This window comes from Pan paniscus, chromosome 10, assembly GCF_029289425.2.
Source record: "Pan paniscus chromosome 10, NHGRI_mPanPan1-v2.0_pri, whole genome shotgun sequence".
NCBI classification, from domain to species: domain Eukaryota; kingdom Metazoa; phylum Chordata; class Mammalia; order Primates; family Hominidae; genus Pan; species Pan paniscus.
In genome coordinates this window covers 70,875,281-70,947,369 of record NC_073259.2, presented here as the reverse complement: position 1 = coordinate 70,947,369, position 72,089 = coordinate 70,875,281, and positions in this window count along the sequence as shown.

Below are 72,089 nucleotides of genomic sequence, written 5' to 3'. Positions count from 1 at the left end.
CCATAATTTGCCTTCAACTCATGCTTCCAAACAACCTTATTTTCAGCTCTTCACTTCTTATGAATAACCATACAGCAGTGACCTTAACATTTTGATGGCAAACAGTAATGCTCACCATGTTCAGGTCACAAGCACATGTCTTGCTATTAGGAGAGTTGTAAAGGAAACAGCAGAAGCAGTCCCTCCCCAGAAAAATGCACAGTCTAATGGAGGTGAAATTAACTTCAGCAATAAACTTAAGAGTCATATTGAAGAGGCACTTGCACTGACTCAGAAACTTTCTGCAGAGAATCTGAAGAAGAGCAGGAGCAGCAAGACAGAAAGCACTCAAGAGGTGACTTCGGAAGCTCAGTCACCAAACAATAGGCAATGTTGTTCTCTAAGCCTTGTACCAAAACTGATAGGGTAAAGGGTCTTCCAAATACAACTTTATTTATTAACAATCCTCCTTTATTCTGGTCCACCTGAGGCTACACAAATGTACCCTCTTCTTAAAGAAACTGATTTGGATAGACAGGGAATAGGAGATTTCGATCCTGCTGAACTAGGTTGCTTCTCTTATGAAATCAGCCTGCAATAGACTTTCAAAAGGAATTCCAAGTAGGCTTTGAAAATAATGGGAGGAGTAAGTGGCCCATCAAGCCAACATTTGCTTGAGCCAGAGGACTTGCTCACCCAAGACATTGCTGGATTTCTTATCTGACTAGTCAGTCAAGAAAATTTACTTTGATGACCGTAAATGGACATTTTTTACAATGATCATTATTTACAGATGCAAGTGCTGTGTGAAATATAGTACTTAAACTCAACTGTAATTTAACACTACCTATTTCCATAATGAGTGTTCAAAAGGATGAATCAATAGACCTTCCAAGAGAACATGTAATAGCTTTTAAGAATATAGGCGTGCTTCAATTATTTGAATTAAAATCAAAATTGAGGAATACAAATTTTAGCTTTTCTTTCTCTGTAGGGTTAGCAGTAAATCATCAAAGAATATACTCAATTTCATTAGTTTGTATAAACAAGACAAGACATATCTGATTTGAAAAGTAATAACTCAAGAAAGGAAATATGTGGACTTGTTTTTCATTCAAATATAGATATATACTTGTAACATGAAGAAATTGACTATTGGCGTGGCTTGTTTTGCACTGAAAATAAACTAAGAAACCCCAATGCCAATATAACTTGTGAACTCAAAATATCTGAGACAGGTCTCAGTCAATTTAGAAAGTTTGGTTAAGGACACACCCATGACACAGCCTCAGGAGGTCCTGACAACAAGTGCCCAAGGTGGTCGGGGTACAGCTTGCTTTTTAGGGAGATATAATACATCAATCAATACATGTAAGATTACATTGGTTCTATCTGGAAGGGTGGGGGAGGGTGGCTTCCAGGTGATAGATAGATTTAAAATTTTTCTGATGTCAATTGGTTGAAACGCTTCTTATCAGTAGAAAGGAATGTCTGGGTTAAGATAAGGGGTTGTGGAGACCTAGGTTTTATCATGGAGGTAAAACCTCCAAGTAACAGGCTTTCAAGAGACTGTAAATGTTTCTTATCAGACTTAAGGTCTGCATTGATGTTAATGCTGGAGGGGGTATCATGAGACATGTCCAACCCGCACTTCCCATCATGGTCTGAGCCAGTCTTTCAGGTTAAATTTTTTGAGTGCCCTGGTTGGGGAGGAAGTTCATTCAGGAAGTTGTGGAAGCTTTCAAATTTTATTTTTGGTTGACAAACTCATTCTACCCCCTAAATATTAGATTCCTCTATTTTGGAACTAAAGTAAGCAAGAACAAATGATTGTTTTTAGTAATGTTTGTTTCTTTGCTTTTTACATTACTCTAAACCAGTTGAAAATTTTTCATTTAAAAATTATTTTGAGATTTTAAATTATTTGTTGTTACGTAGGTTAAAAAACAGTTATTTGAACTAAAGTCAAACTCATTTGTGTGTGTAGACACAATCATTATCATCATCACATGATTTTACATATTTTTTTAAAGCAGGCATTTTCTACTCATACACAAGCTACCAAAGAGAGGTGTCCCTACAACTCACATAGATGGCAGTAATGTTGACTGAATTTTGTACCCTCCACTCTAGACTCTTCTGACAGAGTGAGTGCAATGATGTGGTTTTATTTAATGTTTCCCCTTCCTGGACCCATAGATACCATGACTTAAAAGCATGGATTAATGTTTTTTCTGGAAATTTCTAAGCATAATTACAAAGGGTAGCAAAAAAAACCACACCAATAACATCGCTACAGTTTTAGTGATCATCTCTTGAGACATTGATCACATTCTGCTTTGTGTCATTGTTATTTTCTTTAAACACAGGCAGGTTATGCCTTGTTCATTTTTCTATCTTCCACAGTGCTTAGCTGTGCATATTATAGATACTCACTAAATGTTGAGTGACCGACCAAATAAATGAATAACTAATGATTGCAGCCATACTTGTATGCAGAAGAAAAGAGTGGAACAAACCCAGTTGTAATCCTTTCCTTGATGAAATAAAAAAATTAGATTCTAATGCAGCAGTTTGGATTTCAGTATAACTAACCAAGGTTCTTCTCAATTAACTTTACTCTCAATCACAAATTAAAGAGAAAAAACATGAGTGCCCCTCTGAAATTTCTTAGAAGTCTTTTATAATTCTGATGAAGAATAAATATGACTTACAGAGTTTGGGGGGTTTTCAGAGTTGAAAGTTTGGGGGAGGGTTGCTTTGACATTAAAGTACATCCTCCAATCCCTTCCCTTCTTTATGGACACACACACACACACACACACACACACACACACACACATCAGATGTTCCATCTGAAGAAGTTTTTGGGTGCCTCCTGAGTTAAGGCTGGCCTATAAATACTGACACTTTCCTAGGGTTTTGTCTTTGGCCCACATTTCTTCCTAGTCTTCATGTTCTCATTGAGTGATGCTATTCACTTCCATGGTTTTAACCCCCATCCATATGCTTAGAACTTTTAAATCATTACCCCTAACAATGACACTGTCTTAAGCTTCAAATTTATATATTCAGCTGCCTAGAAAATCTCTATTTCTGGACATTCCTTACTCTCCTAAATTCAAAACTTTATTTTATTATTATTATTGTTATTATTGTTATTAATTATTTTGTAGAGACAGGGTCTCCCTGTGTTGCCTAGGCTGGTCTCCAACTCCCAGGCTCAAGTGATCTTCCTGCCACAGACTCCCAAAATGCTGGGATTACAGGTGTGAGCCACCACACCCGGCCAAATTAAAACTTTCAAAACCTCATCTCCCCACTCTCTCACACCAAAAACAAAAGAAAACAAAAAAAGGCTAAATATCTTCTTTCAATTATTAGCATTTCCATCTATCTAGTCACACAACACAAAAACCTTGGGTTGTTTCCTAAGCTTAGGGTCAGAAAACTATAACCCATGGATCTGTTTTTATAAATGAAGTTTTATTGGAACACAGCATCAGCCATTGGTTTTGTCAATGGCTTCTCTCTCCTACTGCAAAGGTAAAATTGAGTTCAACTGAGGCCAAATGGCCCAGCCTAAAATATTTACTGTTTAGCCCTTGACAAAAAATATGTTGCCAATCCCTGTTTTAGACCATTCCTTCTCTCTAAGATTGCAAAGCTGCCTCCTCTATTTTTCTCTTCTAGATATTTCTCAAATTCTTCCCTGCCATCTCTTGAATTTCGGCTCTGATCTTCTTTCACCTGGATTATTGCAGCAAATGCAACTCCATCCCTCACTTGTCACCAGAGTGATACACCTAAAACACATCTTGATTGTTATACTGTTGGGGGCAATTCTTCATTTGCCTGTAACATCTCTGCACAACTTGTGAGCAGAGATACTAACAGCTTTTGTTCCAGACTATATTTCTGTATTTTCTTTTTTTTTTTTTTTTTTGAGACAGAGGCTCTCTCTGTCACCCAGGCTGGAGTGCAGTGGTGCGGTCTCGGCTCACTGCAACCTCCGCCTCCCGGTTTCATGCCATTCTCCTGCCTCAGTCTCCTGAGTAGCTGGGACTACAGGCGCCCGCCACCATGCCCAGCTAATCTTTTTGTATTTTTAGTAGAGACGGGGTTTCACCATGTTAGCCAGGATGGTCTGGAACTCCTGACCTCGTGATCCATCCTCCTCAGCCTCCCAAAGTGTTGGGATTACAGGCGTGAGCCACCGTGCCCGACCTATCCAGAAAGAATGTTTTATACAAACATATGTCTCCCTTCAGGAAAAAAACAAAAATATGCCTGCCTTCAGGAAAAAAAGCAGATCTGTTTGCTAGCCACTATAATAAAGATAATATATCCCTCTAAGGCAAAGGTTGGGCAGGTTTGCATGCATCTCACTTACAAAATATTGGGAAATCCTAAGCTCAGGGTTTCTCGGCTGTAATACAAACCCACTGCATGCACAGCACCTACCTGGACCCACCTTCCTGTGGCCCCCTTAGAACTCAGAGAACAAGATAAACCAACATAGACATGAAGCTTATGCTGCCTGCTGTGCGATGGGTAACAAAGTGTCTTGTCTCTGACCCAGGAGTCTTGTGTCTTCTACAAGCATCTGTGAAACGATAGCAGCCTAACTTGATAGCTTGCAAGCAGGTTAAAATCTCAAACTCTTCACTGTTCTTGGCAATCACTCCATTCTTATTTCTCTTCCTCATCTGTAGACTGAAGTCCATGCTCTTCAGCCTGGGATATAAGGCTGTCAGTGACCTGAGTGCGCCTCTTCCTGTAGTCACATCTTCTCTGTTCCCCCCTCACAATATTCACTGATAATTCATAGCTGTTCATAGCTCTCCAATGAGCACATCCTATTCTGTGTCTTCCCACATTTGCTCATACTGAATTGTTTTCTAATCTCCCCAAACAAATTTCTCCTTTTTCTCTGTCCCATCCCAGCCTTCCTTGGCCTACAACCTCCTTTTTATACTTCAAACCCAGTTCAGGCATTATCTTCATCTAAACTGGCCAAACTCAGTGCTCTTCTTCCTCTAGGTTCCTAGAGCACCAGGAGAACAACTTAACCATGGTCTTTGCCATGTTTTTGGAAGTGTGCATTTGTGTGCCTGTCTCATCCATCAGACTTTGAGTTTCTTGCATAAAGAGACAGTAGCTGCTTCACGTTGGTGCCTCCAGCACCTCATTCAATGGATGCTCAGGAAATTGTCATTTAACTGACCTGAATTGAAATAAACTAAACTGATAAAGTAGCCCTAAGGCCTTTAATTCTCACTTGGGAGAAATAAAAAATTATTTTTACTTATATTCTTTTTTTTTTTTTTTTTTTTGAGATGGAGTCTCACTCTGTTGCCCAGGCTGGAGTGCAATGGCACGATCTCAGATCACTGCAACCTCTGCCTCCCAGTTTCAAGCGATTCTCCTGCCTCAGCCTCCTGAGTAGCTGGAATTACAGGCGTCCATCACCACACCCAGCTAATTTTTGTATTTTTAGTAGAGACAGGGTTTTGCCATGTTGGCCAGGCTGGTCTCAAACTCCTGACCTCGACTAATCTGCCCGCCTTGGCCTCCCAGAGTGCTGGGATTACAGGCATGAGACATGACACCCGGCCTTTATTTTTACTTATATTCTTACTCTGGGGAGATTTCTTTCCTGCTTCCTTTTTAAACACAATTTTTCCATTTAAAATATGACTCATTAAGACTAAAGACCTTCCAGAGGAGGTAAGAAATACCAAACCCTAGAGGTTTGATATTTTCCCAAATGTAGTTATATTCTCCAAACCATGCTGGGTTTGCCAAATGATTCCTGATATCAGTAACTGAAAACAGTCCAATTCTTTAACACTATGCACTTAAGAAATATACTAAATAGGCTGGGCGTGGTGACTCACATCTGTTATCCCAACAGTGTGGGATGCCAAGGTGGGTGGATCACCTGAGGTCAGGAGTTCAAGACCAGCCTGACCAACATGGTGAAACCCTGTCTCTACTAAAAATACAAAAATTACCTGGGCGATGCCTGTAATCCCAGCTACTCGGGAGGCTGAGGCAGAAGTATCACTTGAACCCAGGAGGCAGAGGTTGCAGTGAGCCAAGATGGTGCCACTGCACTTCAGCCTGGGTGACAGAGCGAGACTCTGTCTCAGAAAAAAAAAAAAAAAAGTATATAGGTAGAAATGGGACATGCTCTACCTTCAGTTCTTTTCTTTCTTTCTTTTTCTTTTTTTTTAAATAGAGTCTCGCTGTGTTGCCCATGCTGGTGTGCAGTGGCAATCCCGGCTCACTGCAACTTCTGCCTCCCAGGTTCAAGCGATTCTCCTGCCTCAGCCTCCTGAGTAGCTGGGATTAAAGGCACAAGCCACTACCCCCAGCTAATTTTTGTATTTTTAGTAGAGATGGGGTTTCACCATGTTGGCCAGGCTGGTCCCGAACTCCTGACCTCAAGTGATCCACCCGCCTCAGCCTCCCAAAGTGCTGGTATTACAGGTGTTAGCCACCGCACCCGGCCTCTACCTTTACTTCAAGCTACATTAGAAATCCAAAAATCTCCCACCTCCCTAGTTCAAATGCAGAGCCTTAGATTAAATACAGATCCATATTGTAGTAAGACAACCAGTTCACAAAAACAGGTTCATCCTTTTCTGAATGTTTTACTTACTACCAGTGGAAAGTGTAAGGTGTCAAACTACATAAACATAATCCATCATGTGCTAATAAATTAATGACTCCAGAAATACACATTTAGACTTCACAAGTGGTAGTGGTTCTAGAACTTGAAATATCTTATTGAAACATTTAGTTATTAATAAGAAAAACAGAAAATGTTTGCTATGAGAATATGTTTCTCATTGTCTTGTGAATACTTTAGTATTGGATAGGAAGTCTCAAGCTTTCTAATCTCTTTTGCTTTCTTATAAAAGTTTTATGGTTAGCATATTGTTGGGGCTCAGAAACCAGTGCCCCAAAATGTGGAGCTTTGACATGCTGAACTGAAGAAGGCTTAAGGTCACTTTGACCTCCCCTCTCCCTTGACACTCTCTCTCTCAAAGCACAGGATGAAGTTGAAGTTCCTTTATTTACCTAAGATCCAGACTCATCAACAGGAACAATTGCTTTTTCTTCTCTTTCCTGTAAGACCAAGAATGTAACCACCCCTGGCCAGACCCTGTCACAAGATAATGTATAAATTAATCCCTGTTGCCTAATCCATTCATTCTTCCTAGTAATCCTCCCAACAGAATTTCCGTTCTCCTCCCTCCCATAATATGCTTTGCTAGGATAGTATATAAACTTCTGAACCATCTTGGGGGATGAGTAATCACCCTGTGGTTCTCCCTTGTACACACATTAATTACATTTCTATACCTTTTCTCCAATTAATTTACCTTTTGTGAGTTGATTTTTCAGTGAAACTTCAGAGGGCAAAAGAGAAGTTTTCCCCTGACCCTACAACATCTTTTAAAGACAGCAGGAGAAGACTTTCAAGCCTATGGCAAAAATAGTTTATGGCCGATTTCAAAGGTATTGGTAATGACACACACATACACACAACATGTATTTGTCTATTTCCTCAGAATAAAATGCTATTAAAACAAAAGTTTAGGATCTTGAAAACTAATCAATGCATTCATTATTAGAATTCTAAAGGTACAGATGCTCAGTAGGGAAATATGTTCAAGACAGTTAGAAAGCAGCTTTCCAATAATGTTAACGATGCAAAATTATCACAATATTTGCAAAAGAGAATTGCAACAAAAGACTTGTAATTCATTAGCTTTAATTTCTCCCTGAATATCAAGGGGATTAAATTAGTTTGCATCAGACTTTGATGTTAATCCTGAAGAATTTATTAGCCCCTTTCTAGCATTGCTTTAGACGTACTTTCTTTTCCTCTAGAAATTCTCAGATTTTAACCACTCAGGTACCAGGAAGGTTCAGCAGAACATCAATGTAAAATCACCAGTCATTCAGTCTTGGATCCCTGAGACAGCTGCAGCCAGATTTAATGTGGGACATGCCAAGTTTCCACTGTGCTGATAGTTTGGAGGGGTGCGAAATATTCTCCCAACGAGGTGAGGTTTCCTTGTATGCTGGTATTTAACTGGGCATGGCCAACTCTGTTAAATATGGGTAAATAACAGGCAAGGTATAATAGCTGTCAGAGGCATTTGAACCAGAGCAAGTCCATCTTGAAAAGGGGCTGGGTAAAATAAGGTTGAGACTTACTGAGCTGTATTCCCAGGAGGTTAGGCATTCTGAATCACAGGATGAGATAGAAGGTTGCCACAAGGTACAGGTCGTAAAGACCTTGCTGATAAAACAGCATGCAGAACAGAAGCCAGCCAAAACCCACCAAAACCAAGATGGCGATAAAAGTAACCTCTGGTCTCCTCACTACTCATTATACGCTAATTACAATGCATTAACATGCATTAATATGCTAAAAGACACTCCCACCACCGCCATGCCGGTTTACAAATGATATGGCAACATCAGGAAGTAACCCTATATAGTCAGGAAAGAGGAGGAACCCTCAGTTCCAGGAATTGCCCACTGCTTTCCCAGAAAACTCATGAATAATCCGCCTTTTGTTTAGCATATAATCAAGAAATAACTATAAATATCCTTAGTTGACCAGCCCAGGCCACTGCTCTGCTTATGGAGTAGGCATTCTTTTATTCCTTTACTTTCTTAATAAACTTACTTTCACTTTATGAATTTGCCTCAAATGCTGTTTTGCGTAAGAACCAAGAACCCACTCTTGGCGTCTGGATGGAGATCCCTTTCTGGTAACAATAACTACAGCATTCAAACATTTATTATATGAAAGTTTGTGCTTTACTGTCTCAAGTATACTTATTATAATAGTGACAGCAGCGGCGGGCCATCTGGAGCGGCCACTGCCATTACGCCGGCTGCAGCAGAGAGCCGTGGGAAGTGGCAGCAGGAGCAGCTGCAGGAGCAGCAGTGGCAGAGGTCGGCCCCCTGTGCCCCATCCCCGAGGCAGCCGACTGCACCACTGCACCACCCCTGCCCTTGTGCACGGAGGGGCAGGACCCGTCCCCAAGCCCAGAGCCTCCCCAATTCTGGAGTCCGGGCCCTGGAACGCTGCTCTGGCCCGCTGCTGCGGGGAAGGCATGGGGAGGAGGTGGAGCTAGGCCTGGGGCAGTGAAGCACTCCATGGAGCCAGTGGGAGCCAGGGACAAGCAGGAGAACCCCCAGAGCTTGCCTCCCTGAAGCCACTGTGATGGGGCCCGGCCTAGCCGCCTGCTGGAGGGGGAGCAGCGCTGTCAGGCACAGAGGGGTGGGCAAAGAGAGGCCCAGTGAGGACCTGGTTCCCCCACCCTAGGCTGCGAGGAGGCGCGTTGCCTGCCGGGGCTGCCTGCACACTCCACAAGAAGCAGGCTCGTGCAGGACTCAGACATCTCTACAGTCTGCACCCTCGGGGCCTGGGAAGGCCCCCAATGCCTCTGCAGGGTTGCGGGTGTCTGCTCCCACTGCCTGGCCTCTTCCTGCTCCCAAAGCCTCAGAGCAGGTTTGGGGACGAGCCTGGGCACTGCAAAAACCTGGCCGAGTGTGCACACACTCAGGGCAGCACTGAGACGCGAGCCCCATCCGGACTTTGGGTGCCGACGAGCACGGGGTTAGGGGAAGCCAAGGAGGTGCTGAGGGCGGCTCATTGCTGGCCTGCAGGTGCCCCTTGGCACAGGCAGCCTGGGCACTATGGGTGGCGGCAGGACGCAGACAGGCTCCTGGATGGAAGGGCATGGGTCCCCACCTTCAGGCCAGAGAGGCGACTGGGCCGCCAGTCCCGCAGACCAGAGTGGGAACTTGTGGTGCCTTTTCCAGGCCTGCCCATGGCCGCTCATGGACCAATAGGGGCACAGTTCCTTCCCCCTGAGGCCCGTAGAAGCCCCAGGCTCCGCCAGAGCTAGACAGGTGACGGGATTACCAGCTGCAGAAAGGAGATATCCTTTATGCTGGGAGCTGAACACTTGCTGGGATGACCTGCCGGCAGAGAAGACCTACCCACTCTACTAGGAGACGAATACTCACAGGACACTCTGGCTGCGGAAAGGAGCTACCCCGCGCTGGTCTCTGAACTGTTCTATCACTTGATAAAGCTGCTCTTCATCTTTCTCACCCTTCACTAGTCTGTGTACCTCATTATTCCTGGATGCAGGACAAAAACTCAGAACCCGCTGGATGGTGAGGCTAAAAGAGCTGTAGCACAAACACAGCTCAAACATGCCCCTTGCTTGCCACATCGCGGGCGAAGAGAAGGAAAGATTTGCTGCGGCCCTTCGGTGAGCCCAGACTGGAGAGCTCTCTGAGCCAGGGCTGTGACTCCCTCTTTGGGGCCCTTGCAGTTCCTGGCATCTTCCAGGTGCCACTGCATCCTCTGTTGCCAGCTAGGGAAGCTGCTTGTGGTGCACCTGGTCCAGCCACAGCTTGCAGAGAGCCAGTGCCCATGGCGGCATATGAAGCTGCCAGAACCCACGCTCACTCACACACCCCTTGCCCCTCCACACCTGACTTGCAGTCTCCCTTGGAGGCATGGGATCCAGGCCGGTAGCGTGGGCTGAGTGCAGCCTGCCAGGCTGAGTGGGCAGAACGAACCCAGCGGACCCAAGCAAAGCTAGGGCAAAGGCGCCACCAGCCACAAGTTTCTGGCCAGAAAAGCGATACCTCGAAGATCCCATAACAACAGACTTTAAAAATCAGGCGGCATCTGGTTACAAAAGGGTGGTGGCAACTGAAAAATCTGTAGTTTATTTTGCAGATCACTATCCACCTCCGCAGCTACCACCTCCTTTGTTCCAAGAAGAATGACCATTTTAAGATAAAAGCTCTGGGGCCGAGCACGGTGGCTCATGCCTGTAATCCCAGCACTTTGGGAGACGGAGGTGGGTGGATCACCTCAGGTCAGAAGTTTGAGACCTCTGTCTCTACTGAAACTACAAAAAATTGGCCGGGCATGGTGGTGGGTGTCTGTAGTTCCAGCTACGTGGTAAGCTGAGGCAGGAGAATGACTTGAACCCGGGAGGCGGAGGTTGCAGTGAGCCAGGATTGCGCCACTGCACTCCAGCCTGGGAGACAGAGTCAGACTCTGTCTCAAAAAAAAGCTATGGGCCTGCAGGATGCCTAATATAAAAGGATGTTTTTATGATTGCTTATCATTTCCACTATCTCGGAGACATTATTTCATCACTCATTTTCTGATTCATCACAGTTTATTTTTCTCACTTTAAAAATTATACCATATTGCACATTAAGTTTTCAGTATGTTCATGTTTTTCACAGTTTTACTTTACAGATTCATTTTACTTTTAGATTCATATTGTAGTTGCATCCTTTAGTTGCTGATTGACATTACAGCGTTTTCTCCAGGGCAGATAAAAAGCACATACATGTTGTCATGCTTCCAAATGTTCTCCTTTGAAATGAGTCCCCCTTCTAAAGAAGAGGTTTTAATGACAAGACTAATTCCACAACAAGATTTTAAAGACTTGCAAAAGACAAATAAGAAACTAGAAAGCTGTCCTATTTTCTGACAGTGCTACAGTGCTGCAGATATTATAATTTTGTGTTTATTTCTTTCTACATTTCATGACAAAGAAAACATGAATATAAATTAGCCCTTTGTTTCTTTCTTTTTCTTTTTCTTTTCTTTTTTTTTTTTTTTTTAAGACAAGGTCTCACTCTGTCATCCAGACTGGAGGGCAGTGGTGCAATCATAGCTCGCTGCAGCCTCAAACTCCTGGGCTCAAGCAATCCTCCCAGCTCAGCCTCCCTAGTAGCTGGGACTACAGGTAAGTGCCACCATATCCAGCTAGTTTTGCTTTTTATTTAATGTTTTTGTAGAGGCAAAGTCTCACTATGTTGTCCTCATTGGCCCTTTATTTTTTAGAAGAAAAACAGTTTTTTTCTATGATTAAAGACCATGTTTTAATTTAAAACTGAAAAAATCTAAATTTATAACTCCTAAATTAAAAGTCCCAATGAGGACTAAACTCTGAGTTTTTATCTTGCCCAAACTCCTATCTAAGGGGTCTGGGAGGTCGTGCCCTGCAAACCATAAATTCTTATCAGATGGGTTTTATTTAACCGGGTATATCAATACTTGTTTTCCAACCGGACTCTGGCATAACATTATGAGACAAGGAAGAAAATAAAAGTATTTTACCCCAAAACATTTTTCTTTGCCATATTTTGAAATGGCCCTGCAAAGCTGTTCTTTGTGAGGGAAAATTTGCATCTGTAAAGAATCTCAATTAACATAGCTAGATCTTTTTCTTTCAGATGCTTCCAATCCTAAAGAGATTAACTAAGATTTAAATAGGAAACATTTGTCATCTATTGTCTCTAAGGGCAGCCACTATAAGACTTCTAAAGAACTTTGGTCTCCACAATCTTAGCCTGAACATTCCCTTTCTATCAGTCTCAAGTCTTTAGACAAACTCAACCAATTGTCAACGAGAAAATGTTTAAATTCACCTATAGCTTGGAAGCCCCCCCACCAACATTGAGTTGTCCTGCCTTTCTGGACCAAACCGATGTATTTCTTAAATGTGTTTGATTGATGTCTCATGCCTCTCTAAAATGTATAAAACCAAGCTACCAAGCTGTGCCCCAACCACCTTGGGCACATGCTCTCAGGACCTCTTGAGGGCTGTGTCGTGGGCCATGATCACTCATATTTGGCTCAGAATAAATCTCTTCAAATATTTTACAGAGTACAACTCTTTTTGTTGACATCAGCTACGGTTAACTCTATTTTGATAAATTTATGTACATAACTGCATAATTTTATATTGGCTAGTTTCTGTCCAATTGCTGGAAACATTAAAAAGCAGCAGTAACATTTGCCTTTTTAATACAAGGGACTTAGTCCAGGTCTTGTCATCAAATCATTAAATCTACTTATCCAAATATATCTGTCCAGATTCTTGTCTCTAAATGCATTTTAGTCTAAGCCACTCATAGTTCTGACCTAGTTTATGTGTGCATATTAGATTATTCTGCTGTGCCATTAAAAATTCAGCTTCAGTAAAATGGGATTGGATGATTTCTAATCTTATATGTTCAAACTTTCTATGTTCTAGAATTCTCGAAGGAAACAGATATCATGTTCAATGGTTTTTCAAGCCTAAAAATCTGACGTTCTTTCTTAAATGTATTCTTAATCATTTCTGCAGTAATAACTGCAGCCTTTTACTATCACCTACACAGGAAATACAGCTCAGTATTTGGATGGGAGACAGCACAAGTTATGACAGATACAAACAAATTGAAAGAGAAATACTAGCAATGTTCTAAGAAGCAGAAACTTTCTGATGCCCTGTTCTTATTAAATTGAAAGTGATATGAGCTAATGAAAGCAGTAAATCTAAATGTGACATGAATATAGAGACCCCAAGATATAAAAAGAGAAATATAAGAATTCTTTCCAACTAAGCTACAATATGATGAGATATCAGTACTTTCAGAAGAAGGTAAACTTCCAGAGGAACATAGGATCTCATGTTCTCTTAGGAAGTCTTTGGGAAAGAAGAAAAAAGAAAGCTGCCAATATCCTAGCAATAACTCCGGCTCCTTGCTGTTATATACACAGGAGATTCAACTGAACAGAAGGATAAGTGAGAGAGTAGAGGTTTTCATATCTGTCTACATTAGCTTGAGAAATTTCACAGTGAAATTCATCATCCATATTTATGTATCATATTCACAGTTTTGTTATAAATACAAACAGTAAGTCCTCACTTAACATTGTCAATAGGTTCTTGGAAACTGCGACTTGAAGCAAAACAGCAACGAAGCCATTTTTACCATAGGCTAATCGACATAAACAAGAGTTAAGTTCCTATGGCATATTTCTGATGTAGGGGCTAAGGGGAAACTTCCCCTTTACCCTCTGAAGTTTCGCTAAAATAAACCCACTGACAAAAGGCAGATTAATGGGAGAAATGGCAAATATCTACATGCACAGGAGAGAAACACACAGTGATTACCCCTATCACCCCAAACAATGGGATACAAAAGCTTGGATAGCCTTTTTTCAGAGGAGAGGGAGGAGATGGGGAATATAGTTAATTCTGTTGATGGGAAATAAATGATTACTAGGTAGAATGAACAGAGAATAGAGATTAACTTGTAAACGGTTCTTTTTCGAAATTCAGTGAGCCCCAGAGACAGACATGATCTCGTGAAAGGTTTCATTCAGGTGTGGTTACATTCTTCGGTCTTCTTTTTTGCAGTAGATAATGAGATAACAGGGAGAGGAAAGTAAAACAATTGTTCTCATTGATGGATCCATCGGGTCTTTATGTAGATAGAAGGAAATGCTCTCCCAGCGTCTATTGATCTTTTAAGGGGCTTTAATTCAAAATATGCTTTAGACTAGGAAGCAATATTTTGAGATGAAATAATTTTGATTTCCTTCTTTGGCCACAAAAACATCACCAAACTTCTAAATAAAGACCCCAAACTTCTAATATTAAACATTGAAATAAAAGTGATATATTTGTAAACCCAAAAGTATCTGAGATAGGGCTCAATTAATTTAGTGGGTGCAGCACACCAGCAAGGCACATGTATACATATGTAACTAACCTGCACATTGTGCGCATGTACCCTAAAACTTAAAGTATAATAATAATAAATAAATAAAGTTTATTTTTCCAAGGTTAAGGAAGTGCCTGGGAGACAGGTCTGTGCCTTTCTTCAAAGATGATTTTGAGGGCTTCAGTATTTAAAGAGGAGAAGCAGGCTGGAGGGAAAAGAGGGAGGGTATGGTCACATCACTGAATCCACATGTTGCAAGAGAAAAGGAGCAGGTAGGGAAATAGTCAACTATGTACTCGCTCAGTAAATTGACACTCTGCATAAGAGAAAGTGAACATAGAGTAGCTACCTGTGCAGATATTTAACCTTTTATCTGTAGCTTTCTGCTTAGGAACAAAAGAAAAGGCAGCTTCTTGCATAACTCAACTTTCAGCTTGATTCTTTTCCTCTTGGCAAGTGAATTTTGGTCACCAGTTTTTATTTTCCTTTCATATATTTAAGAAAGATTAATAAAAAGAAAATTATTTATATGTTCTTGTTGTGACATAAAAAATAAAAACAACAACAAAAAATAATTATTTATCCAATTTATTGTGTATCTGTGAGCAATTGCAGTAACGGTGGTGGAATAACTCAACAAATGAAAGTTTGCGGAGCAAAAATTCTAAGGAGTCCTTCCACCATGCAGTTCAAAAACAAATAACCAATATGGCGGGTAACTGAGTGCTTTCACCCCACGTCATGTATTATTATGCATTTGTATGATTATTGGATACTTCACAAATTTTCATTTTACAATAATTTGTATTCATTCATTCATTCCTTTTCCAACCTGCTTATTTCGGTTCAGCATCTCAGATGGCCAGAGCCTATCCTGGCAGCGCAGGGCACAAGTCAGGAAACAATCCTGGATAGGACACCATTCTGTCATAAGGCACAGTCACACAGACTCACACTCACTCACACTGGGGCAATCTAGACACGGAATTCACCTTATATGCACGTCTTTGGCATGTGGGAGGAAACCTGAGTAACTGGAGAAAAGCCATGTACACATGCAAACTCACGAACATGCAAACTCCACACAGTGTCTCCAACTGGGAAGGAAGCAATTTTTCTCTCAACAACATTATAATGAAAGGACATCACGGAAGGACGCAATACACATTCACACATTCTCCCAGATATACACCAAACTCTTAATGGTGACTATTTCTGAGGAGTCACATTGTGGAGAATGGGATAATGGAGGACTTTCACTTTTTAATTTGTATAATTCTGTATTACTTATTTTTTATGTGCATGTATTGCTTTTATTCATTCATTCATTTATTCATTTCAGGCAGGGTCTCACTCTGTCACTGTTAGATATGAGTTCTAAATTTCTCTTCAAAGAATCAATATGTCAGTTATGTTCAATTCTTTGCCTTCTACTTTTAAACTTAACTTCCTCATAAAGCAACCTTTTTCGATTACCTGACTCATTCTGATTACCTGCTCCACCCTGACTCATTCCAATTACCTGCTCTGCCCCGACTCATTCTCCAACCTGACTCAGTCTGATTTCCTGCTCTGCCTTAACCATTTTTCCCGCCAAACCACTCACCCCGTCACTCTCTTTAAATTAGCCAATCGGAATTAGTTTAGCCTGTGTGGTCTAACCCTAGCCAATGGGGTAAGGACACAGCAGCAGGGGCCACGTGCATCAGGAATAAGAACCCCTTCTGCTCCTTTGTCCAGCTGTGTGCTCACCATTGCTCCATCTGTGAGGGCCTACCCTTCTATAGAAGTAAATAGCCTTGCTGAGAAGAAAAAAGGAAAATTTTATACTCGAGTGCTATTTCTTTTGAGGCACCGAAACTTTATTTATAACATCACCCAGGCTGGAGTGCAGTGACATAATCACCGCTCACTTCAGTCTTAACTTCCCAGGCTCAAATGATCCTCCCACCTCAGCCTCCAGAGTAGCTAAGACTGCAGGTGTGTGCCACCATACCCAGCTAATTTTTTGTAATTTTCGTGGAGATGAGATTTTGTCATGTTGCCCAGGTTGGTCTCGAACTCCTTGGGCTTATGGACCCTCCCATCTTGGCCTCCCAAAGTGCTGGGATTACAGGCCTGAAACACTGTGCCCAGCCTGAATTACTTTTAAATATATCTGTTTCCTTTGTACGTTATAAACAGAAACTATGCTATATCCTATAATTTAAAAAAAAAAAAAAACCTGCCTTGGCCAACCATGCTAAGAATTAATTTATGATTAGCTATGCCCTTGTGGCAAGTTTAATAGCTAAAATCTCTTTATTTTAGTAATTTGGTAGGATTTTCTCTAGAACAGATCATTTTCTTTATTTTTTTCCCCCATAGGCCAACCATGAGCAAGGAACTAGAACAAATCATTTTAAAGTGAAATCCCAATGTCATATGGACAAGTAGTATATTTTTCCTAGTGTTATTGCCCTTATTCAATTAATATAAATGCAGCCCAGTACTTAATCACTGCCTACCAGGGAACATAAAATCACAATACATGGTTTACCAATTTCCCTAAGAGTGTACCATAGGCGGGAACCTTGAGAACTTCTTTCACTATCCATATTTGCATTTCCTAGTAGGATACAAGTGATGGAAAATATGAGGGGTCTCCAAAATGTTCCTGGAATATGTGTATTATGAAGAAACTATGCATGGATTTTATAAATTTTTTGAAACAAAGTAAACTTCCACTAACTTGTTATAACATGTCTAAACAGGATCTAGTTTGAGGCAATAAGACAGATAAGATGTCAGTTTGAAAAGAGCTCCTATCGGAGTAGCGTGAATTCTACTAAAATTGAAGCAAGAACAAACATCAAATTTACAGTGAAGCTTGGGTAGAAGAATGGTGAAATTATTCATGCTTTACAAAAATATGGGAAGAATGCCCCCCAAAAATCAGCAGTTTTCGAATAGATAACCCCTTTTTTGTTTTTGTTTTGAGACAGAGTCTTGCTCTGTCACCCAGGCTAGAGTAGAGTGGTACAATTAGGGCTCACTGCAGCCTCGAACTCCTGGGCTCAAGTAATCCTCCCACCTCAGCCCCCTGAGTAGCTGGGACTGCAGGTGCATGTCACCACGCCCAGCAAGTTTTTATATTTCTTTTTAGAGATAAGGTTTTGCCATGCTGTTCAGGCTGGTCTCGAATTCCTAGGCTCAAGCAATCCTCTGGCCTCAGTCTTCTAAACTGCTAGGATTACAGGTGTGAGCCACCACACCTGATCCGATAATTCATTTTAAGAGATGAGACAATGTTGAAGATGAAGAGGACTGATGATCAGAGCAGAAACAATAGCCAACACCTAGACATCTTGATCAGTTCAGCTTACATAATTCTGACTGAAAAATCAAGATTCAGCAAACTTTCCACTTGATGAGTGCAAAAACTGTTGTGCCCAGATCAGCTGCAGACAATAGCTGAGCTTTCAATGGAAATTTTAAACACTTAGGATCAAGATCCTGAAGCATTTCTTTAAAGAATTGTAACAGGGGATGAAACATGGTTTACCAGTGCAATCCTGAAGACAAAACACAATCAAAGCAATGGCTATCAAGAGTTGGAAGTTGTCCAGTCAAACCAAAAGTGGACTGGTCAAGAGCAATGGTCATGACAAAAGTTTTTTGGGGGGATGCTCAAGACATTTTGCTTGTTGACTTTTGAGAGGACCAAAGAATGATAACATCTGCTTATTATGATAGCTTTATAGGAATGCTAGAAAGGCCTAATACAGGGTTTACATAAGAAATTCAGAAGGTGGCCAGGTGCCATGGCTCACGCCTGTAATCCTAGCATTTTGGGAGGCCAAGGTGGGTGGCTCACTTGAGTCTAGGGCTTTGAGACCAGCCTGGGCAACATGGCAAGACCCCATTTCTAAATAAATAAATAAAAAGAAAAAAGAAAGAGCTTACAGTGGGGCAGAATGGAGTCAGATTGTGTTGAGGAAAGTCCAAAGGGCAGATGATTACATCAGTTTGCACTTGTGTTTCAGGAAACTATGGAACATACAAATAGATATATATCTCCTGAACAACTGGATATTCAACTCTGAAGTTCAGATGAGAGGTAAGGACTGGATATAGTCTAGAGACTTACAAGAATGTAAGTGTTAATTAAAACCACTGAGATAAATCACACTGTGACATTGTGATAAATGGCCGCATTCTACATTGAGTATAGAAAGCAAGAGCAGTGGACTGAGGACCAAACCTTAGGGCAGCCCAACAGGGAAGAGGAGTTTACAAAGGTAGACAAATGGTTAGAGATGCTGGAGGAGTGTGCAGTGTCATAGAGAGAGCTTTGGAATTAAGAGAGTAGTCTCCATTGTCAAAGGCATAAGACAAATCAGAGAAGCCCAGTGCTGAAAAGTGTTTGTTGAGTTTGGCAATAGGTCAGTCACTGCTGACTTTTCCCAGAGCCACCTCTTGGAAGTGGATAGCGTGGGAATCTAATTACCCTGAATTGGAAAGGTGAACGGGAAGTAAAGGAGTGGAGCCATGTGGTGTTGAGAATTTGTTCAAGAAGATTGAAGAGGCCAGGCCCAGTGGCTTACACTTGTAATCCCAGCACTTTGGGAGGCCAAGACTGGTGGATCACTTGAGCTCAGGAGTTCAAGACCAACCTGGGCAACATGGCGAAACTCTGTCTCTACAAAAAAAATACAAAAATTAGCAGGGCATGGTGGCATACGCCTGTGGTCCCAGCTACCCAGGAGGCTGAGGCAAGAGAATAGCTTGAGCCCGGGAGGCGGTGGTTGCAGTGAGCCAAGATCATGCCATTGCACTCTAGCCTAGTTGATGGGAGTGAAACCCTGCCTCAAAAAAAATAAAAAATAAAAAAAAAGATTGAAGGGAAACAAGTGCAAAATGGGGACCCAGTGTCAGAGGTATGCTGCTCTTCTTTAAAAAAAAAAAAAAAAAAAATGTTTTCCAGACAATTAATGTAGTCAGAAACTAGGGACACAAAAATGATTGAGATATGGTTTCTGCCTTCAAGGAACTGACAATCTAGTGCAGGAGAAGAAAACAAATAATCACAGTAAAAGGTAATGAGGAGAGCAGTAATAGCAGTGTGATTAAAGAAGCATGGGAAGAGGAAAGAGAAAGTCCCTGACTCTGCTTAGAGGTCAGGGAAGTTGGTGAATTAGCAGATCAACAGATTGCGGCAGAAAATGAAACAGCTGTGGAACAGCATGACAGTGTGTGAAAGATGGGCACATTTGTTGAAATGAATGTTCAGTATGGCTGAGTGCAAGAAACTGGTAGAGACGAGAGATGACACAAGAAAGGTAAGATTGAGTTCAAATCGCACTGGGCTTTGTTTGCCACATTAGGGAATTTGAAATGTTTCTGCTGAGTGATGAGGGAGCTTACCAAAGAGCTTTAAGCAGGTCAAGCAATATGAACAATTGTGTTTTATAAGCTGGTAGGAGAGAAGAGTATGGTTTGGAGGAAGCAACTCAAGAGTCAAGAAGACCAGTTATGAGGCCACTGTACCAAGTCATTTATGATGGAAATGACCAAAGCAGCAAAGATGGGCATGAAAAACAGATACAGATTTTAAAGAAAACTAAAATAATTAACAGAATATGATTATACTGATGAGAAAGAGGAGCTGAATGGGAAGAAGCAGTAAAATTATCATCCAGATTTCTGAATTGGTGGCTGGATAGTTGCTGTTAGAATTGAAATGTAGGACCTTTTACAAGAAAGTCTTTGGGTTAAAATATAATGAGTTTAGTCCTGAGATATCTGTGTGACATCCCAGAATAAAAATACCCTAGTAGCCAGTGCAGTATGCATGGGTGGGGCCAGGGGCTGGGTGGGATTTGGAGGTAGATACTCAACTGATAGTAGTTAAAGCAGAATGAACAGAGAGAGAAGGGACTGACAACAGAACCCTGGAGAATACATGTTTAAGGGATACAGAAGTAGAAAGTGTGTCAACCAGCCAATGTGGGAAATGACAGGGAGAGACAGCTAGGGAAGAGTAGGAAGATTCTTGAGTAGCACTGAGCCTGGCCTGCAACGGAAAGCTTACAATTTTGTAGAGAGTCTATCCATATATTTGTATGAGTTTATATAGCAATTTAGGTGACCCATAAGGATGCATGAATTGAACGGTGGTAGGGAGTTTGCTGTACATGTAAGTCAGGAGGAAACAGTGTCAAGACATTTGAGGGTGCTAGTGAGATAGCAGTTGAATTTAGATTGTGTAAGGAAGGATGCTGAAGAAATCAGGTGTTCTAGGGATAAGTGAAGGAGCTGGAGCTCTTGATGGTGTTCAAAAGCAAGTATTGTGGTAAAGACATGAAAGAACTGGAAAGATAGGCAGATGTGGTCAGAGGATGAAATCTGGAATTTAAGATTCCAGAGGCTTAGCTGTTCCAGACAGTGACAAGGTTTAGGGCCTGGCTTTCTAAGTGTAGCAGAGCTGAAGGCCATTAGAGTAGGAAAGCTCTGTAAGCTCCCATAGCACAGAATCATATCTTGAATGTGCATTACATATTTCCTAGCAGTGCCAAGCACAGATGGATTTTCTTTTTGTCATACAAACAATATGACTACATTTTGGAAAATAGAGGGGGAGGATTATTCACATTCCCACCACCTACACAACTCATGCTCTCAATTGATGTATCTCCTTCCACATGATGCATATAGCTGCATCCATAACTTATATATGATCATCTATTTTTTTATCTTATTTTATTTTTTTTGGGACAGAGTCTCACTCTTGTTGCCTAGGCTGGAGTGCAATGGCAGGATCTCGGCCCACTGCAATGTCCACCTCCCAGGTTCAAGCAATTCTCCTGTCTCAGCCTCCTGAATAGCTGGGATTACAGGCATGTGCCACCATGCCCGGCTAATTTTGTATTTTTAGCAGAGACGGGTTTCTCCATGTTGGTCAGGCTGGTCTCGAACTCCCAACCTCAGGTGATCCACCCACCTCAGCCTCCCAAAGTGCTGGAATTACATGCATGAGCCACCATGCCCGGCATATTATTTTATTGTAAGTTAACATTATAATGTAAGCATTTTCCACGTTATAACGAACCTGCCTTTGCAAAATTGTACAGCAAAAGAAACCTGACATAGTGGACTCCATCTTGCTTCTGACCTTCACACTGTTCTTGGTCATTCCTGGGTGTGGTCCAAGCTAACTTTAGGAGGAATTTATTTTATAGTTTAACCTTAAACCAAGGGTTATGATAGCCCTTCCCAAAACTAAACCATTTTTGTAAAACTAATGAAAGGCCACAAGGATAAAATTATCCAAGGGGCTTGAACTCTGCTAAAATGTAGATGTAGTTTGTGTAATCCCTTACTGCTCAGGAGTCCTGTTGCCAGAGGTCACAAGATTTGTGACTTCCCCAATTGTTCCTATAAATAACATCACTATTGTAGAACCTAAGATTGGTTTTTTGCAAGACGTTTTTCAGACTGCCTTCACTCAGATGTATGACTCATGACTCAATCGATCCTGTGGCCCCATCCAGAGGCAGACTCAGTGCATGAGGACCATTTTTCCACACCCCTGTGATATCAGCCCCTACCAATCAGTAGCACCCATTCCCTAGCCACCTGCTCACAAAATCGCCCATAAACACCCCTAACTTCTGAGCCTTCAGGGAGACTGATTTGTGTGGTAACTCCAGTTTTCCTGTATGGGATGGCCTCATTTCAATTAAACTCTCCCTACTGAAATGCCTTGATTTCAATGGATTGATTTTTTTCTGTGTAGTGGTCAAGAAGAACCCACAGATAATTACGATATAGATTAATTGTTGGGTTCTGGATAAGTGGGGTTTTTATTGGGGGGGAGTTGTTTGTTTTTGAGACAGAGTCTCACTCCATCACCCAGGCTGGAGTGCAGTGGCCTGATCTCAGCTCACTGCAACCTCTGCCTCCGGGTTCAAGGGATTTTCCTGCCTTAGCCTCCCAAGTAACTGGAATTACAGGTACCCACCACCACATCCAGCTAACTTTTGTATTTTTAGTAGAGACGAGGTCTTACCATTTTGGCCAGGCTGGTCTCGATCTCCTGACCTCAACTGATCCACCCACCTGGGCCTCCCAAAGTGGTGGGATTACAGGTGTGAGCCACTGCACCCAGCCCTTTTGATAAGTATTTTAAATAAAAATTTTGGAATACTATAGATTACTGATGATGATCCTCATTTTTGTGAAACTAAAGAAGAACACTGTGAAACTTCAACCAAATTATCAGGAATAAATAAGGACATCACTCATTTTTGTCTCACTGTTAGAGACGCATGGTCTTCTGACTTCTTTTATCTTGTTGTTGCATATGTTGCTCTTATCTTTTTTACTAACTGCATTCCTCTATCCTTTGAAGTTAGGAATATTATAAAGTTGTTTGGAGTACAAATCAAGGTCTGTAGCTGGTAAGTGCAAAGATGACACTGAATCTGTCTTCCTCCAGGACCAGGGGCTTCCCCTTAGAGGAGTGCTAAGAAGATACTCTGTATATCCTTACCCCAGCCACAAGATAGTACAGTTCTAAAATTTCGTTCAGTTCTCATTTCTCTAGCTGGGGTCAAAGAACATCTCTTGGCTTTTTCTGGGTTGGAAAGATTTAAGTTTCCTAAAAGACTGGCTGATTTAGTGGAACAATCATTCATTTTATCCTATTGCTAAACCTCTGCAGTCTTCTCTAGCAAGAATGAATTCAAAAACATACAAAGAAAAATTCTCATTGTTCAAATTAGAATTAAAGATGCAACAAATTTGCAAAAACCAAAACACACACTTAGGAATCTTTTTCTTCTTTTTCTTTTCTTTTCTTTTTCTTTCTTTCTTTTTGTTTTTATAAGACACAGTCTCACTCACTCACTCTGTCACCCAGGATGGAGTACAGTGGCACCATCTCGACTCACTGCAACCTCTGCCTCCTGTTTATGCAATTCTCCTGCCTCAGCCTCCTGAATAGCTGGGATTACAGGTGTGCACCACCATGCCTGGCTAATTTTTGTATTATTAGTAGAGACAGGGTTTGCCATGTTGGCCAGGCTGGTTTTGAACTCCTGACCTCAAGTGATCCACCTGCTTCAACCTCCCGAAGTTCTGGGATTACAGGCATGAGCCACCATGCCTGGCACACTTAGGAATCTTGAACCCCTGTTTTTGATGGTGAGCTCTGTATTAATAAGAGTTGATAAAAACATGATCTTGATCTGTGATGTAGAGAATTTCAAAAATGTTATTTGAAACACTTAAAGGCCCATCGATTAATCATAAAAGGTATGGGTGATTGCTTTTGAAAAAATACTTACAATGTTCAATTGAAAGGATAGATATTCACATATAAACTGTGGTTACAGCTATGTACATCATGTGGAAGGCAACACAACCAATTGAGAACATGAGTTGTGTAGGTGGTGGGAATGTGAGTAATTCTCCCCCTTTATTTTCCAAAATGTAGTTATAGTGTTAGTACAACAACAACAAAAAAATCCATCTGTGCTTGGCACTGCTAGGAAATACGTAAAGTACATTCAAGATATAATTCTGTGCTATGGAAGCTTATAGATCTTTCCAGTCTAATGACCTTCAGCTCTGCTGAACTTCAAGAGCCCTACATCTTGCCACTCTCTGGAACAGATAAGCCTCTGGAATTTTAAATTCCATATTTCACCTTCAGATCATAGCTGCCAATTTCTCTCATTGCTTAATGCCTCTACACAATACTTGTCTTCTAACAACATCAACAGCTCTAGTTTCTTAATCTCCAGAGGACTGCGACTCCAGCTCACAGTCTCACTTAGTCCTAGAGTACCTGATTTCTCCTACCTGGACATCTCCAGATCCTTGACTCATCAATCCTATCTAGGATGACTGATATAACCCCTTTTCATATTTCCTTGTCTCAATTCCAAATCATAGATTTGGAAGCATTATATTGGGAGATTCGTTATATTGGGAGAATATCTTGTGGGTATAGCAAGAGAACCCCATTAGAAGGCAACATTAACTACTACTTATGGCAGAGAGTGGCAATGCCCATCCTATATTCTTATTTCTTCTTCCTCACTAATCAAATCCGATCTTCTTTAGTTTGACAATATGCTCTCTAAAGATTACATTGATCAGACTCCCTACAAAAAAGGTGACCAATGAGAAGTATGCAGTGGTCAAGTGGGTAGCTTTTCCTGAAAGCTCCTTAAAGGGAGCTGACTCATCTGTGCTCTTCTTGCCCTTTACCCTTTCTTCCCCCTTCACGTCTTTAGCTGAGGTATAATGGCTGGAGCTTCAGCAGCAATTTTACAACCAAAAGGAAACCTTACGTAGGTCCCTGCCTTCTGAGAATAGTGGAGCAAAAACCTAGATGCAGCCTGGGGACATGGACGATGTTGCCTAATTATTACATAGTCCCCAGCTTCCTGCTTTCAGACTATTTTTTTAACGTGAAATAAAATAACCTCTATGTTTTTAAAGTCATTCTTATCAGGTAATTGTTACTAATAATTTGGTGATTCCTAATTGTCACACAACTTAGTTCACTCATTGATTACCAAGTATTTGCTGACTGTTGTCATGAGTTTGGCATTATGTTACAAGTTTGGGTAAAAACAAAAAAAGTATAAGAATAGTTTTAGAGTACAAATAAATCCTTATTTCTTCTATTAAGAAAATGACTTTTTTGTTGTTGTTGTTTGTTTTTTGAGACAAAGTATCGCTCTGTTGCCCAGGCTGAGTGCAGTGGCTCAATCTCGGCTCACTACAACCTCCGCCTCACAGGTTCAAGCGACTCTCCTGCCTCAGCCTCCTGAGTAGCTGGGAATACAGGCACCCGCCACCATGCCTAGCTAATTTTTGTATTTTCAGTGGAGATACGGTTTTGCCATGTTGGCCAGGCTGGTCTCGAACTCCTGGCCTCAAGTGATCCATCTGCCTCAGCTTCCCAAACTGCTGGGATTACAGGCGTGAGCCACCACACCTGGTTTAAGAAAAGGTATGCTTTTTAAAGATCATAATGAAGTTCATGGTAATCTATGATTTTTTTCATTTACTAAAATGTATAGGCAATAAGCACTATGGGCTATCAAAGATGACAAAGGTGGGAGATGGGATGTAGTGATTGAGAAAGAAGGTGACAATTGAGTTGAACCTGAAAGGAAGGAGAAGAATGGCGGGAAGAGTTAAACCATTTCTTCTCGTGCCCAGAGGAAAATCATGCACAATGAACCAGAAAGAATAATAAAAAGCTTGCCAGATGCAGTGGCCCATGCCTCTAATCCCTGCACTTTGGGAAGCCAAGGCAGGCAGATCGCTTGAGGACAGGAGTTCAAGACCAGCCTGGGCAACATAGTGAGACCCCATCTCTACAGAAAAATTTAAAATTTTTTTCAAGGTATGGTGGCACACACCTGTAGTCCCAGCTACTGGTACCACTACACTCCAGCCTGGGCAACAGAGTGAGAACTTGTCTTTCTCTCTCTCTCTTTTTTTTTTTTTTTTTTTTTTTGGTCTTTTTACCTGCAGTTTCTTGGGTATAAGAGACCCTATCTCTTAAAAATAAATAAATAAAATAAACCTTACATTTAGGAGATACTAAGGACTGTAGCCTGGCTGGACTAATTCTGTTGTGTGTCCTTAAGTAAGACAGTCAGGCTCTTTGTTCTGGAGGTTCTCCCTTTCAAAACCACTACATATTAGGCAGGGTGCAGTGGCTCATGCCTGTAATCCCAGCATTTTGGGAGGCCAAAGCAGGTGGAACACTTGAGGTCAGAGTTCGAGACCAGCCTGGCCAACATGGTGAAACCGTATCTCTACTAAAAATACAAAAATTAGCCAGGTGTGGTGGGGTACGCTTGTAGTCCCAGCTACTCAGGAGGCCGAGACAGGAGAATTGCTTGAACCTGGGAGGCGGAAGTTGCAGTGAGTCAAGATTGTGCCACTGCCCTCCAACCTGGGTGACAGAGAGAGACTCCATCTCAAAAACAAAAAACAAAAGCAAAAAAACAAAACAAAACAAAACAAAAAACACCACGTGTTTATAGCATGCTTGGAGACTGTCAGCTGAACTCCGTACAACAGTCAGTGACCCTGGAGTTTTATTATACAACATCAACCTTTCTTCATAAGAATGTTACCAGAATAACAACTTTATGTGAGATAAATGTTTCACAGCCCTTTGTCTTCATATCCCAAGTTGTCTGCCAATGCCTATGGCTCTTATGCTGAATGAAATTGCTCTGTGTGATGTGTACGTTTTTGGGTTCCTCTTGATACAGTGGGAAGTGCCTGTGGCTTCCTTTGCTCAGTAAGTGTGTCTTACTATGTTTTTGTCCTGCTATGCTATATCCATGAATGTATTATGTTGTCACTAAGAGTTTTCTTGTAATATTTTACCAATGTCATAACCAAATCTTCCTGTGGTCACTGTTCAGAAAGCTACACTGGCTGTTTAGTCATTTAAGTTACTCAAGGACAATATTTAATCATCTGTGTACCACTGAGGTAAGAAAAAAACAAACAAAAAACAAAACAAGCAAACCAAAAAAAAACCTGACTACAGTAAAAACATTTCTATTTCTCCCTTTTCCCTCCAATTCAGATCTTAACATTTCTCAGCCTTCAGTTAACTGGCCCTTCTTCAGTCTTTTCCCATAACTCAGTTCCTCTCTCCACAAGTCTTTTCTTTTCTTTTTTTTTTTTGAGATGGAGTTTTGCCTTGTCACCCAGGCTGGAGTGCAGTGGTGCAATCGCGGCTCACTGCAAGCTCCGCCTCCCAGGTTCAAGCGATTCTCCTGCCTCAGCCTCCTGAGTAGCTGGGACTACAGGTGCCTGCCACCACGCCCAGCTAATTTTTTTGTATTTTTAGTAGAGACAGGGTTTCACTGTGTTAGCCAGGAGAGTCTCGATCTCCTGACCTCGTGATCCGCCTGCCTCAGCCTCCCAAAGTGCTGGGATTACAGGTGTGAGCCACCGCACCCGGCAAGAGAGTACACATTTTTATCCATTCTTCCTCCAAGATAAGGACTTACTGCCCTTGCCCCTGCTTTGTTTTTGCTCCCAACCTGGGAGCTGGTGGCAAAGATTAGGGTCCTTCTCTAAGGCAAAAGCATCAAAGCCAAACCTTTTCACCATGAGGACCAATCCTTTAGGTAATGGCATTCCCTTTAGAAGGCTCTATTAAAATAACAGCATGAAAGTGTCTTAAATCTTTGGATTACCAGCTTTAAGTTCACCAGCTTTCACTTTAGGTGTGGTGGGAAAATCCTATAAAGAACATTTAAAGGCAAATGTATTTCAGTTTGGACCACGACATTATGCAATTGTACATCGCATGTTCTTATTCCAGATCTTCAAACAGATGAAAAGTTAACTGTTGTATTTTGATTGAAGCCCAGACCAGCTGTGAGAGGAAAATTTACCACTTTCTACCAGGAAGATTAGAGGCTGTTCCTAGCAAGGCAAAAACCAGTTATTAAAGTTTTCTCATTAAATAAAGACCATGTGTGTTACTGTGGGTGTGTAAACAATGAGTGCCTGCCATCCCACACAGGATACACAAGGTGGACTGCAGGAGAATGCAAGCAGGGCAGAGGAAAGTCCTATTTATCCACATGTAAATTCATTTTCCTGACTTTCAGGGCTAACATCTGCCCCAAAACTCCCCAAATGAAACTCAAGGAGCTTCAAACCCCTTTTTAAATATTTTCACAAAGTCTATATGGATTTGGGATGTGGAAAGAGTGCTTAAATGTTCTTGTTCTATCATTTACTGGCTGTGGGTCATGAGCAATTCACTGAAACTCTTTGAAAAACAATTTCCTCATCTATAAAACAGGGTGAATAATACCTACCATGGAGGGTATCAGGATGTTTAGCAATAATATGCATAAAGTGTCTGGTGTGTAGGAGACTTTTAATACATGATCAGTGTTGCTATAAATATAACACATCTTCATGTTTCTCCCAAAACACACACACATGCAAACATGGCAAGGGGGTGGAGGAGAGAGAGGAAGAGGGAGAGACAGGCAGACAGAGAGAGAATGATGCGATAAGTCTATGCTGTTGAGTAAGAGGAGGCCTATAGAAGCATGTTTTTATTGCTTTCTCATTTCACCATTTCAGGTATAATATAGAGCTTCTCTGAGCTATGGCTTTTATATCAAGAGTCAGCTTCCATTCCAAGGGACATATTAATATCTGAGAGAGTGAGCAAAAAAAAAAAAAGTTCTTTGAGGGAGGGAGACAGAGAGAGCAATTGCTCATCAGTCATATCATCACTGAGGGACTGACCAATCTGAATCCACCCAGCTGAGCTACCCATGCAAATTTTTGCAAGAGCCTTAGTAATCCAGCCATAGAATGAAAAGAAGTGGGATGTGGAAGGGGAGGCAACAGGTGAGCAGTTCCTTTCATTCCTTCCAAGGCAGAGAAACATTGCAGAGAAACAAAGTAGGGACTCCTGTCTTAAAATACTCTCTTCCATGCCTCTCATTTCATCCTGACTTTGCGGGTCTACAGTAGATATATGGTGCATTGCCCAGATGCCCTCTTTATGGCTAGGGTTCTTTTTTAATTTTATTTTTTTATTTATAGACAGAATCTCACTCTGTCACCCAGGCTGGAGTACAGTGGTGCAATCATAGATCACTGCAGCCTCGAACTCTCGGGCTCAAGGGATCCTCTCACCTCAGCCTCCTGAGTAGCTGGGACCACAGACACACACCATACTGCCCGGCTAATTTTTTCTATTTTTCTTTTTGTAGAGATGGGGGCCTTGCTATGTTGCCCAGACTAGGGCTGAAGTTCTTATTCCCTTCACTGCTGGAAGAGTTGCCTCCTGATGACTCACCACTAACTCCTTCCTCAGAAATTGCTCTCAGTCAAAGGCAGCTGCCTTGCTCTCCTAGGGCAGCCAGCATCCAGTGACTCCTAGAGATGAGGGTACAAACACCCTGCACCCTTGCCTCAATTCAGGATGGGCCATTCCAGATCTAGAGCTCCCCAGGGGATCTGCTAAGGCCTCCATTGCAACAGCATCATGGTTCAGGCCTCTCCTCTGAATGGATGCTGGTCCTTCCTGATTCCTCCACTCCTTAATAGATGTTCTTGGGAGTTCTCCCTGGTTAATCTCCTGCATGCAAATCTCCATCTCAGAGGCTATGTCAAGGTAACAGCCTACAACAGTGGCCTTAGACAGTAACAAGCAGAGTCTGGTAGGTGCTGGTGAAGCTCATGACAGCCCACTCATCATGTGCTGAGCTGCTCAGGAAGACCTGGAGGGGACAGGTGTGCTGGGAAACCTGCATAGAGGTAGCCCAATGGATGGGTTAAGTCACTGGGCTCTGGAGCTGGCTGCCTGTGTGAAACCTAACTCTGACACTTGCTGGTTATATGATCTTGAGCAAATCCCTTAATCACTGTGTGATTTAGTGTCCTTCTCTACAAACTGAGCGTAATAATAGGACCTACCTCATAACTTTATTGGGAGGATTAAATTAACTGAGTCAATATGTGTAAAGCATTGAGATTGGTTTTGACGCATGGTATACACTCAGTAATGATAGCTATCATGAAACATTTGGATAATCCATGTAAGTATCTGTTATTTGGGAATACCCAGGTTCTTAGAGCACTTAAATTAGTTGTACATTTTAATCCCAGTTGTTCAAGATAGTAAATTCCTTGAGGGTAAAGATAATATTAGTTAATAATTAGATAAACACATTCATACATTTATACACATCTACGTATATAAATGTACATGTGTGTGTGGAGTATGTGTATGTGTCAAGCTGTCTATCTACATTTATATTTGTGCAAGGATATCAGAGAAGCAGAGATTGTAATGACCCTGGACAGAGTAGCTGGAAAGGAACAGCACTGCTCTATTGGACTATCCAGGTGTCTGCATTCTCCCCTCTGGCTCTAATCTTTCATATTGAGAAGGCTTCTCTCTGGAAAATAAAGTAACACATTAGAAGACAGGACCTTGGCCTTTGCCTGAACAACTCTGGCCATTGCCTAAAGCTGTACTACAGAGACAAAAGGTTAGACTGCTTATTTGGTACCTGGAATTGACAGGGTTAATAACCTTTTTGATTTACAGAGTAGTAACTCTGGCAAGTTATACTTATGAAAGGATTGGAACAAAGACGATAATGCCTGCCCAGTGTTAAAATTTAATGTTTTTTATTTTTATTTTTATTTATTTATTTTTTTGAGACAGAGTCTCACTGTGTCACCTAGGCTGGAGTGCAGTGGCATGATCTCAGCTCACTGCAACCTCTGCCTCCCAGGTTCAGGCGATTCTCCCACCCCAGGCTCCCAAGTAGCTGGAATTACAGGCGCCTGCCACCAAGCCCAGCTAATTTTTGTATTTTTAGTAGAGACAAGGTTTCACCATGTTGGCCAGGCTGGTCTCGAACTCCCGAACTCAAGTGATCTACCTGCCTTGGCCTCCCAAAGTGTTGGGATTACAGGCATGAGCCACCATGCCCAGCCTAATCTTTTTTTAAAAATATTAAGTAAAGCACCCTGAAGTCAACAAGCAGGTGGATGAGCATGAGCTAATAATTTCCAAGAAATGTTCATCCACTTAAAAAATATTGTAGCCCTTTACACATAGCATCCCTAATTGGTGATTTTTTTAAACCATCTAGGGAGACACTACAGTAAAATCATAAAAATTTAAAGTTGGAAAAGACCTTAGGAGGCATGTAGTTTAACCTCCGTCACTTTATAAATGAAGAAACCAAAACTTGAAAAGATTAAGTGACTTGCCCAAAGTCATATAAAAATTTGTAATGTTTTGTGAAGTTCTAAAAATCAAGCAGAAACCAGACAAATAAATACTCAAATACTTAATTGCTTGTATATATCTTAACCGGTGCAATTTAAAGTAGGACTGTGGTGAGTCCAAGGGGAATCTGAGCTTACATTGGTCTGCAAGATGCAAAAGAGGAACCCAGCTCTAGATCTTGAAACACCAACAAAGGGTTTTGCATTGTGTATTTCTGAACTACATGTACACAGAAAGCAGAGTGGGGATAAATGCCAGTCATTGTCCACTTTGAACAATTCAGAATCCCTCCATAGGACAGTTGAAAAACTAGCTTGGGAAATAACAATGACATGAGCATTGTTATCCAATACAAGGAACAGTAACAATAATGAACATTAGTAGGGTGCTTTACAGATTACAAAATATTTTCAAACACAACCCTTTTTGTCCTTATGATAGAAAACCACCAGATAAGTAGGCTTGTTGTTGTTATTACTACTACTATTTCCAAATGAAGAGACATAGATTGGCTAAGAGAACTTCTCCACGTCACACACCTTGGGCCAGGAAATAACACGCAGTTCTCACTCCAAGCTCTGGGTACATTTTTCCCATTCAAAGATGCTTATCCCCAACAGTAACCAGCATGATGCTCCCTGCTGAGCTCTCATCCCAGTGGTTAGGTAGGCAAGGCAGGTAAGGAGTGAAGTCCTAAATGTGAACTCCTTACTTCACATAGATAGGTTATCTCTCTGCCCAGAACAAGGTCACTTAGTATCAAAAAAAGTGTTTTGTTGTTTTTTTTTGAGATGGAGTCTCGCTCTGTCGCCTAGGCTGGAGTGCAGTGGCGCAATCTTGGCTCACTGCAAGCTCTGCCTCCCAGGTTCATGCCATTCTCCTGTCTCACCTCCCGAGTAGCTGGGACTACAGGTGCCCGCCACCACGCCCGGCTAATTTTTTTGTATTTTTAGTAGAGACGGGGTTTCACCGTGTTAGCCAGGATGGTCTCGATCTCCTGACCTCGTGATCTGCCCGCCTCAGCCTCCCAAAGTGCTGGGATTACAGGCGTGAGCCACCGTGCCAGGCCTATTTTTTTAGAGAGAGGGTCTCTCTCTCTGTCACTCAGGCTGGAGTGCAATGGTGCAATTATGGTTCACTGCAGCCTCAACCTCCTGGGCTCAAGTGATCCTCCTGCCTGCATGTAGTAGCTGGGACCACAAGCACATGCTACCGCACTTGACTAATATTTTAATGTTTTGTAGAGACAAGGTCTCCCTATGTTGCCCAGGATGCTCTCAAACACCTGGGCTCAAGCAATCCTCTTGCCTCAGCCTCCCAGTGTGCTGGAGTTATAGGCATGAACCACTGCACTCAGCCTCAAAGGTTTTTTTATGGCTGTGTGTGAAGAACCAAGTCTGAGATTCCTCAGAGACTACCTAATTTAAGTCATTAGGCTGGAAAGCATTTAGTGTGTCCCTATGGAACTTTTGTGCCCTTATACTTAATAAATTCAGTTTTTGTTTCCTGTAAGAAAGCACTCAGACTCTTTCCTCAAGATCTTTCCTGAACCAAGAGGCACACAGACCTCTTCTTCAGTGCATGAAGGTGAAGGAATTTGGAGTAAGGGGTAGGGCAACTGAACAGTGATCCCCTTAGAATTCTGAGTAGGAAAACAGAATTTTATCAGCTGTAATTGCTTTCACAATTCAACCTCCTTGTGCCCCACCCTATATCTCATGGACGCTTATTATTTTTACTGTTTGACCTAAGTGTGGACCTCTCCGAAGAGGCAGCCATGACAGCAGTCTTCAATCATGGCTTTTCACAACCTCATAAATGCACAGGCAGCTGAAAAAAAGAGCTCAAAGACAATCTAGGAAGGATTGTTATGCATTCCTAAAAGTGTGTCAAGGTATATGAGGCATATACCAAAGAAAAGCCTGTGGTTATCATATTCACCCTGTAAAGCCATTGTCATGTTTTAAGCTTTGCATTCAAGGACCCACAGGGAGGATCAAACCTGACTTTGTTAATAGGATATGTTCAGAGCTTAAATGTGTTCTATGATTTGGGGAGGTGTATATTTGATTACTGCTATGTGGATCTCACATTTGCTCCATTTTGATTTGTGAGAAGCGATTCTTAAATTGTTCTACTTATTAGCTTTTCTGATCTCTATGGTGTCCATTTATGGCATGCCAGAGGGGACCATAACATTAGGAGCAGATTTTTCTTCAAGCCAAGTGGGAAATCTGCATGAAGTTTTTAAACACAACTTTGAATGCACTCCATTCTGGAACACATAATTACTTCATGCTGACTGAAATCAAGAAGTAAATATGTGACTATACTCACAGATGTAATTACAAATTACAACCTGTGCCTCATCATTGCCATCTACTCAAATATACTCTTTGCTCCATTTCTTAAAATAGCTCCTTACTTCTGTAATTTAATGGAATTGTGAGTAAAATGTAATACTATGGCTTCCTAGGCAGCTTATGATGGCTGCTAACATTGGTTGGAAATTGAGGAAAATTTCTAAGGACATTAAAGTTTTTTGTAGACACACACACACACAATAGTCTTTTTCTCCTTTTTTTCTCCTTTCTTATTCAGTTCATTTTCCTTTTAAAAACATAGGAATACTCTACAATAACTCCTAGATTCCTTTTCAGAAGTGTGACTGAATGTTGAATTCATTATTTTATAGATATCGCTTGAATTATTTTTACCTAAATGCATGATAATCAATGTTTGTCAAAAGAAGTCCATCGGCCACTTTCCTGTCCTCTAGTCCAGTCTCTGAGACTCTGCCTCAGTTACTCCCTATGCAACTGTTGTCTTTTCACCTGAAAAAAAATCACATCATTTGTGAATTTGAGGTTTTCACTCATTTATAAAGACTTTAAGTAGACCCAATTCTAATACTCATCCCAGGTAATCCCATTATTGCCACTTCTATATTATTTAGAAAATACTTATTTTTCTTTTGTTTAGAACTCCAAGCTAGCATTTCTTTCTTTCTTTCTTTCTTTCTTTTTTTTTTTTTTTTTTTGAGATGGAGTCTCACTCCATGGTCTGGGCTGGAGTGCAGTGGCACAATCTCAGCTCACTGAAACCTCTTCCTCCCAAGTTCAAGCAATTCTCCTGCCTCAGCCTCCCGAGTAGCTGGGATTACGGGCATGTGCCACCATGCCTAGCTAGTTTTTGTATTTTTAGTAGAGATGGGTTTTCACCGTGTTGGGCAGGATGGTTTTGAACTCCTGACCTCAGGTGATCTGACCACCTCAGCCTCCCACAGTGCTGGGGAGCATGAACTCCCACACCCAGCCCAACCTAGTCTTTTATCCATGGTAGTACTTGCTCTCTAATCCCCTGATACCGGTAACTTTTAAAAAATCATCCTCAAAGAGTTTACCCTGACCAAATGCTTATTGTCTATTAGAGGAAAGAACTCTTTCCCTCAATGAATTATGTTACTTGGTCCAGTAAGTCCCTATTTAATCTTGGTTTCCATCAGCTTTCCAGGTATAGAAATGAAACACTGTAGGCTGTAGTTTCCATTGTCTTCTCTGTAACCTCGCCAATGAATGGAAGCCATTTTGGAAATCTGTCCAGGATGCTGTGGCACAGGACTGTGACTAGAAAACCTTTTCCTCCCATTCCTCCATGGTACACTCATCCTTACCCTGCAGTATCCAGGTCAAATTTTCTTTATGAAGTTTCCTATAATTCATCCTATTCTGTCAAGAGGAATAGATAACTGGATGGATGAGCTTAGGAAGACATTTTAAGGGACATAGGCAGGGTAATAAGAGAGTTTTGGTGGACAGTTGTGACCTCCTCACTGTAGTGGCTTTGGAATCAGACAAGTCTAAGGTAGACTCAGTTAGGTGAATACAAATTTAATTACTTATATAGGTATAGGGCAATTCATGTACTCTATCTTCTTGAGTGAACTTTAGTAGTTTGCATGTCTTTAGAAACCTGTTAGCGTCATATAAGTTGTTCATAATATACCTTTATTATCCTTTAAATGTTGATGCTGATGAAAACCAAGATTAAGAATAGATTCATTGAATGCCTAAGTAACATAATTTAATTTGTTGCATCTGTAGTGAGGTTCCCTTTTTCCTTTATAATATTGGTCATGAGTATTTTCTATCTTCTTTTTTCTCCTGTTTGGTCTGGCTAAAGTTTTTTGTTTTTTTTTTTTTTTTTTTTTTTTTTTTTTTTGAGACAGGGTCTCACTTGGCTAAAGTTTTATGAATTTTATTGATCTTTTTGAAGAACAAGTTTTCAGTTTCGTTGATTTTCTCCATTGTTCTTCTGTTGACTCTTTATTGATTTTTGCTTTTATCTTCATTATTTCCTTCCTACTGCTTATTTTCCATTAAATTTGTCCTTTTTATTCTAGTTTTTAAAGGTAGTTGATTTGAGATATTTATTTTCTAGTGTAGGCCTTTAGTGTTATAAATTTCTCACTGCACTGGCTTCCTTCCACACACTTTTATATATTATATGTTCATTTTTATTCTGTTAAAATATTTTCTTTTTTAACTTTTATTTTAGGTTGAAGAGTACATATGCAAGTTTCTTATATAGGTAAACTAATGTCACAGGGGTTTGATGTACAGATTATTTTGTCACCTAGGTACTAAGCCTAGTACCCAATAGTTATTTTTCTGCTTTTCACCCTCCTCCCATCCTTCACCCTCTGTTAGCCCCCAGTGTCTGTTGTTCCTCTCTTTGGGTCCATGTGTTCTCATCATTTAGCTCCCACTTATAAATGAGAACATGCAGTATTTGGCTTTTTGTTCCTGCATTAGTTTGCTATGGATAATGGCCTTTAGCTCCATCCATGTTCCTGCAAAGGATATGATCTCTTTTTTTTTTTTCATGGTTGCAGAGTATTCCATGGTATATATGTACCATATTTTCTTTACCCAGCCTTCCACTGATGGGCATTTAGGTTGATTCTATGTCTTTGCTATTGTGAATAGTGCTGCAGTTAATATGCATGTGCATATATCTTTATGACAATAAGACTTATATTCCTTTGGGCATATATCCAGTAATGGGATTGCTGGGTAGAATGGTAGTTCAGTTTTTAGCTATTTGAGGAATCACCACACTGCCTTCCACAATAGTTGAACTAATTTACTCTCCCACCAACGATGTATGTTTCCTTTTCTCCATAACCTCACCAACCCCATCTGTTATTTTTTGACTTTTTAGTAATAGCCATTTTGACTAGTATTAGATGGTATCTTGTGTGGTTTTGATTTGCATTTCTCTAATGATCAGTGATATTGAGCTTTGTTTCATATGCTTGTTGGTTGCATGTATGTCTTATTTTGAAAAGTGTCTGTTCATGTCCTTTGCCCACTTCTTAATAGATTTGTTTGTTTTTTTCTTGTAAATTTTTTTTTTGTTTAGAGACAGAGTCTTGCTCTGTTGTCCAGGCTGGAGTGCAGTGGCACGATCTTGGCTCACTGCAACCTCCACCTCCCAGGTTCAAGCGATTCTCCTGCCTCAGCTTCTGAGCAGCTGAGACTACAGGTGCACACTGCCATGCTCAGCTAATTTTTTCTATTTTAGTAGAGATGAGGTTTCACCATGTTGCCCAGGCTGGTCCCAAACTCCTGAATTCAGGCAATCTACCCACCTCGGCCTCTCAAAGTACTAGGATTATAGGAGTAAGCCACTGCACCCAGCCTTTTCTTATAAATTTGTTTAAGTTCCTTATAGATGCTGGATATTAGACATTTGTCAGATGTAGAATTTGCAAAAATTTTCTCCCATTCTGTAGGTTGTCTATTTACTCTCATAGTTCTTTCACTATGCAGCTTTTTTGTTTAATTACATCCCATTTGTCAATTTGTGTTTTTGTTGTAGATGCTTTTGGTGTCTTCATTATGAAATCTGTGCCAGTTCCTGTGTCCAGAATGGTATTACCTAAGTTGTCTTCCAGGATTTTTATAGTTTGGGGTTTTACATGTAAGTCTTTAATTCATCTTGAGTTGATTTTTGTATATGGTGTAAGCAAGGGGTCCAGTTTCAATCTCCTGCATATGGCTAGCCAGTTATCCCAGCACCACTTATTGAATAGGGAGTCCTTTCCTCATTGCTTGTTTTTGTCAGCTTTGTCAAAGTTCAGATGGTTGTAGGGGTGCGACCTTATTTTTGGGCTCTCTATTCTGTTCCATTGGTCTAAGTGTCTGTTTTTGTACCAGTACCATTCTGTTTTGGTTGCTGTAGCCCTACAGTATAGTTAGTTCAAAATATTTTCTAATTTTTCTTGTGATTTCTTCTTTGACCCATAGATTATTTAGAATGTGTTGTTTTATTTCTAAATATCTGAGGATTTTCCAGATAATTTTGTTATTGATTTACTTAATTCTTCACCTGGTACTGAGTTTGAAGTTGTGTCTTTGATATTGCTCTCTAGCTGAAATGATGGGTCCTTATTAGTATTTGATCCCTGAAATGTGCCCTCCAGCTTCATTCCCCACCTTATTGCCCTTTGGCAGTACTCATAGGACTCATCTGCAAGTGCTCACTCTCTATCTTCTACTCTGATACAAAAACTATGGTAAGTTTGACAGAAAATCAAATACAGATAAATTAAAAGACTCTCAAAGTGCATTAAGTGTTTGGCAGAGATTAGATAAATAGATTAAGTAAGGCACACAGTACTGTGAATTTCTCCAGAAATGCTCTGTAACTGAGGACCAGGAAACTGAAGATGTTTTAGTTAAACTCAACAATTAACGAGGTTGGTAGGATCCCAATGTAAAGGACTTTCAGTTGTTAGTAAGACTCTCTTTGACATAATCCAACACATCTTTCAAAATTATCTTTCAATTTTTTCCATTAGCCTCTCAGCATAGGGATCAAGTGATTTTTTTTTTTTTTTTCCTTTTGAGACGGAGTCTTGCTCTGTCCCCCAGGCTGGAGTGCTGGAGTGCCATGGCACGATCACTGCAACAACCACCTCCAGGTTCAAGTGATTCTCCTGCCTCAGCATCCCGAGTGCTGGGATTACAGGTGACCGCCACCATGCCTGGCTAATTTTTGTATTTTTAGTAGAGACAGGGTTTCACCATGTTGGCCAGGCTGGTCTCGAACTCCTGACCTCATGTGATCCACTCACCTTAGCCTCCCAAAGTGCTGGGATTACAGGCGTGAGCCACAGTGCCTGGCCTGGATCAAGTGCTTTATGTGACTTGGATTCTCTATTTGATACCAGAGTTATGACAGGGAATATTAAGTTCAGTAATCCCCATTCTTCATCAATGATTGCAATCATACCTGTCATTGGCAAGACCGTAGCATCCAGATAAAATCAATTTATTATTTACAATTACAATCAATACAACCTAATTTATTTCTCAACTTTTCAAAATTTAAACTCATGTTATTAATGTCTTAGATATGAAAATTATAAGAAAATAGGTTTTTATAGAGTTCTTTTTTAGAGATGTATACTGAAATATCTGTAGATAAAATGATATTTTAATTAAAATCTAAATTTACTTTTTATTAAAAGAGAATATATTGGAAAATTTAGAAAATTAATCTAAAATAAAGAGCACATAAGGCTGAGCGCAGTGGCTCATGCCTGTAATCCCAGCACTTTGGGAGGCCAAAGCGGGCAGATTCCTTGAGTCCAGGAGTTCAAGACCAGCCTGAGCAACATGGCAAAACCCCGTCTCTACTAAAAATACAAAAAAAAAAAAAAAAAAGAAAATTAGCCAGGCATAGTGTTCGTGCCTGTAGTCCAAGCTACTCGGGAGGCTGAGCTGGTAGGATCACCTGAGCTCAGAAGGTCGACGCTGCAATGAGCCAAGATTGTGCCACTGCACTCCAACCTGGGCAACCAGAGTGAGACCCTGTCTCTAAACAAAAATACCACATGGTGGTATTTTTAAATATATTCGACAAGTATAAAACAGCTTAAGCACATGGGATCTCATATCTATATCTTCTATATATAGTCTTTAGACAAACAAATCATATAATGATGCACACACAAACCAACTCACAAACACTTCTCATAATTTGAGGGAAGTCATGCTTGGTCTTCAGGAAAGCCATGTCCTATAAAATATATCCTCCTGAAGGCATCTGGAGCAAATCACTAATAATCAAGGGATAGATTTAAACAGGTACTTAAAGCTCTGATTACAGGCTAAGCTGGGGCCTACATTACGTTGGCCCTGTCTGTGTTGCTGACTTTATCACTGGGTCATAATTTCTCTTCCCAAAGGGCCTGATGAAAGGGAAACTACACCAGACCTGACTAATAAATCAGAGTTCTATCTATATGTACAAATGAAAAGGGCAACTTCTGAGCTGAGCTTTGTCTCTCTCTAGTTCAGAAAGCACAGGATCCTCAATCATTTGTAAAATTAATATTTACTTTGTAAATACTGTGCTTTTACTAATATAAATACAGCATTAACTGTATTCACAAGGTTTAAACTAGCACAGTTCATCTCTGCAAAATCTGATAGTACAAAGATGCTGGTATTCCTGTCAATACTTTTGTGGTAATAATTTTTTTTTTTTTTTTTTTTGAGGCAGGGTCTCCCTCTATTGCCCAGGCTGGAGTGCAGTGGCACCATCTCAACTCACTGCAACCTCTACCTCCCAGGTTCAAGCAAGCCTCCCACCTCAGCCTCTTGAGAAGCTGGGACTACATGCGTGTGCCACCACGTCTGGCTAATTTTTGTCGAGTTTTTGTTGATGTTGTTGTTGTTTTTGAGATGGAGTCTTGCTCTGCTGCCCAGGCTAGAGTACAGTGGCACAATCTTGGCTCATTGCGACCTCCGCCTCTTGGGGGTTTAAGTGAGTCTCCTGCCTCAGCCTCCCAAGTAGCTGGGATTGTAGGCACCTGCCACCATGCCCGGCTAATTTTTGTATTTTTAGTAGAGATGGGGTTTCACCATGTTGGCCAGGCTGGTCTCAAACTCCTGACCTCAAGTGATCCACCCGCCTCGGCCTCCCAAAGTGCTGGGATTACAGGCGTGAGCTACCGTGCCTGGCCTAATTTTGTGTTTTTAGTAGAGACAGGGTTTTGTCACGTTGCCCTAGCTTGTCGGTAATACATTTTTAAAATCAGTAAATTAACTTGTAATGCTGTAGAAGGTGACTAATCAATTTTATTACAGTTTTAAATTATTTGTCCTCATAGGAGATTAAAAATAATTTTTAAAAATAATTTAAACATATAATTTCCTTTTTTGGATTAATGCTATGAAGCTATCTGGCCTTACTAACTGAAAGAATATTGATTACATTTTGTTAAAAATTTCCGGACATCTTATTTAAAATGTTTCATAATCATAAAATTTATTCTTGAGATAAAATCAGACTCCATTTTATGATCAACATGACTTAGGAAACTTGGCTGAACTAGAAAGAAAAAAGTCGAAGCAGAGGAGAAAAAGAAAACAAGCATAAGGCCAGAGGTTGAGATTTTAACTCTTACGAAGGATAAAATCCAGTCCTATAATCAAAACTTGTGATGTTTTTTTATCAACATGGCAGAAAGATCAAATGAAAAAAATAAAATAAAAAGCTTGCATTGCTAGCCATCTGTCCACAGTCTGTGTGTTGCTGCTGCTCTGAGGAAAAAGAAATACATCCTGAGTTAATCCCAGGAATGGTGAGTTTATTTATTAGTGATGTTGTCACTAACGTGCCTTAGTCAAGCCTCCTGCCGTCTAAGCTACGCGAGATGAAAGTTAGAGGTATGGCATGATGAGAGTGTGAATTGATCAGGAGCTTTGATGTCACGCTTAGCATTTCAGCTTTTTTGTTGTTTTGTTGGCCCATTCTGCAACCTAAGGACTACAATTCCATTTCATTCTTAACAGGAACTGGAGAATATTGATCACTATAGTGTCCCAGATTTTTAAATGATGCCTGAAATATCACTTGGAACAATGGCTGAGAAAGAAAAACAACAATAAAGTTTGCTTTGTTAAACAGTTGACTGACAATAATATTATAGTCCACATATGTGTGTCTATAAATATTATTGTATATCTTGCAGTTCTTTTTTTTCTTTTCTTTTTTCTTTTTTTTTTTTGAGACAAGCTCTTGCTCTGTTGCCCAGGCTGGAGTGCAGTGGTACAATCACAGTTCACTGCAGCCTTGGTTTCTCAGGCTCAGGCAATCCTCCCACCTCAGCCTCCTAAGTAGCTGGGACCACAGGAATACACCACAATGCCTGGCTAGTTTTTATTTTTATTTTTGTAGTGATGAAGTCTCACTATGTTGCCCCAGCTAGTCTAGAGCGCCTAGGCTCAAGCAATCTTCTCACCTTGGCCTCCCAAACTGCTGAGATTATAGGAGTACACCACCATGGTTGGCCAGCTCTTTCTTCTTAAGTATAACCCAGGCATGGAAATAGGTTGACCCACCACCATGGATACTAAAAGGTCTGGCCAAATGACCTAAAATGTAGATTGTATGATGTCTGTTGCTGGGACTGACGTCAGTGCTGCAGCCCCAGGAGGGGTCCAATGTCCCCAGCAATCCCCATGCCCATGGGTCCTGCTCGCAAGGTTTACCTGCCCCTGGCTCTGTGGGATCTCCTGAGGTTCTCAGGAGAGGCCCACGGGTTCTACTGTCCACCTGCACAGGGATCCAATGACTCCAATGACACCACCATTGGCCCCAACTGTTTTGTCTAGGGATTTACTAATTTCTCCCTTCATCCAAACCAAATGTGAAAAATCTCTTTGACTTTTGTTTCACCTTAAGCAAAAAGCTTACAACAAAATATTGAGGCAAACAGCGAATTTAAAAACAAAACTTCATTCAAATTATTGTTCTGTCTTTAACTTATTATGACCCTTGAGTAAGTTACTTCACTTTTCATGTGAATATTTGACGAGTATTTGCCAAGGGCCTACTGTGTCAAACATGCTTAGGCATGCCAGGCATGGTGGCTCATGCCTGTAATCCCAGCACTTTGGGAGGCCAAGGCAGGTGGATCACCTGAGGTTGGGAGTTCGAGACCAGCCTGACCAACATGGAGAAACCCCATCTCTACTAAAAATACAAAATTAGCCAGGCGTGGTGGCGCATGCCTGTAGTCCCAGCTACTCAGGAAGCTGAGGCAAGAGAATCACTTGAATCTGGGAGGCAGAGGTTGCGGGGGGCTGAGATTATGCCATTGCACTCCAGCCTGGGCAACAAGAGGGAAACTCCGTCTCAAAAACAAAAAAACAACAAACAAACAAACAAACAAAACACATATTTAAGCAACAGGTATGCAAAGAAAAACAAAAAGCAACTCTGGTTCTCGAGGTGCTCTCAATGGGAAGGAGAAGACAGACGTGCACACCAATGTTCACAGTGCTGGGTGACACAGATCACAAAAGACAGGAATGAGAGGGCCACATGGCCCAGACTGAGAGGGTCAGGGTGGGTTTCTAGGAGGAAGCAAGTCTTAGGTGAGGCCTGAAGAGTGAGTAGGAGACAGTCAATCTAAGGGTGAAGGAGGGCAGAGAGGGGAGGAAAGGGTAAAATGATTGAAGGGTAAAATGATTGAAAGGTAAAATGAAAAAAGAAAATGTTGTCCTACCATGCTACTTGACCCAGCTCAAAGAATTGTCATAATAATATAAATGCCAACAATTAGCTTTTAAAGTCAAACTGTAGATAAAAGTATTATTGTTGGTTTCAGCATAAAATAGTTAATAACATGTGACCAACATACAAGAAAATCCTTACATCTACCCTGCGACCTAGTAATTTCACTCCTAGATTCACACCCAAGACCAATGAAAACACGTCCACACAAAGTCCACAACAAAGATGTTCTTAGCCACTTTATTCATAGTAGCCCAAAATGAAAACAACTTAAATGTCTATTAACAGGAAAATGCATAAACAAATTGTGTATATTCATACAATGTAATACTCTTTAGTGACTTAAAGAAATAAACTTTAATACATGTAAAAATATGGATGAATTTCAAGATATTATACTGAGAGAAAAAAGCCAGATTTACACCCAAAAAGAATACGGTTATCACGTTTATGAAAATGTATAATTCTAGAAGAGGAAAATCTACTCCATGATGAAAAAGGTCAGATAAATTATTTCCTCTGATTTGGGCAGGGGACTGACTAGGAAGGAGCACAGGAGAAATTTCTGTGATGAAAACAATCATTTTGTTTGTGATGAAAATGATAGACATGTGGGTTATGCAGGTGTACGCATTGGTTAAAATGCACTGAGATGTATGCTCCAGATTTGTGGCTTTCACTATATGTTTTTGATCTAAAAAATTGAAGCATTAAACTTTTGTAAGTTTGCTTTCTTTCAGAGGCATAAGTTAGCCATTTATGAAGCTATCTCCTACGTATTCCTGTACTCCAGATTTCTTCCTGTTGGAGAACAGAGTAACAAATATGAGAAGGAAAAAGACAGAACTGTGCTGTCCAATATGGTAGCCCTTGGCCACATGTGGCTGTTGAACACTCGAAATGTGGCTAGACCAAGTTGAAGATATGCTATGCTTTTATTTGTTTGTTTGTTTGTTTAGGCAGAGTGTTATTCTGTCGCCCAGGCTGGAGTACAGTGGAGCAATCTCAGCTCACTGCAACCTCCTCCTCCTGGGTTCAAGCGATTCTCGTGCTTCAGCCTCCCAAGTAGCTGGGATTACAGATGTGTGCCACCATGCCCAACTAATTTTTGTATTTTCAGTAGAGACGGGGTCTCACCATGTTGGCCAGTCTGGTCTCAAACTCCTGGCCTCAAGTGACCCACCTGCCTTGGCCTCCCAAAGTGCCGGGATTACAGGCATGAGCCACTGTGCCCGGCTTGAAGATATGCTTTTAAGTGTCAAATACACATTGGATTAGGAAGGCTTAGTACAAAAAGTATTAAATATTGTTAACTTTTTCATATTGATTATATGTCAAAATGATACAATTGGATATATTGGGTTAAATATATTCTTTAAAAGGATTTCAACTCTTTCTTTTTTCAAACATGGCAACTGGAAAGCTTATAATTACATATGTAGTTCATATTTGTGTCCATTGGACAGTGCCAGACTGTAATGTAGCTTGTGGTGTTGGTCTGGAATTGAAGATGTCATATTCCAAGATGTAAACCACACTTCTTTCTATACTTTTCCCTGTAAGGGCCTGGACACGATGACATACCAGTAGCAATGGGAACATTGAGCACGCACATCTTGGCACCACTCTCCATTAAATGGAAATATAGTCGCTGGGGGAGATGGCTGATTTCAGGACTGGGCCAGGGAAAGGATAGGATGAGCCTGGAACTTCCTCTTTCCCCAGGAAAGTAAAGAATTGACCAAAAAACATGACAGCATATGTCAAAATGACACAAAAGAACCATATTTAACAGGCTCCCACTGGCCAAATCTAGGGTAAGTTGAGCATCAAAATAAATGATGATAGTAATGGATTATAACTTATTGCACTGAATAAAATAAGAATCCATGAGTCAATAGTCATATAAATAAATAAATAGATGAGAAGGATAGGTGCTTCCCTGAAGTCGAATGCCAACTAATAAATATAGAAAAGAATTATGGAGGTAGAAAATCATCAGTGATTATGAAAACTAGTGAGGAAAAGTTTGATGAGAAACAAGATTATCTAGCCTCAAAGTATCTCCCCAAATATTAATTACAAAGAGAAAATGTCTTTAGAAGTGTAATTTTTAAAGTTTACAGGTAGAAAAATTATCAAAATAAACTCAGAACTAATTATGTAATCTTACTGCCTTTGTGTTTTTAAATATCACTAAGAGGATTCAAAGTCTCCCTTTTCCCCCCAGTCTGATGCAGGAATATTAACCTAACCTAAGTTTGGCTCATGAATCACCATTAGAGTCATCTGAATTCTTTTTAGAAAATCTTTATAAGACATAGGAGGCAGAAAGCCTTGATAGGCCTAGGAAGTTGGCAGCTGTGGGTGCAATTAAAAATATTATTTGCAAAACCAATTAGCAAATCTGATCAGCAAACAGGCAAGAAGAAAAAACACTAGGAAAATACACGTTATTTTTCATAGTTATACTTGTTATACTTTAAAACACCATAATTTTAAGTAGTGTCAGAAAAATATTTTGTAAACCCTGCACTGACACTTCTTAAAATACTTCATGTAATTAAAAAAATCTCTAATGTTAATACATCATAAAGGTTAAAAAAAATTCATGGGGATAGGGCAAAAATGGGAAATTACCTATAAAATTAGATATTCTATTCTTAAAAAGACTCAAATGGCAGAAAAGCTGAGTTTATTGCCCAGCTAAATAATTTCTACATTAAAAAACAATAGTGCCATTACCTGTGTACACATTTTGAGACAGAACAATTTAAATCAAGTAACAAGTTGTCAGCAATTACATGATATTTAGCCCAAAACTTTACATTTCGGTCACATCCCAAAAGCTCTTTAATTAAAAAGAAGAGGATCTGGGAATTTATTTATTAGTTTATTAATGAATTTATTTATTATTTATAGATGTGTTTATAAGACAATCTGTTTTCAAAAGATTTAAGTTGCTTATGACAGAGGGAATATAGATTATTCAAAATGGAATATAAAAACCTTCCATGTTAGGTCCATGGCACATTTGTATGTGAAGAGGAAGATGCCTGCTTTCCAGAGTTTTCTGAAAAAGCAAAAGAATGTCATAGCATTGAAAGCTGGCCAGGCCCAGTGGCTCACGCCTGTAACCCCCAGCACTTTAGGATGCTGAGACGGGAAGATCACCTGAGGTCAGGAGTTTGAGACAAGCCTGGCCAACATGGTGAAACCCCGTCTCTACTAAGAATACAAAAATTAACCGGGCACAGTGGCGGGCGCCTGTAATCCCAGCTACTGGGGAGACTGAGGCAGGAGAATAGCTTGAGCTGGGAAGGCAGAGGTTGCAGTGAGCAGAGATCATGACATTGCACTACAACCTGGGCAACACAGCGAGATGATCTAAAAAAAAAAAAAGATTTATTATTGGAATAGGAAAATAGTTGGCCAGGCGCAGTGGCTCACGCCTATAATCCTAGCCTTCCTGTGCTCTAGGAATACTACTGTGGAAAACACATTATGCTCTCCAAGGTATACCTAAGTGAATATATTTTTTCACTTGATTATATCATGTCAGTCAATAGAATCAATTGCCATGAAATTCATTGATTGGTTTGTTGGATAAACTTAGAGCTAAAGACTCTGAAAGTTGGAAAAGATGTTAGAGATCTCCTGGTCCAGTAATAAATGACTAAAGGATTGCAGTAAATATCATAAAAGGCATTTCTGACAGTTGGTGTAGGAACTTGGTTTGTATACCATGACACACAGCAGGATCACTCTGTCACAAGGCCATCTGTTCCACTATTGATAACAGATTTTTTTGTTATGCTGAAAACTACTGGACTGTAATTTCCACCAGCTTTTAAAGTCTGTCCTGCAGATCAATTGAACAAACCTTCAAATATCAGACGACACCTTTGATTCCACTTCTGCCTTATTTTACTAAGCTAAACATCTTCAGTTTATGTTATTAATTCATTTAAATGATGATGAATCATCTTAAAAGTCAGGTAACACTTTACATTTTTTTTCAGTGCTTTATGTACATTATCTCATTTTACCTTTATAAGAAATCTCTGAATGCTATACAACAGGTATTTTAAAACTTAACTTGCTCAAGATCATACACCTGGTTTATGACAGAATATAGACTAGAAGCTTGATCTCTTCACTTTCTTCCTATCTTTGTTCTTAAATGAGAATTTATAAACTAGACTGAACAATAAATGTAGTGAATATTTAAAAGAAGGAAATTTTGAAGGCATTCCACTAATACCTAGAAAACCTCAAGAAAACACATTTATGGTAATATACATTTCTGAATGTTTCCAAGTGTCAATTATTTATTTATTTATTTACTTATTTATTTGAGACAGAGCCTCACTGTCACCCAGGCTGGAATGCAGCGGCGCGATCTCAGCTCACTGCAACCTCTGCCTCCTGGGTTCAAGCATTCTCCTGCCTCAGTCTCCCAGTAACTAGGATTACAGGCGCTTACCACAACACCTGGCTAATTTTTTGTATTTTTAGTAGAGATGGGGTTTCACCATGTTGGCCAGGCTGGTCTTGAACTCCTGACCTCAAGTGATCCACCCACCTCGGCCTCCCAAAATGCTGGGATTACAGGCATGAGCCACCGTGCCTGGCCTAAGAATTTCGTATGTCTTTACAACTTCAAGAGGAGATATTAAAATAGTTTCTCTTCTCTTTTTATCTAAAAGTTTTGACCAAACGACAGCTTTGGGTTCAGGTTCAGGTTTGAGTTGAAGTTCAAATTTTCTGATCATCTCAACTGTAAGATAATATACTCAAATAAACCGTTCTGGCTTGCTAAATAAAACTAGAATTTTTCGAGGTTTTGTTTGTTTGTAAGATAATATACTCAAATAAACCGTTCTGGCTTGCTAAATAAAACTAGAATTTTTCGAGGTTTTGTTTGTTTGTAAGATAATATACTCAAATAAACCGTTCTGGCTTGCTAAATAAAACTAGAATTTTTCGAGGTTTTGTTTGTTTGTTTGTTTGTTTGTTTGAGACAGGGCCTTGCTCTGTTGCCCAGGCTGGAGTGCAGTGGCATGATCTCAGCTCACTGCAGCCTCGACTTCCTGGGACCAAGCAATCCTTCCAACTCAGCCTCCTAAGTAGCTAGGACTACAGGCATGCACCATCACACCCAGCTAATTTTGTTTTTTGTAGGTATGAGGTCTCACTCTTGCCCAGGCTGGTCTCAAACTTGTGGACTCAAGCATTCCTTCTGTCAAAGCCTCCCAAAGTGTTGGGATTGCAGGCGTGAGCTACCATGATGGCCTCTTTGAGTAGCCTTTTTTTTTTAGAAATGTGAAGGTTCTAGGACTTCTGGTGCTTCAGTCAATTCAACCATTTTCTTGCTATTTCTCCCGTACCCATCTTCATCCGCTCTTATTCACTGAGCTCCTGGGCGTCTTCCGGTTCATCTTCTGCGTTCTTGGCAAAGAATATCAGAATTCAAACATTTTTCCTTAAACTATAATAACAGCAACCAAAGCCCACTATAAATGTAAAACTTCATCTGTTGGGATAAAATCTTTAGAACTAAATATAAAGCACTCAAGAAGCAGCAGTAGTTAATGGTATGTAATTAAAATATCAACTTTAAAATGTACCTCCGGGGACATTTTAACAAAGTCCAATTTAAAGAATTTTCACTGTGCCAAGGAGGTGTTCTATCGAGCCTTAGTAGATTGAAAAATCAACTGCCGAGATCTCGCCATGAGGTAAGCCTGCTCTGCATGCCATTGTAAGTGGAAGTCCTGGAGCACAATCCAGCACTGTCACGGCAGGCCTGCAGGAGACTGCAGAGGCTCTCAACTTCTATGGGGCCAGGAGCACAAACCTTTGATGATGGGATGCGCTGGGACTCACGGCTGGACAGCAGGCTAGACCAGGGGAAATATTAGCCTGACTACACATCCTGTTTAAACAGAAGGGTTCTGCTCTATCATTTCCTTTTTCCTTTCATGAATGTGTCCAAATGCCAATTTGAGCCATGTTCCTAAGAAATAAACTAACAGACATCAGTATATAGAAAATGAAAACTAGTCATTATGCCCTCTGGCTACAAAATATTCACAATTAAAGAGGAAGCATAGGCCAGGCACGGTGACTCACGCCTGTAATCCCAAAACTTTACGAGGCTGAGGCTGGTGGATCACCTGAGGTCAGGAGTTTGAGATCAGCCTGGCGAACATGGTGAAACCCTGTCTCTACTAAGAATACAAAAATTAGCCGGGTGTGGTGGGGCGTGCCTGTAATCCCAGCTACTTGGGAAGCCGAGGCAAGAGAATTGCTTGAACCCAGGAGGCGAAAGTTGCAGTGAGCCCAGATCGCACCATTGCACTCCAGCCTGGGTGACAGAGCGAGACTCCGTCTCAAAAAAAAAAAAAAGAGGAAGCATACTGAGAAGCCATATATAAAATGTAGACCATTCAGCCTCTACTTGGGACATCGACCCAGCCACCAGCCAGGCCCATTTCCAATGTTCAATCTTGCTAGCAATGAACACTTGTTGAGTACCAGCTAGTCAAGTTACCATGCTACTGAGACAGTATGTGGTTCTTTCATCCGCATCTTCCTGGTAAAGAATTCTCACTTTTTAAAATACCATTCCCAGCTGGGCACAGTGGTTCACACTTGTAATCTCAACATTTTGGAAGGCTGAAGTAGGAGGATTGCTTGAGCCTCGGAGGTCAAGGCTACAATGAGCCAAGATTGTGCCAGTGCACTACAGCCTAGGTAACAGAGTGAGACTCTGTCTCAGAAAAAAGGAAGGAAGGAAGGAAGGAAGGAAGGAAGGAAGGAAGGAAGGAAGGAAGGAAGGAAGGACAAAAGAAGAAATTTTAAAAATAAAACATAAAATAGGCCAGGCGCGGTGGCTCACGCCTGTAATCTTAGCAATTTGAGAGACCGAGGCAGGCAGATTACTTGAAGTCAGGAGTTCCAGACTAGCCTGGCCAACATGGTGAAATCCCATCTGTACTAAAAATACAAAAAAATTACCTGGGTTTGGTGGTGGGTGCCTGTAATCCCAGCTACTTTGGAGGCTGAGGCAGGAGAATCACTTGAACCCAGGAGGTAGAGGTTGCAGTGAGCTGAGATCGCACCACTGCACTCTAGCCTGGGGAACAGAGTAAGACTCCTTCTCAAATATAAATAAAACAATAAAATAAAATAATACAGTAAATGCCATTCCCCACTCCTCAATCTCAGGTGTGTTTTCCTTCGAGAGCAACAGAATCATTGAACGAAAGTAGGCTTTAGAGTGAAGCAGCCTGCTTTTCACTTAGATTCTCCCACCTGTAAGGTTTTTATTCCCCGCTCCTGATGTTTCTTTGTTATCTGGAGACCTCACTTAGTGTAACACTCCTGGCTTCTTCACTCCCTTACCACTCTGCCTCAGGAAATGAGGAGCCGGTTATTTGGTTGGTACATTTGAGAAGAGTCAGTAGGGCTTGCAGAGCCCAGCCCTTGCCATACTCTCCTTGCTTGAGGAATGGCCACAATAAAGCAGATGTTAGGCCGGGCGTAGTGGCTAACACCTGTAATCCCAGCACTTTGGGAGGCCGAGGCAGGAGGATCAGCTGAGGCCAGGAGTTCGAGACCAGCCTGGCCAACACGGCGAAACTCTCTATTAAAAACATAAAAATTAGCATGGTAGTGCGTGCCTGTAGTTCCAGCTACTCAGGAGGCTGAGGCAGGAGAATCACTTGAACCTGGGAGGTGGAGGTTGCAGTGAGCCAAAATTGTGCCATGGCATTCCAGCCTGGGAAACAGAGTGAGAGTCTGTCACAAAAAAAAAGAAAAAGAAAAAGAATAAAAAGCAGATGTTCATATCTTCTCTTCCACACTCAAAGTTTTACAAGGGGAGGCCCCCACAGGAGGAAGCATGTGTCATCTGGCTGGGATTGATGGATAAGTCTGACTATTTCTGAGATACAGAATTAGGAAGCTCACAGTTGTTGCAATCATAAGCCTTATTATCCCTCCCAGCCTTAATCAGTAGTAAGTACTGTATGGTGTTTTGATCTCCATCTGTCCTATTCCTTGTCTTTCTCTTAAGTGGCTTAGAACTCAAGACGCCTTTTTAACCATGTTGACCTCGGATAGTTATTTTGCAATAGCTACCATTTCCACACATATTTGTCAAGTTTTTGTGCATCTTCTGGTTCCTCTTCTGGAGTTTATCATTATTTTATCAACCTGGCAAGGTTGGGAATATATAAAGTGTCTAGCACAAGGCTTGGCATTCAATTAAAATTTATCTTTTCTATTATTTTAATTTAGTGATCACTCCATTATCCTAGTTTTTTCTTCCCTTTAGTTCCCTCCAATAAGTTTTCTTCTATCTCCCCTCACTGTCTTCAACACTTTCTTATTAAATGTTTCTGTCTCTAGATATTGCTCTAAGTTAATGGTTTTTAAAGTGTGGTCCCAGAACCAGCAGCATTAGCATTTTCTGAGAACTTAGAAATGGAAATTCTTGGCCAGGCATTGTAACTTATGCCTGTAATCTCAGCACTTTGGGAGGCCGACGTGAGAAGATCACTTGAACTCAGGAGTTTGAGATCAGGCTGGACAACATAGTGAGATCCCATCTCATATTAAAAAAAAAAAAAGAAATGGAAATTCTCAGGCCCCACCCCAGATCTACTGCATCAGAAACTTTGGGAGTGGAACCAGCAATTTGTGGTTTAAAAAGTCCTCCAGGTGATTCTGATGCATGTTCAAGTGTGAGAGCCAGAGACCTAAATCATTCCATTTCTGTTCAGATTCATGGCTTGTCTCTGCCCCTTAAATTTTCTTTTCATGACTTAGTCTCTTCTATGATTACTAACCATTTTGTTTGGTAACATTATCAATTGTTTCATAACTCAAAACCCTACTATCCCCATCTCCATCCAAAACTGGCTGCTGGCTGGGCTCACATCTGTAATCCTTTAGTTTGTTTTTTGAGACGGAGTCTTGATCTGTCACTCAGGAGGGAGTGCAATCTCATGATCTTGGCTCACTGCAACCTTCGCCTCCAGGGTTCAAGTGATTCTCCTGCCTCAGCCTCCCGAGTAGCCTCCCGAGTAGTACAGGCATCCACCACCACACCCGGCTAATTTTTGTATTTTTAGTAGAGATGAGCTTTTGACATGTTGGCCAGGCTTGTCTCGAACTCCTGACCTCAAGTGATCCACCCTCCTCCACCTCCCAAAATGCTGGAAATACAGGTGTGAACCACCATGTCTGGCCTCACATCTGTAATTCTAACACTTTGGGAGGCAAAGGCAAGTGAGTCACTTGAGCCTAAGAGTTTGAGATGAGCCTGGGCGATATAGGGGCGAGACTCTGTCTATACCAAAAAAAAAAAAAAAAAAAAGCCAGGCGTGGTGGTACCTGTCTGTGGTCTCAGCTGCTTGGGAGCCTGAGATGGGAGGACTGCTTGAGTCAGGAGGTTGGGCCTGCAGTAAGCCATGATCATACCGTTGCACTGCAGCCTGGGTAACAGAGCAAGACCCTGTCTCATAAAACAAACAAACGAAAAAACAAAACAGGTTGCTATTTGGCCCTGAAATCATTTTAAATTAGGATCTACACATCTCTTTTGTGCAGATTTTTGTCACTTCCTAATTATGATATCTGATTAATTGAAAATTCGGACAACTTAGTTTGTTTTAATTTAGTTTACCAGGTGTTCATTTTCACTGCCATTGTATATATAACACAAATCACTCACAAATCTATAAATCTTTGCTCTGTGTTTTGTTTTGAATGGGTAAATAGAAAATCTCCTATCACAGGACAGTATAGGTAGCACTGAAAAAAATTGGTTTTCCCAGCACTGATTCCCTAACAACTTGAAAAGCATCAAGCAATTCAATTATCCTAAAATTGTCATCCAATTTGTTTCAGTGCGGGAGAGCTAGTATGCTTATGTCATGAAGACCAGGAAATTAGCTGCTTTCTGGAATAAGTGAATTTTTTCCTTCCCATCTTTGCCATATCTCTGAAATAAATATTTAAAGACAGTAGGGATTGGAAGGATTGGGGCAAGGGGAAGGAAAAGGAGAGGTGAAATGGGATCTGAGAGAACAAAGATGTTTTTCATTTCAAATGACTCCAAAATATCAGTAGTTATTCAATGTGCTGAATGTACTCTTCCATGATACTACAGTAAATGTTTGCTTATACCTAGGTAGTTCAAATAATTGAATACTTCATGTATTTATTGACTTCCCTTCCAACATTCCCCAAATGTTACACAAATTAATTTTCAATCAATAAAATGTGTAGACATTCATGATTCTGCTATAAATTAATATTAATGTGTAACATTTTGGGGAAGTGTCACTCTTATGCCATTCACTATGAGGCATTTTTTAGGGTAGCAAGTCATTCACTTAAATTGTAATGAAAGCATTTAGTTTTTATTAGTGTGTAGGAGTCTTTTTCTCAAGGGAGTATTTCACAGCTATTATTCATTCAATCTCAGTTACCCTGGGAGGGAGGGAAAGGGGACCCAGTGAGCCAAAGTCAATGAGTTGAGTCATTGTTCAGCTCCATTCCAAAGGACTACTCAGTTTCAACTAAACCCCTTAGGTTCAATTTAAGATTCCTGGCAAAGGCTTTCCTTTGTGATTTATTGCCATTGACAACAGCAGACATCGCCTGTCTGTTCTCTATTTGTCTTCCACCTGCAGGACCTTGGGAGGATCCCTGGAAGCTTCCTGAGGAGCAATAGCCTCCCAGGGTCAAGCAGACATTCCCAGAGTGGCATCTTCCGATTACTTCTGAGATCCACAGAACCCACCAGAATGGCCAGCCTTGTACCTTATGATCAATACTCTAAGATTTTAAATTTGGTGGTCGTGATGATGATCCTTTCTGATTTTATCTTCATTAATTTCTATCTTTTGTACATCCCTTCACCTTAAAGAAGTGGTACTTTGGCCTCATGGACTGGACTATGGTGGCACAATTATAGATCACGGCAGCCTCAAACTCCTGGGCTCAAGCAATTCTCCCATGTCCTGGGTCTCTAGGACTGCAGGTGCACACCACCATGCCTGGCTCTTCGTTTTTTTTTTTGTTTGTTTTTTTTTTTCTAATCCTAGCTAATCACATTCTTTTAGTTTCCCTTGCTTCACCAAGGAGTCTGGACTCCAGGTCAAGTCAAGTGATTTCTTTCCCTTTTTTTTTTTTTTTTTTTGAGACAGGATCTCTCTCTCTGTCACCCAGGCTGGATTGGAATGCAGCGGTATGCTATCAGGTCCCTGCAACCTCCATCTCCCAGGCTCAAGTGATTCTCATGCCTCAAGTAGCTGAAATTAAAGCTGTGCACCACCACGCCCAGCTAATTTTTGTATTTTTTTTTTTTTGGTAGAGGGAGGTTTTCGCCATATTTTCCAGCCTGGTCTCGAACTCCTGGCCCTAAGTAATCTGCCCACCTCGGCCTTCCAAAGTGCTAGAGTTACTGGCATGAGCCACTGCACCTGACAGGACAAGTTATTTCAACACTGTCTTCTTGAACCCTCATTCCAACCTTTAACTTTTCTTGATGCTTCCACATTAATTACAGCCCTGATCATCTCAACTTTCTTTTCCTTCTCCACACCTAAGCATCCAGATTTCAGGGAAAGGTTACGAACGTATTTCAAATGCTTCTCCTCATCAGTCTTCATACTCTCCAGTGGGCCGTCTGCAGCTTCCTGCAGGATGGCACGCCTCATCATACTCCCGGCTCTCTTATTCTATGCAGGCGGCCTTGCCACTTACTGCCATTACACCTTTCCCGCATTCCCTCTCAAGTTTTCTTTGTATGTTCACATTTTTCCTTCATTTCGCTTCAGAGGGAGTGGTATTGCTTGCAACTTGGTCATCTTATCAATCTTTTCTCCATTTCTTTCCCTCACCTTTACTCTGCTCTGTCTCCTCTTTTCATCTCCATCTCTTGAATGCTTTTGCTAGGCCAATAAATACTCTCAGTACTCTCTTATAAAAGGCAACAAACAAGTAAGCAAACAAAAGTCAATTTCCCTTGGTTTTGTAATCCCTTCAGATTATTATCTTCCTAGTTTCCTTTCCAGGGTAAACCTGTTCACTCCAGAAGCTCTTGAAAACTGGCTAATGCGCCACTGTTTCACAGAAATGGAAACGTTCTCAGAGGTAACCAATGACCTCTAACCACCGCCAAATCCAATGAACTAAAAAGGGATTCAATTTACCTGATCTCTCTGAGATGTCTGTTTTTATGTATCAGCTCATCAGGAAGTCACCCCTGGTTTGGCTTTTGGGAGCCTATCATGCTCTTCCTGTGCCTTCTCTATTCTCTCCTCTCCCAACTTTTCAGAAGACATCTCCCACCCGGTGCTTTCTCCAGACCTCTGTTCTCTAATCTCTTCCTTGACTTCGTCGATTCCCACATTTTAAACTATTGCTTTTGTGAATAGTTCCAAAATCTAAATTCTAACTGCCAATTGGACATTTCCACCTTGAATATTCTAGAGAAAAGACTGGCAACCTTTATCTATGAAGAACAGTTAGTAACTCTTTTAGGCTCTGAAGGCCCTATGGTCTCTGTCATGACACTGCTATTTGAATTTTTTTATTTTCATTTTTTTATTGAGACAGAGTCTAGCTATGTTGCCCAGGCTGGTATCAAACTCCTGGGCTCCAGTGATCCACCTGTCTCAGCCTCCCAAAGTGCTGGGATTATAGGCGTGAGCCACTGCGCCCAGCCTGATATTTGAATTTCATATAATTTTCATGTACCACAAAATAGTCTTATCTGAATTTAAAAAAAAAATCTTTACAAATGTGAAAATCATTCTTAGCTCTTGCAAACATATGGCAGGCTGGATTTGGCCCTCAGGTGGTTTGCAGACCCCTGTTCTATAGATTCCCACAGCACTCATGCTCTTCAGCCATTTACTCCCCCTCCCTGCTGGGATTTTGCTTTCTCTTTAGGGCTATCTATCTATCTATCTATATCTATCTAGTTATTTAGAGGCAGGTTCTCACTATGTTGTCCAGGCTGGTCTTGAACTCCTATCTTCAAGCAATCTTCCCACCTTGGCTTCCCAAAGTGCTGGAATTACAGGCATGAGCCATCACACCCAGCCTCTTTTTATTTTAAAACAGAGTTGTGTTTTGTGTTATTTCCTACAGGTACAGATTTGTCTAAAGTGGACTTGGGGAAAACAAGTGTGAATACAGCATTCCCATTTTCATATAAGGATGTTGAGATTCAGCCTGGGATTTGTCAAGGAGTTAAGTCGTACTGAAGCCAGCATTGTAACTCAATTTTCTGGACTTTTCAGCACAAGACTCTAGATGGACTGCCACACAGCAGTCAATTGCCTATGTGTTGCTTATATATTTCAACACAAAAAGAAATAAAATGGTTAGAAAACTCATCAAGATTCTTTTCAGATCTACATTCCATATCATCTTGCACCCCGCCTGCTACCCATGCGCTCTCTTGTCATTCTGATGCCTAGTTATGGTGCTCCTGTTTAGCTTAGTTGGGCAGCCAGGAGTGGGTAGAAGAGGGGATCCAATGTTTACTGAGATACAAAGTCTCACAGGTGTCAGTTTAAGACTACAGTAGAAAGCTTCATATGAGTAATAAAGATCTACTTAACAATTACCATACTCATTCTAGTACAGGAAGAGAGAGTTAAAGTCCATTATTACATTAAAAAATAAAAAGGTACAATGAGTTTGCTATGAGTTCCAAATATGTTAAACAAGAATGAATTATTTTCCTGTAGCCCATCTTATCCTTTTAAATGTATTTTCTCAGACCTCATTCAGAATTCTGAGTTCCATGAAGAATATCATAATATTCACTTAGTTTTTATGAGATGATCAAGGCTACAGATTCTTCTGTAACCCCTTTCCCTACATCTTAAATTTTAGGACTGTGAGAAATGAATTTATCTTGACTTCATTCGGAGCCTACATGTTTGTTTTTTAGCCATGGGCCAATTTGGCACTGTGTATTTTAACTTTCATACTTTATATTATTTTGATAATACATATTTTGATTAAATAACTTTACAAAAAAACTTAAACTTTAGATGATATTTTGCTTTGTGAGGAAAAACAAAGCAAACCGACAAATGTACAAACAAAAATATTCAGCAATTTGTAAGAAGTATGACACCAGTTGTGGTGGAAATTGTGGAAATAAGAAACAAATCATGAGTGGGTATGACTTTACCCTTATTCCAATTTACACTTCTTTTTAAAAATTTTAATGATGTTAACCTTGCTTTATGCTTCATTATTTTATTACCAAGTGACCCGTGAAGGGTTTTGTTTCTTGAGAGGGCAGTTCATCACAACAGAATTTGGTCCTAATTAAAATGGGATTATCACAGGATACTAGATCCAAGAAATGTGCTTCTGAGGTGGGTATTCTGTTACTCATTTTCCTTTAATAGACATAACGAAGGCCAGAACAAATTGCCCCTTTCAAATAACAGCTCTTTGGGAAATATGTCTGGCTTTGGTAAATTTTTATGTTTGAATGGAAGATTAAATTAGCTTTATAAATTTCTTAATGTTTAAAGAAATTCATGATCAAAATGAAGTAAAATAGTTACAAATGTCTAGGTCTTTATTTTCTGAAGAAAATTACTTTTTGCTTATATATTTTGATTTTTCAGTATATTGGGGTAAAATCGTTTCCAATAGGACAACTTTTAAACTCTCTTTTGTCATAGTATTATAGAGTAAGCTAAGCTGCTGTATGAAAGAGAACCCCCAAAATTCAGTGGCTCAAAGAACAGCCAAGTTTATTGGTGTCCCAGGTAACAACCCAGGTAAGTGTCTCAGCGTGGTGGGCAGCTCTGCGCCCATCAGTCACTGGAGACCAGGCTGGCAGAGGCTCTGTCACCAACAGTCAGCTTCCAGGGTGCTCTGGCCATGGGCATTCCAGCTGGCGGAATGGGGTAAAGAGGAGTCCCTGGCCAGAGGTTTCCTCTCATGCAGATGAGGTAGAAGTTCCTCAAGTCTCCCACACTCATATTCCATTGGCAAATATCCAGTCACATGGCTACACCTCACTACAAGGGAGACTGGAAAATAAAGTCTCTCCATATGCCCAGGAAGAGGGGAAGAACAAAAATAGTGGAAAGCTGCAGTCTCCATATACTCTTTGATTATGAAAAATTATAAATAATTAGCAACATGCATTGCAAAGTCTCTGATACGGTTTGGATCTCTGTCTCCACCCAAATCTCATATTGAATTGTAATTCCCAATGTTGGGGGAGGGACCTGGTGGGAGGTGACTGGATCATGGGGGTGGATTTCCCCTTTGCTGTTTTCATGATAGTGAGTGAGTTCTCATGGGATCTGATGGTTGAAAAGTGTGTAGCACTTCCCTCTTTGCTCTCTCTCTCCTGCTCCACCATGTGAAGATTGTGTCTGCTTCGCTTTCACCTTCTGCCATGATTATAAGTTTCCCGAGGCCTCCCCAGCCATGCCTTCTGTACAGCCTGTGGAACTGTGAGTCGATTAAGCCTCTTTTCTCCAGAAATTACCTAGTCTCAGGTATGTCTTTATAGCAATGAAAACAGACTAATACAGTCTCTAAGAATGCTATACAAACACAAATAAATATAAGAAATAAAAGGTTAATTTTTTTCTATTATGAACATATTTAACAAGGTAAAAATCAAGGCAGGCCTCTCTGATTTTATGTCACCACATCAAACATATTTTTGTTACCAAACACACAGAGGAAATAGCCAACTTAAAATAAATCATGTTCTAAAAGCTGGAAATTCATTTTCTCTTTGAAACAATGTTCTAAAAATGGCCAGGTTCCAAAATTATTTCAAAAGGGCTTATTTATTTTATGTGTTACATAGGCAATGAAAAGTACTGGAAGACAATACTATACTATAGCACTCAAAACGGAAAAACTGTTAACTAGAAAAAATTTTAAAGTACTTTTTATGTGTGTGTGTGACAGGGTCTCATTTTATTGTTCAGGCTGGAGTGCATCACACAATCACAGCTCACTGCAGCCTCGATCTCCCAGGCTCAAGCAATTCTCCCACCTCAGCCTCCCCAGTAGCTGGAACTACAGGTATGCACCACCACGCCCAGCTGTTTTGTTTTGTTTTGTTTTGTTTTTATTTTTTAATTTTTGGTAGAGATGGGCTCAAGCAATCCTCCTGCCTAGGCCTCCCAAAGTGCTGGGATTACAGGTGTGAGCCACCATGCCTGGCCATAAAATACATTTTTTTTTTTTTTTTTTTGAGACAGAGTCTTGCTCTGTCACCAGGCTGGTGTGCAGTGGTGCGATCTCAGCTCACTGCAACCTCTGCCTTCTAGGTTCAAGTGATTCTCCCGCCTCAGCCTCCCAAGCAGCTGGGACTACAGGTGTGCGCCACCATGCCCAGCTAATTTTTGTATTTTTAGTAGAGACGGGGTTTCACCATGTTGGCCAGGATGGTCTCGATCTCTTGACCTCATGATCTGCCCACCTCGGCCTCCCAAAGTGCTGGGATTACAGGCACGAGCCACTGTGCCCGGCCAGTACATTTTTAATAAGGAAATTAAATGCAACTAGAGAAGCATATGGTAGGGAACAGGGAGTAGGAAATGAAGGCTTCAATATAAAGTAAATTCTCAAAAGCATTGTGGCAGTGGTTCTTTATTTGAACACACACCAAAATGCATGACTTTGCTATTTCTTCCTTCAAGGTTTATCACAAGCAAAATTCATATGCTTATCAGCTTTGTGTTATAGGTAGATCTGGGGAACAAAATGGGAGGGAGAAAATAATGAATGGAAGTGTAGGAGGAGAGGATTCTGTAAGGAAACAGGAAAGAGCTGGGAGGCAGCAGAAAGGAGGAAAAGGCTTCCAAGTACAAGTCTCTATGTCTACATGTGCATGTAAAGAAAGCAATGGCAGAGGAAGGACAACGTTGAGGGTTAGGGCAAGGGACAAAGACTGACATATGCGTGATCTCTTAGGGGAAAGGAGTAGAGCAATTTGGAACTGAGTTTTCCCTGGCCCAACCATCAGGAATTCAATTAGTGTCTGCAGTGCGGGTCTCGCGCTGGGGAGGCAGTGTGCAAGTGACCATGTGTAGAGAAAGAATGTTCACGCGCTGAAAGGAATTCAGGGAGAGGCTGACCTCTATTTCATTTTTCTTTGATTGGCACAAGGAAAGTTCATGGTTTAAAATTACGACAAGGATAACATCTTAAAATGCAAACTAAAAGAATCTTCATGGCAGAGGATTCTTAAACTAGTCCAGGGCAAACAAAAAGCTACTACCTCTGCACAGGAGGACCCTGGTGAATAGGCCCAGCCTCCTTGCATCTTTTAAGTACACATTTATTTTCTTCTTTCTAGCTGTTCTATTTCAGCTCAATTTAATAGTTCCCCTACTGCTTACAACATGACTTCTGATATGCTTGATCTTGAGTAAAATGGCAATTTGGAGCAGCTCGATCTGGGAGTGAGCCCTATGTCTTAAATACAGTGGAGGGCTGTTCCCTAGGAACCTGACTGACTCCTCACAGCTCATGGACAGCAAAGCTCACCAACGGATGCTGGTTTTTCTAGCTTGACAACTGCGTGTACTATAATCAGACAGACCTGACATTTGGGTTCCTCTAAAATGGCCTTGAATTGTTTTCAAAGCAGTACTTGGTTTAACAGTGGCACAAGCAACAATAACCCATCACCATGAGTATCAAGAGCCCAGACTGTAAAGCCCAAACAGGAAACAAAGATTTCTTTAACTTCTGAAAATGACAGTCCCCTTTGAAAATAAACATAAATTGTCACATTGGCTGCAAACTATTTAATCAAATGTTTTCTGTGGTTTCAGAGAATACAAAGACAACCCCAAACATGTCAGCACAATTTCTCTCACCAATTTCTTTGATTCCAGCTTATTGCAACATTAATTATTTCTCAGCGATAAAAGTTGACAAACAAAGGATAGAAGTGGTATCAAGTTTAATGAAAACAAATGTCAGTACAGAAGGCTTTAAAAAAAAATTTCTGTATTCTGTCTCAAATCTTAACTCTGACCCTAATTAGCTGCATTATCTTGGTCAGGTCACTAGAGATGTGTAGATTTGATTCCTCAACTAGAAAATGAAGGGATTGGATGATTGGATGATAGCAGCTCTAGGACCCCTTCCAGCTCAGGCTGTGATGCTATTTTTTCAGCTTAAGTTGTGCCATGACAGGAAACTTTCTTGGCAGTCTGTGGTTGCTTGGGATGCAGTATCCTGCTTCAGGCCTATGCAAATCTGTCCTGAACAGGTATCTTACAGCTGCTCTGGTCCCTCTGCTAGAGGCTGCTTAGATGGGAGTGAGTCCAGGGAAATTGGGTACCCAGCTCTACAGAGTTTTTGAAAAGCTGCCATATGACTCTTAGAAGGTTTTCCCATACATTCTGACTACCAAGCCAACTTTACAGACAAACACAAACAGATACTCACAGTCAACACTAATAAATCCTTTGAACATTAATCTTTTGCTCAGCCCCTGCCCTGCCATGCAGTATTCTTTCAGAACAATAAAGCCAAGTCTGTACTCAGACTGTGAATAAAACATTGATTTTTTCTTTAACAATAACACATCAGAGGCCTGGTTTACCAGTATTTTTTATTATTATTTGCAGTAGTAACCTCTGAGTAAGAATATTTATCAGCAGGCCGGGCGCGGTGGCTCACGCCTGTAATCCCAGCACTTTGGGAGGCCGAGGCGGGCGGATCACGAGGTCAGGAGATCGAGACCATCCTGGCTAACACGGTGAAACCCCGTCTCTACTAAAAATACAAAAAATTAGCCGGGCGTGGTAGCGGGCGCCTGTAGTCCCAGCTACTCGGGAGGCTGAGGCAGGAGAATGGCGTGAACCCGGGAGGCGGAGCTTGCAGTGAGCCGAGATCGCGCCACTGCACTCCAGCCTGGGCGACAGAGTGAAGACTCCGTCTCAAAAAAAAAAAAAAAAAAAAAAAAAAAAAAAAGAATATTTATCAGCAGAAGGAACCAAAACCAAAAACAAAAACAAAGAAGAGCATGAAGGAAATATTTATATTTGTCCTTCTGGGGACTAACAGCCACATCTGATGTTAACACTCATCTCAGAATCACCAGCAGAACATCGAGTCCCCTCTTTTTCTGCTCCTGAGAGGCTGAGTTTCTGGTCTCACACCAACTCCTTGTCCCACCACAAGAAAGCTTCTCACTAAAAGGCCAGGCTTCTCCCAACCTGAAACTTCTGGTTCCTGTAGACAGACTAAGGCTAATAGCTGACACGAACTGAGGCCTACTCAATCCTTCAACCATATTTTTTGGAAAATACTCATTATCATCATTCCCTTTTACACATGCAGATATTGGGGCCCAAATAGATTAAATAAACCACCACATGTCAGCACCAGCATCACCACTATAGACAGATGCTGATGCCACACAGCTCACAACTTGCCTGGAGCCATCTCTGGTCCTCTGTTCTCCTGCCCTTGAGGGTAGAGTTAGCGTAGCCAGGATGAAAAGGGATTTAAAAAGTAACAAACAGCATTTTCTAATGTCCTATTTTTCATTCCCAAATATTCTGTCTTTTTAGAGAATTGTCTTGTTCAGGCTCAGGTCTCCGAAGAGAGCTCTGAAAAGTGGATTAATGTGCTTTTCATTTATCTAACAAAGACTCACTCAAGCACCTCTCATGCACAGTGAGTACTGAACTGACTATGAAAGAGAAAATAACACCCAGATGTTGTCCATACCCTAGAAGGATTATAATCCAGTGCCTAACAGCCTTTCAAACCTCTGCCATGCCTATTTACCTTCCAGTACATCTTCTCTTTGCCTTTGTAACTTTATGCTTATATTAAGAAATTTTTTACTAATTTTTAGTAAATGACTAAACGTAAATGACATTTAGCAATAGTAAAATGACTATTGCTCTTTTATAACAAAAGAGGAAAGGGGACACTGGCATGCTAATCTATCTTTGATTAATTTCAGATACTTGGATTCTAATAAATAGTGTTTTGTTGTAACCAACACTTCCCAAGGGAATATCAAGTGCTAAGATTAAAAAAAAAAAAAAAAGAAGAAGAACTGAAAAACATCTCTGCCCTGAGGAGAAGAAAAAAATTTCCTTATCTTCGTTTACTCTCTGAAACTACATGCGGCTGAATAGATTATCTACTTGTGTCTGGAATCACTGGAGTGTTGTTCAGGCTTCTTCTTCAGTTTGATAAACTATCATAACCACTATAAGCATGTGGACTTTCCAGTTTTGAGAGCCAAGGGGCAACAAGTGACAAGAGGCTATTCCTTCTTAGGGTAACAATGTTTTGTTAATTTATTTGTTATAAAGCTTTAGTGACTAATAGAGTTCACTGGATAATGACTTTTTTGGAAACCAATGCTCAGAAATTGATACATAAATTCAATACTAGGAGTGAATGCATAAAATAAAGTATAAAACAGACCACAGAATTATATTCAGTGAATATTGTGTTCCTAATGTTGATCTCTCTTCAAGACTTACCTATTTTGTTTTCTGGGTTCTTTTAGCTGTCTTTTGAGCTGCTCTTTAGGGCATTATCAGAAGGTGGAGCAGGCTTCATGTCCCATCTCCTCTTCCAAAGGCACCAATTCTAATTTGTGATTCACAGATTCAGAACGCTAAAACTAGATGCAACATTCGAGGAAATTCTGTAAGCCTTCATTATAAGAATACACCCCCACCTGGGAATGTAGTCCTCTTGGAATACACACAGTCTTGAGGGGGAGGCACAGGAGCCATGGAGAGGAAAAGGGGAGTCCCATTAGCCAGCCAGATCTGCCAGCCAGGGCTGAGGTTTAGCCGGGAGGCATATTTTCAGATCACCCTTCCATCTCAGAGAAGGTTCAGGAAGGCAAAGCGACTTGCTCCGCTTCACGAAGATAATTCATGAAATATCACTCACGGGATTGTTTCCTAGGATGGCCTCTTACCTGGTAAAAGAAAGAAAAGAGTAAAATGCATATAGTTATCTTAGTCATAGTCATCCATGGGTTATTTTCCCAGTTTGCTTGGAAAGAGACTTGGAAACTTACCAGTCACTCTAAAATAAAGTAGATTAACTTACTTTGCAAGGTGAACAGTCCATGGTGAGGCTTTGATGTTGTGGGACCCGCCCAATCCTCACTGACTTCTCACCCTCAGCACACTCTGGGCGCCAGGCGAAAGGAACCTGCCTAATCCAGACTCTCAATTTGCAATTCCACTCTGATCTTTTCACCTTGAGCTGGTGCCAATTCTATCAGTTATCTTTGATTATTGCATCACTCTTTAACTATCTATTGCAGTGGCAGATGCAGACTTTGAAGCCAGACTTCCTGGGTTTGAATCTTAGCCCTGCCACTATCTAAGGATGAAATTGTGGGCAAATTACTTAATCTCTCTGTGCCTTGGCTTCTGAATCTACAACATAGATATAATAATAGTACCTAATTTATAAGAGTTATTATGAGGATTAAAAAAGTTAATACGTGAGCACTTAGAACAGTGCCTGGCACAGAATATACTAAAATAGAAAACTATTTGCTTTGATGAAAGTATATGTTTACCAAAGAGCCCGCAGATAATAACAATTATTACGATGATGATGTTATAACAATACTTATATACCCGGCACTGTACTTTACACATATTCTGATTGATCCTCACAATAACTCTGCGTGTGCCACTAATATCATCTTCCCCTTCCTGCCGCCCCCTTCTGTTTTTGCAGATAAGAAAGTCAAGGCCATTCTCTCTCCTTCTCTCTCGTCCTCCTCTCTCCTGCTCCGTCTCCCTCTCTCTCTCTTTTTTTTTTTTTTTTTGAGACGGAGTCTTGCTCTGTCACCCAGGCTGGAGTGTGGTAGCGCAATCTCGGCTCACCACAACCTCCGCCTCCCAGGTTCAAGCGATTCTCCTGCCTCCACCTCCCGTGTAGATGGGACTACAGGCGCCCACCACCACGCCCAGCTAACTTTTTATATTTTTAGTAGAGACAGGGTTTCACCGTGTTAGCCAGGATGGTCTCGATCTCCTGTCCTCGTGATCCACCCACGTCGGCCTCCCAAAGTGCTGGGATTACAGGCATGAGCCACTGCGCCCGGCCCCCTTTCCCTCTCTTTCTTACACTCCTACCATGTGACGGCTGGCTCCCCTTTCCTTCCACCAGAACTGGAAGCTTCCTGAGGCTCTCAGCAGATGCTAAGCAGATGCTGGCGCCACATTTCCTGTATAGACTGCAGAACTGTGATAAACCAATTAAACCTCTTTTCTTTATCAGTGCAAAAAAAGGGGGGCAGAAAATTAACACCAGAGAACTTAAACAACTTGCTCATGATCACTTGGGTAGAAAGAAGCAGAGCCAGGGTTTGAACTAAGATCTGTCTTGGTATCTTTCCAATCTCTCCAGAAAAGGGTCTTAGAGTTCTTTTTATAAATCAGTTGTCTCACTTCCCATACAGGTCAGGAAGGCTGGGCTCTCTGCAGAGACTGAAGAGCAACAGGAAGGGAAAGCTTTCTCTTGGAAGGTGGTAGGGGTGAGATGATGACCCCGTAAATGTCTTAACTAGCTCACCCCCTGCCTTCCACCATGCCACATGGTGCCCATGCAGACTGTGCTGCTGGGGGCCACCCCAGGTCCCTTGCTTAGCCAATTACAGTATCAGATGCTCTGATTAAAGCCAAAGTGGTAGCATTTCTCATTTCTGTATCAGTAGTTCTTGGAGTCATTTAATTCTACCCCAGCCTTGGAGTAAAGGGAATTTCTTTTCCTTTTCCAGAGCAAAAAAAAAAAAAAAAAAAAAAGGAAAAAAATATGATTTTCCTCTGTTCCTTCAGAGCCCACAGTAGCCGATATATTGCCACTCTTGCCCCACACCCACCCATCCTGTTGTCAATGTCTGAAATGGTGTCTTCAGCAGAAGGTCTGGGGCTGGTGAAGGGCCTGGGGAGGGAAGAGAAGGGGGTACTGAGGTTGTTGGAGGTATACCAAGCTCCTGTCCCACCTCTGGAGCTTCCTGTCCACCTCCTCCACTCCCTCTCTGCACCCGAAGCCTTCACCCAGCACCTCCCAGGACAACCTCTAGGCACTCCTGTGAAATTCAGGTGAATCAAGTACATGGTCTTCGTTTTTCCCAAAAAAAAACCATCCGAAGTATCCTTGCTGGGTATAGCTCATCAAGCTAAATTTAGGAAGGAGGGCCAGGCCTGATAGCTCGTGCCTGTAATCCCAGCACTTTGGGAGGCCGAGGCAGGTGGATCGCTTGATGCCAGGAATTCAAGATCAGCCTGAGCAACATGGCAAAACCCCTTCTCTACCAAAAATACAAAAATTAGCCACTCATAACTCAGTCTCAAAATAAATAAAAATTTAAAAATAAAATAAATGTTTAAAATTGATTTAAGAAGGGGAAGAGAATGGGAAGGATGTCTACTCTCTTCCCCCTCCCTATATTATTTAACTGTCAAACTACTAGAAAATGTCAGGGAAATTGAAGTTGAATGTTGTTATATGAAAAGTGGTGGAAAAACTGTCTGAAGAGGGACAGAGGTGACTGCAGAGGAGGCTAGGGAAGATAGCAGTCCTAGTAGGCAGCAGGTATTGGCAGAGGAAAGATAAGCAGGCAAGCGTTATTTCTAGGGCTAGTGGGAGGCAAGAAAGAAGGAGACAGGCAAGTAGGCCTCAGACATAAGCCTTAACCCAAGGCTCCTCTTGTCCCATCCCAGACTGTCTAGACCTATCCTAAATTTTCCTAACATCCTCAGTTCTTCCCCTATTGGGCACCTTGTCTCAGTCCCAGAAGCCACCACCAGCTGCCACTCCATGGCACAAAGAGTGGGTGAGGGGAGACAGGGTTCCTAAGCCCAGTTAGGAGATGTGTTCTTTCCATCTGTAGCTGTTCTTTTTTTTTTTTTTTTCCTAGTTATATTCTTTTACAAACAAGGTCATGGATGTTGTTCGGCTGCTGCAGTACTTTCCATAGTATGCTTTGCTTGTTATAGGATTATTAGGGGTTGGTCTGCAGCTGTTAACCCATATATGAGAGTGTTCCCATGTGTAGTGAATAAGTGATGCCCTGCCCAGATCCCCTTCTTGGGGAGGTGCACATCCCTAGCTGTGGGATTAGTTGCTCTTGGCAGGTTACCCTTGTCCTTCAGGGAACAGAAGTTCCTTCCCTGGGGGTTATCACTGACCCACTGCCAGTGAGTGACTGACAATGGGGGTACAAAAGGCCAGGCTCCTTGCCTCAAGGGGACCAACTCTATGGTGCCACTCTTGCTCTAGGGTTCTGTCTTAGTCTGTTTTGTGTTGCTATAAAGGAATGCTCAAAGCTGAGTAATTTATAAAGAATGGGTAATTTATAAAGAATTTATAAAGAATGTTTTGTGTTGCTACAAAGGAATGCCCAAGGCTGGGTAATTTATAAAGAGGTTTATTTGGCTCATGGTTCTGCAAACTGTACAAGAAGCGTGGCACCAGCATTTGCTGCTGGTTGGGACCTCAGGCTGCTTCCACTCATGGCCAAAGGTGAAGAGGAGCCCATGTGTACAGAGATCACATGTGAGAGAGGAAGCCAGCAGTGGGGAGTCGGTAAAGGGGTGGAGCCCATCAGGCTCTTTTTAACAATCAGCTCTCTCAGGTACTAACAGAGGAAGAACTCACTTCTTCCCACTACCCAGGGAGGGCATTCACCTGTTCATGAGAGATCTATCCCATAACCCAAACACTGCCCATTAGGCCTTACTTCCAACACTGGGGATCAAATTTCAACTTGAGGTTTGGGAGGACAAACATCCAAACTATAGCAGGTTCCCCACAGGATCAGATCAAAGCCAGTCTCCAGCTGGGGCCACACCTTTTTTTTTTTTTTAGCTTTATCCTCTTGCTCCATTCTACCTCCCACATTCCCCTCTCCTGAGAGACCATTCTCAATAAGACATTTGAACAAGAATCTCTGTCTCAGGCTCCTCTTGCAGGAAATCTGACCTACAACACATGCTTATTCACGTTTATTAGAAGACCTTTTTCGTTACCACGGTCACGATACATCACTGGGTAAACCAAAGGTGAGATGAGAAGCAGCTTGATGGGACCCTCAAACCAAACTTTTACATACAAACCAATTCAACTGAAAATATGCCTAATATCTGTTCTCTTGTTGACACTAACCACATTCTATCAGATCCGAGATGAAGATTTATTTATTCAAAGGTTAATTTTTTCTCACTACAGAATATGAAGTATACTTATTAAAAAGAAGTAGCTATATAGAATTTATTATTAACACATTTGTTATAGTTATTTAAAATGTGGCTGGATGATTCCAAATTATCTTGTAATAATTATTCTTGCTATGAAAGTACAAATGTCACATTTTAAAATCAGTTCCTGGGTGCTTTTTTTTCCCCCCCATGAACTATAAACTCTGCTATTAAGGATGGTTGGGTCCCTGATAAAGAGGCTCTGGTTAATCTAGCAGGGTTTTAAAACAGATCAGATTTCCAGTTTGCAACTAATATAAATATAATTAAATACATGAAGGAAAAAGCAGAACATAATTTAATCTTCTGCTATGATTCACAAGTCATGTCAGGGTCATCATTATAAACCTCAATTACAGTACTGCAGAAATGTAGTGAGATCGGTGAGTGGCATTTAGGTTGAAAGAAAGCTAGATAGACCAGATTGTATTGCATATATTTACAAAGATGGAATGCCATAACATCTGGTACCTCATCCACTGTTTTTCCTCCAATATTCTTATCCTAGCATAGGTTCTTGTAGAGTCCCCCATACTTAATCTCAGCTGACTAAATCCATTTTTCTAGCCTACAATGAAAGAATCATGACTTTTTAATTTTCATGGAATTATTCTCTCAAATAACTTCCACCTAAAGAAGGATCCAATCATAGTTTAAATCCGATTTCTTAATGTATTTCAATGTATTCTCTTTGGTACAATCTGTTATATTTTCCATTTATGGTTTATGCTTTCTATGCTATATTTTATTAACCAAATATACTGATCATCATCTTCCTGACCCATGAGATTATCTGAGTGTCTTTTAAGGGGTTGTTTATGATTTGGTAACTAAACATTTTTCTTTTTTTTTTAAGAAGAAACTATCATTAAATGAGTAATTCCTATAATCTGAGAACTGTTTGCTGTTTCTAAAAAGATCCTTTGTATTGGTCAAATACATCACAATATTTATAAAAGTTTGCAGTGTTTCAGTATGTAAACTACATTTTCATTAGGAACGAGAAAGAATACTATATTTACTAAGCTAACACATATATACACTGAAGATGAGAGGTGATATAATTTATTTTTCTTTTCCATCCAAATTATCAGTAATAGTGGCTAAATGGTAAGATAGGCTAAAAAACTCTAAGTGACCCAATTTTACAAATTAAAGAAGTAAGTAAACATTAGAATGAATACAATTAAACAGGAGAGGCTGGGCACAGTGGCTCACACCTGTAATCCCAGCACTTTTGGAGGCAATTCTATTATCCAGTAAAAGTTTAGCAAGCAAATTCAAAGAAGGCTGTTGTGCAACCATAGCCTTTGCAGTAGAATCTGCTATACAGCCTATTATGAGGGATCAATTTCTTTCTTTCTTCTTTTTTTTTTGAGACAGAGTCTTGCTCTGTTGCCCAACCTGGAATGCAGTGGGGTGATCTTGGCTCACTGCAACCTCTGCCTCCCAGGTTCAAGCAATTCTCCTGTCTCAGCCTCCCGAGTAGCTGGATTGCAGGTGTGCACCATCACACCCAGCTAATTTTTGTATTTTTAGTAGAGATGGGGTTTCACCACATTGGTCAGGCTGGTCTCAAACTCCTGACCTCAGGTGATCCACCCGCGTCGGCCTGCCAAAGTGATGGGATTACAGGCATGAGCCATTGTGCCCGGCCGAGGGACCAATTTCTAATCATTGCTTCATTTTCTTCATACCATGGAAAAAGACCCAACAAATGGTGCCCATCTGGAAGGATGAAGACCTCCTGGCAATGTTCTCTTCAACCTATGATGTAGGTTAACAAGAGTGGACCAGTGTTCTGTTTCTGAATGATTATGGAGAAACAAAGGTACCATTAAAATTTCTAACCCATATTAGCCCTTTATCTTCCATCCATGAAGGCATAAGTTTGCCCATGTATAAGGTTGGCAGCAAAATCCTCCACAAATAAAAGTATACCCTATGGGTGCACGCGGGACCACCCCTTTTCCAATTCTATTGTTCACAGAAGCATAAGCAAGAAAAAATTAAGAGGTATGAGTCTCATGACGGCACAGAAGTCTTGATCTGTGATCTTGGGAAAGCTGTCCATGACTATGGTGCTGTCTGCTTCTGGAGAAAAACGTCTCTGTTCAGCTTTACCTTAAAGTCTCCAATAGATATGCAGTTCCAAGAGTCTAGAGGTGCCCCTCTGAGTTGTGAGATTATGGACCCATAATTCAACGTCTCAAAGTTTTGCTACATGTGGGCAGTAAGGGCAGTCTTTCTCTGATACTATTCCCAGAAGACACAGTCTCCAGATTCTAGATCATGAAGGGTTTGATTGTCCTTAGTGGATCAGGAAAAGCTTCCTTGACCTGGTGAAAATACACATTAACATAATGCATTGAGGCCTCACAGCATTTAGTCCTATCAGAGTTTAGCAGCAGAAGATACATGAGGTTCTAAAATTAGGAGCACAGGCTTTCCAGTGACTATTTCATTGTCTTCTATTGGAAGCGGATCTGCAATATGTTTGACTATGACAATCCAGTCAATTCAGTTAGCTTTGCCTAATGCTATGACACCTAAAAAAAACCTTATTAAACTGTTTTACAACTTGTCCAGTCAAACAAGTACCTTTATTGCTAGAGATTTCTCCAGGAATGCCCCATGGGGGAAAACACATTTCCTACTAACCTTTTAGCTACTGTAATAACAGCATCAGCCTCCTTGCATGGGAAAGCTTCTATACAACCAAAAAACATGCAATGAAAATGGCAATTGAATGAAATCCCTCTCTATATATTCAAATAGCCCATCAGGTAGCAGAAATGTACCTGAAGTTTTGAATGTATTTCCAGGATTGTGAGCATGACAAACCAAATGTTGGTCATAAACCATTTTCGCAATTTAGAACATTCACCACACCAATATGTATATTTTAAATCTGGATCATTTTCTCTCTTCAGTGATAACTTATAAAGTGCAGAGCCTTTAATAATGGAAGCTTTAAGGGCTCAGGAAGACCCAAGCAGCCATTTAGGCTTTCCATGAATCTATGATTAACATTGGATTTAAGTATCAATTCTGTTTCTCCAATTCAGGTGCATAGCACTGTTTATTAAATGGATCATCATAGGAAATTTGACTAGGATCATGGAGTTCATTCAAACTACACATCTTAACGATTTCGGTGCTGACTGATTTAGCATGAAAATCTCTGGCAGAGTATTTCCTTGGTATTCAATTAATTCTTTTCCTGTTTGGATTAATAAATAGTCAGTCTCTTCATGAGTTCTGGGAATTCTTACCCAGTCCAAATGATATGATCATAAAGCTATCAGAAACATGTATTCAAGAGTTCTTTCCATCCTTTCCATGAGTCTCCTTGAAGGCACAATTCTCTAGGATTTTACTTGCTTATAAAGAGTTTTCAGAAATGCATCAAAATTAGGCAACTCACTGCGGAAATGACTCAAAATGGTCATGGTTAAAGACACAATTGACAAGAAAGTTTGTTTATTTCTGCAGCCTATGATGTTTTGCTTTTTTGTTGTTGTTGTTGTTGTTGACAGGGTCTCCCTCTGTTGTCCAGGCTAAAGTGCAGTGGCACAATCACAGCTCACAGCAGCCTCAACCTCTCAACTTCCTGGACTCAAGTGATCCTCCCGTCTCAGCCTCCCCAGTAGCTGGGAACACAGATGTGCAACACCATGCCTGGGTAACTTTTAAAAAAAATTTTTGTAGAGATGGGGGTCTCACCATGTTGTCCAGGCTGATCTCAAATTCCTGGGCTTAAGCAATCCTCCTGCCTTTGCCTCCCAAAGTGCTGGGTTTATAGGCATGAGCCA